The 72,089-nt window shown below is 45.2% G+C and overlaps 1 protein-coding gene across 1 annotated transcript; it reads left to right on the forward strand.

The window, feature by feature from the left end:
• Nucleotides 1–17,357: 17,357 nt before the first annotated feature.
• On the forward strand, nucleotides 17,358–52,544 carry LOC126481624 (uncharacterized). The gene is made up of 4 exons (XM_050105513.1): nucleotides 17,358–17,470; nucleotides 33,414–33,619; nucleotides 47,084–47,230; nucleotides 50,843–52,544. Exons 1-4 carry the CDS (start codon nucleotides 17,464–17,466, stop codon nucleotides 50,930–50,932), a joined length of 450 nt encoding a protein of 149 aa, XP_049961470.1. The 5' UTR covers nucleotides 17,358–17,463; the 3' UTR covers nucleotides 50,933–52,544.
• Nucleotides 52,545–72,089: the final 19,545 nt, after the last annotated feature.

Below are 72,089 nucleotides of genomic sequence, written 5' to 3' on the forward strand. Positions count from 1 at the left end.
TGCCTGCTGCCTGCGTCCAGCGCAAATTAATTCCCAGGCACCCAACACAGCGCCGGCAGCTGTGGCCGAGCGGTTCTAGGCGCTCCAGTCCGGAACCACGCTGCTGCTACGGTCGCAGGTTTAAATCCTGCCTCGGGTTGGATGTGTGTGATGTCCTTAGGTTAGTTACGTTTAAGTACTTTTAAGTCTAGGGGTCTGATGACCTCAGATGATATGTCCCATAGTACTCAGAGCCATTTGCACCATTTGAACCCAACACAGCGGGAAAATGTTAGTACGCGCTGCTAACCAGTATCAATCAAAGAAGTGATCAATTATGAAAATCACGCATCGTAAATCGCGATCTTACATCGAATGAAATATATGCAAATGAAATGGTATGAATGTGTGAAAGCAAAATATTGACGCCTTACAAGATAGGGAAGGAAAAAGCGATGTCTGAAGTAAAGACAATGTAGAGCGCATACTAGCAGTAGGAAGAAAAACTTCGCTGAAAAGAAAGTTAATACCTAAGTATTCCTAATTAATTCCTAACAACCTACCTAATAGCCGGTATGTCTAGTTTGGCACGGATAACAGCGGCGACGCCTCATGGCATGTAAGCAATGAGGACTTGGTAGGTTGCTGGAGGGAGTTGGCACATCTGCTGACACAAGTCACCGAATTTCCGTCAGTTCCGGGGAGAGGGGATGAGCTCTCTGACGCCACGTTTAATCACATCGCAGACGTGTTCCATAGGTTTCAGGTCTGGCAAGTTTGGGGGCAGCACGCCATCTGGAACTAGCCACTGTGTTCCTCCAACCACTTCTCGAACTACGTCCACGTGAATGTTGTCCAGAGGGTAATGGAGCCGCCGCCAGCATGTCTCCGGCCTGCAGAATAAGTCTGAAGGAACTGCTTCCCTGGAAGAGTACAGATTCGCACCCTCCCTTCGGCATCATGAAGGTGGTATTGGGACTCATTAGACCATGTAACGTCCTACCACTATGGTCACGCGCCCATTTCAGTCGTATTTACCGATGTCGTAATATTGATATTATCACATGCGTGCGTCGCCGACTGTGGAGGCCCACCGTTGAGAACGTTCGGTGGACTGTGTGATCAGACGCTTTTGCACTCTGTCCAGTATTACAGTCTGCGTTAGTTTAGCCACAGTTCGCCGCATTTCCTGTTTGTACCACTCCGCCCAGCGTACAACTGCCGACATCTCTAATAAGGGGTGCTGGCCAAACCCAGAAAGTCTGGACGTGGTCTCACCTCTGTTACGTCACGTCTTGAAGACACTCACCCCACAAGTCGTGCAGTGTACGAAATGCTCGCGCCGAGCCTCCGGGCCGTCACAATCTGCTCTCTGTGAAACTGAGACAGATCGCTTGCCTTCCCCATTCTGCACACGGACAGCACGCTCACCAGTACTGCGTGCACGCCGCGTGTGTCTGACCGGCAGTCGCTCACCGCCAGGCGACGCCGCTGTCTCCTGGACGACTTTTCATCTGTAGTGGCTCGGTGGCCACAATTTTCTGGCAGATGAGTGTACTTGAAGTGTAGCCTCATGTGGAGACTAAACGTGCAAGAGACACGTACAGCTTTAGAAATGTGGCGCTATAGAAGAACTTAATGTCATCCATAAAAAATGATGTAATTCGGATGTCTGCAACTCTGTCAATAATGATTTAAATAGTAAGATAGCGAACTACTTTAGTATTTAAATCGTTACAGCTGGCGAGATTGCTCGAATAAGTCATGAAGAGATGCTGAATCGAATTGGGTACAAAAGGAATTTATTGCACTACCTGACCAAAACAAATGATCGTCTGATACGAAACGTTCTGTGGCATCAACTAATCATCAGTTTATACTTGTTTTGCAAATCAAACTGCCTTTTCCTGCTGCTAGTTGCTTTATTTAATCCATACGCTTTCCGCCTTCTACTGTTTCAAGGCATCATCAGTGGGATATATAACGATACAGTTTTGTTAGTTACAGATTATCAAACAGTTCACTTCGCGATTTTTTGTAAAAAATGTAATTGTGGTGTCACCGCCAGACACCACACTTGCTAGGTGGTAGCATTTAAATCGGCGCGGTCCGTTAGTATACGTCGGACCCGCGTGTCGCCACTATCAGTGATTGCAGACCGAGCGCCGCCACACGGCAGGTCTAGAGAGACTTCCTAGCACTCGCCCCAGTTGTACAACCGACTTTGCTATAATAGCGAAGGTTCACTGACTACAGACGCTCTAATTTGCAGAGACGACAGTTTAGCATAGCCTTCAGCTACGTCATTTGGTACGACCTAGCAAGGCGCCATATTCAGTTACTATTCTGAACAGATAATATTGTGAATCATGTACCGTCAAGAGCGACGTTCATCATTAATCGATTAAAGTTAAGTATCAAACTAAATAACGTCCGCTTTCTGAATTCTAATTCCTTGTCATGTTCCAGACCTCACGTCAGTATAGTTCTTTCCTCCTCACGCCAGCCTGCGTGATCTAAAACGCGTGCATTTCGGCCTCCACTAGTAACACGGTGTTGGCTCTTCTGCCAACACAACAGTAATTACTTACGATGTGCTGATCCGGGTTTTCTCACATCTCGTCTGGAGGTCGCACTACCACTTTTATCACTGTTCTATATTCACATCTAGATGTGAATATATACTACCACTTTTATGACTGTTCTATATTCACATCTAGATGTGAATATATATTCACATCATGATGTGAATATAGAACAGTGATAAAAGTATATTCACATCTACATCTACATCTACATCTACATCCACATCCATACTCCGCAAGCCACCTGACGGTGTGTGGCGGAGGGTACCTTGAGTACCTCTATCAGTTCTCCCTTCTATTCCAGTCTCGTATTGTTCGTGGAAAGAAGGACTGTCGGTATGCTTCTGTGTGGGCTCTAATCTCTCCGATTTTATCCTCATGGTCTCTTCGCGAGAGGGAGCAACATACTGCTTGACTCTTCGGTGAAGGTATGTTCTCAAAACTTCAACAAAAGCCCGTACCGAGCTACTGAGCGTCTCTCCTGCAGAGTCCTCCACTGGAGTTTATCTATCATCTCCGTAACGCTTTCGCGATTGCTAAATGATGCTGTAACGAAGCGCGTTGCTCTCCGTTGGATCTTCTCTATCTCTTCTATCAACCCAATCTGGTACGGATCCCACACATCTACAGTGATAAAAGTGATAGTGCGACCTCCAGACCAGATGTGAGGAAACGCGGATCAGCAAATCGTAAGTAATTACATTTTTACAAAAAATCGCGAAGTGAACTGTTTGATAATCTACACTCCTGGAAATGGAAAAAAGAACACATTGACACCGGTGTGTCAGACCCACCATACTTGCTCCGGACACTGCGAGAGGGCTGTACAAGCAATGATCACACGCACGGCACAGCGGACACACCAGGAACCGCGGTGTTGGCCGTCGAATGGCGCTAGCTGCGCAGCATTTGTGCACCGCCGCCGTCAGTGTCAGCCAGTTTGCCGTGGCATACGGAGCTCCATCGCAGTCTTTAACACTGGTAGCATGCCGCGACAGCGTGGACGTGAACCGTATGTGCAGTTGACGGACTTTGAGCGAGGGCGTATAGTGGGCATGCGGGAGGCCGGGTGGACGTACCGCCGAATTGCTCAACACGTGGGGCGTGAGGTCTCCACAGTACATCGACGTTGTCGCCAGTGGTCGGCGGAAGGTGCACGTGCCCGTCGACCTGGGACCGGACCGCAGCGACGCACGGAAGAACGCCAAGACCGTAGGATCCTACACAGTGCCGTAGGGGACCGCACCGCCACTTCCCAGCAAATTAGGGACACTGTTGCTCCTGGGGTATCGGCGAGGACCATTCGCAACCGTCTCCATGAAGCTGGGCTACGGTCCCGCACACCGTTAGGCCGTCTTCCGCTCACGCCCCAACATCGTGCAGCCCGCCTCCAGTGGTGTCGTGACAGGCGTGAATGGAGGGACGAATGGAGACGTGTCGTCTTCAGCGATGAGAGTCGCTTCTGCCTTGGTGCCAATGATGGTCGTATGCGTGTTTGGCGCCGTGCAGGTGAGCGCCACAATCAGGACTGCATACGACCGAGGCACACAGGGCCAACACCCGGCATCATGGTGTGGGGAGCGATCTCCTACACTGGCCGTACACCACTGGTGATCGTCGAGGGGACACTGAATAGTGCACGGTACATCCAAACCGTCATCGAACCCATCGTTCTACCATTCCTAGACCGGCAAGGGAACTTGCTGTTCCAACAGGACAATGCACGTCCGCATGTATCCCGTGCCACCCAACGTGCTCTAGAAGGTGTAAGTCAACTACCCTGGCCAGCAAGATCTCCGGATCTGTCCCCCATTGAGCATGTTTGGGACTGGATGAAGCGTCGTCTCACGCGGTCTGCACGTCCAGCACGAACGCTGGTCCAACTGAGGCGCCAGGTGGAAATGGCATGGCAAGCCGTTCCACAGGACTACATCCAGCATCTCTACGATCGTCTCCATGGGAGAATAGCAGCCTGCATTGCTGCGAAAGGTGGATATACACTGTACTAGTGCCGACATTGTGCATGCTCTGTTGCCTGTGTCTATGTGCCTGTGGTTCTGTCAGTATGATCATGTGATGTATCTGACCCCAGGAATGTGTCAATAAAGTTTCCCCTTCCTGGGACAATGAATTCACGGTGTTCTTATTTCAATTTCCAGGAGTGTATAACCAACAAAACTGTATCATTAGAGATGCCACTGGTGATGCCTTAGAAAAGGAGAAGGCGAAACGCGTGTGGGATTAATAAAATAACTAGCAGCAGGAGAAGGGAGTTTGATTTGCAAAACAAGTATTTGTGTGCTTTCTGCGGAGGATGGCCACACAAACAAACTTGTTAATCATCAGTTTGGTGATAGGGGCGACTGCGGGATGCCACACGTTGGCTACAGTAAGCAGATTCATCTGGATGGGAGTGCCAACAGTTGTTCAGAGCTCAAGAGGCTTGCACAAGAAGGACTGCCGTAGAGAGCTGCTTCAGACCAGTCTTCGGCCTGAAGAACCCAGCAACACCACCACGCCCTCCAGATTCCTGCTGGGAACGAATAGTGTGAGCGTCCGGGAACGACTAATGTTGGGGTGCTCGTCCAGATGGCAGGTGCTCCCCCTCCCATTACGCGGGTTAAGCTGGGCTGCGGCTGTTGCGCCACGGCAGGAAAGCGCGCCGGCGCGGCGCGGGCCGCCCGCCGTTTCTCGGCTCAGCCGCTCTTCCCCTGCCTCTCACGCCCCCCCCCCCCCCCCTCCACCACCATCCTCCACCCTTTGTCCACTCTTACAACGTTGCGCAAGCGCCGACGCCTCGCCGAGTACGCCTTCACGATATGCGGTAGGATGCCATCTCGGCCGGTTGCGTCTGTCGGTACCGGAGCATGGCGAAGCGAGAGCTTACTGTCAGTGAAACTGAATTTCTGTGCCGAGCAGCTCGTCTCAGTTCCGGTTTTCCATGTGCTGGAACCCCACAAGTAATCTCAATCCAGACACGATGTCAAACTGCTCCTGCGCCAGTGCGCCGGCAAAACGTCGCCCAACCTCGTTTGTTTGCCTCACTACAACATGGCGGCGACTTGCAATCGCTAGTACGCAAAATACACTGCCTGTTCCTGCGCCCACGCTACCCTATCTCATTAGATATTCCTGTAGAAGAACAAAACAAACTGTTTGGCCGGCCCTCGTGGCCGAGCGGTTCTAGGCGCTTCAGTTCGGAACCGCGTGACTGCTACGGTCGCAGGATCGAGTCCTGCCGTGGGCGTGGATGTGTGTGATGTCCTTAAGTTAGTTAGGTTTAAGTTGTTCTAAGTTTTAGGGGACTGATGACCTCAGATGTTAAGTCCCATAGTGCTCAGAGCTATTTGAACCAAACTGTTTGAAACCTAGTGCAAAAAACTCATCTGGACACTCACAGACTTTTACGAAAATCAGTAAAATATAATGACCATAATCCCAAAACCATACATATTATCGTGGAAATTTTTACCTGTTGTTCGATACAAAATAAAACGTTCGTACCGATGATAGTCAACCTTCGTAGAAAAATCTGTCGGTGAAAATGAATAAAATTGTGTCTGATCCAGACAGATTATTTGTTCAAAACTTATTTATTCGAAAACAAATACGGATCGACAGAAAGCTTTAACCACAATATAAGTATTCTACTTCATTACAGTTGCATGAACATTCTGTTGTCGAGTATATTAATGCTATGATATGCAGCAGAAAGCAATAAATCACGTACTACATTACAGTTCATAAAACCACGTGTGGTAAACAATACAGACACCTTTTCCGTGAAGGTAACATCGTTTGCTCTGACATGTCACTGCCGGTCATGTAAATTACGAATTACACTGAGGTGAGGAAAGTCGTAGGGTGCGTCGTAGTGTCGCGTCGGATCTCCTTTAGTACGGGTACGATGCGGCAACTCAACATCCCGTGGACTCAGAAAGTCGTTGGGAGGCCGCTGCAGAAATATTGAGCCACGGTGCCTCGATCGCCTTCCATATTTGCGGAAGTGTTGCCACTGCAGAACTACTGTGGACGAACCGATCTCTCAGTTGTGTCCCATAAATGTTCGACAGGATTCGTGTCTGGCGATCTGGGTGGCCAAATCATTTGGTGGACTTGTCCAGAATGTTCTTCACAAGCAATCGCGAACAATTGTGGCCCGGTGACATGGTGTATGGTCATCCACAGAAATTATATCGCTCTTTGAGAACATGAAGTCCACGAATGGCTGCAAATAGTCTCCAAGTAGCCGGACACAATCTTCCCCGTCGACGATCGGCTCAGGTGGTTCAGACGACGCAGTCCACTCCACGTAAAGGCAGCTCACACCATTACGCAGCCATCGTCAGCTTGCTCAGTGCGTTGTTGACTTCTCGGGTCGATGACTTGGTGGGATCGGTGCCACACTCTAAGCCCACCTTCAGCCCTTACCAACAGAAATTGGGACTCACGTGACCAGGCCACGGTTTTCCAGTAGTCCAGAGTCCAACCGATAAGGTCAGGAGTTCAGCAGAGGCGCCGCAGGCGACGTCGCGCTGCTAGCAGAGGCACCAGTGTCGGTCGTCTTGTGCCGCAGCCACCCTTGGCTGCGCTGTCCTAACGGATGGATGCGTTCGTCTTAGGTCCCACAGTTATTTCACGCAGTACTGCTTGTCTCTTAGCACTGACAACTCTCCGCAAACGTGGGTCGCTAAGTGAAGGCCGTAGGCCACAAAGTTGTCTGTGGTGAGAAGTAATGCCTGCAATTTGGTATTCTCGGGGTACTCAAGACACCCGGAATGCTGAATTCCCAAACGATTTCCGAAGTGGATTGTCTCGTGCGTCTAGCTCCAACAACCATTCCACGTTCAAACCCTATTAGTTCCGGACGCACGGTCGTAGCCACGTCGGACAGCTTTTCACGTGTATCAGCTGAGTACAAGTGACTGCTCCACAAACGCACTGCCCGCCCCTTTGTATCTTGTGTACGACTGCGCCATCTGTATGTGTGCATAGTGCTATCCCATGACTTTTGTTACCTCGGTGTACCTCAGCACTACTCACTAAGTATGAACTGATGTGAGACTCGCAACAGTGCCTCCTTTTCAGTCTAAAGCAATTTACACTTTCATATGTTTCGTATGTGAAGTGATGCACTGCCCAACAACATGTATGTTGCTAATTGTAGGGATATGTACCGCAAACGGAACAGTCTGTTTCTCTCAACAAACGTTAAATACCTATTCTTCACGAAGATTCTCTCAAATTGTGGGTACTACATGCGATCCACTTTGATGACAGAGGTACATGTACAAGGTGGCAGCTGAATTTCTTAAGGAATAGTGCATCAAATGCTTGTCTGTTCAGTGTGGGATGGACTGATAAACATTTCTGGGCACTAATTCTTTATTTACGATCATCAAGAAAAATCCAGAATAGAGATTGTAGAATTCGTAGCTCGTGTGAAGAAAGCAATTGTTCTAGTTTTATGGGCGTCTCCTAACGAAGTACTGATCTGATACTTACTCGCTTCAGACACTACCGTTGATGGGATAAGATTCATAACCAGAAGTAAAAATAAAGAAGTTGTTAATCACACACAGAGCGATGAAAAAATTTTCCCGATCCAGAACATGGCGGACGAAGTGGGCGACAGGAGTTACGCAGCCATGCTCAAGTTCTGGGGTCAGAGGCCGGTGCTGCACAGCAACCATCGGTCCACACCGACGACTGATGCGATGCAAAATCATTATCGTATCCCAAAACCCCAAATATGAAACATGAACCGTGCTAGAACGAAGTAGCGTTCTGTTTTCAACATGTGTGCCTCATAAGATTATTGCAGCGTTGTTCGTTGGCTCCGTGGTAAAGTGTCAGATTATAAGCCTGAAGGTCTCGGGTTCGACGGCCGTAAATCCTAGGACTTTTATGTGTCACTGATCACACCTTGTCAACTCTGTCAGTGCTTGTTGATGTGGAAAACGCCGAGTGGCACCACGCTGAACTGCAGTGAGTCAGCTCAGGGGTCGGAGGGACTCCGCGCCACGGCTCCTCCAACAGGACGGTGTTCATAACTGTTTTTCGACTGATGGTTGCTTAGAGAGTTGTCAGACAACTCACGTAAAATTTGTGACAAGAAACTGGTCTTTGCGACATTTGGAATCAATTAGAATATGACTAAGAGTGTAAATTTTCCTATGTTGCATATCAGCACTCATTAATACACGAAAGAAGAAGACGCTGGAATGGTTGTTAACTTTTACCACACCTGTCTATAAACGCGGTTTCAGAGAAACATATACTCGTGCACAGAGCTTGCAGCTCAGACCAGTAGTTATTTCCTGTTGCCCGCCGTAGCCAGGATTGCAACACGTACTGTCACTGAAGTATTGCACCACTTGGACCGAGTGACTGGCCGTCACCTTCAGGCACTGCTGCTTGTTATTCGTGCAAATAAATGCTGTTGCCTGAAGATAACGACTATCTGATGTGCTGAAATATTTTGGTGCATTAGCGACATCCTACTGACACAGTAAGCAGCATTAAACAGGCCAAAGATATTGACAGATAAGAGTCAGTTGATAAGGAATTATTGCTTAATATTTCAAGACAATTTGGACCTTAAAACCAGACAACACGAATCACACAAGCATTAACCTTAGAACGCTAAAGTGGGATAAATGTTACACGGTTACTAAACTATCGTAAATTTACTACTCCATATTTTATTCAAAGGCAATCATAATTTATAGTTTATGTACTAAGAATTTACAATTATAAAGCCTCCACTGGTGTGTCAATAAAATAAAATTAGTGAAAAACTTCCTGTTTTACAACCTATACTGCCAATACCATGTTGGCGGGAACCACGAATTGATGCAGGTGCAGTCGTAAATTTTACGAGTGTTTAGCAATCTACGGTTAACGAATGATTTGTTAAAGGAAAATTTCAGACTCGAGTGTCCAAGATGATGAGATAGGCTTTCAAAATTCCCTCTTTCTTCTTTTTTTCAAAATCGTCGTATGAGAATGCTGAAAGTAATAGACGACAACTTTGTGAATGAAAGCGTTGCATAGCCTCTAGCATTATTCAGTGGACATGTCAGAGCTGAGGTAACGGCGCTCAGCAAAATGCGAGTCATTAAACACTCATTGGATAAAGATCATTATCTGTGACGTACTAGTTGAGAGGATGAACGGATTAATGCAACAGTTAAAGAGTTGGCTGCCGCTGACGCAGTGTCTATCGCTCACTGGTGCACTTGGGCGATACACAGCGTCGGTTGACGTTGGCCACGTCACGCGTACCGATAGACTTGACACTTACGGAAATATTAACAACTGGAGAAACTATATTTCTTCCCAGAAACGGCTGCCATTTAGTACTTTTATGCTTAGCGATAACGAAGGACAAATTTTAAGCACTGCATTTCTTCTGGTTTTGCTCAGAATGCCTTTTCCGGTGGTATCGCATCCATCCTATCGCTGAAACACTTGGCATGCCACGTCTGTCATTTTCACGGACCGTGGTTTCACCATTTGGTCGTTCTCGTCGTCAATACATTTACGAAGGGAGACAACAGAAAGTGGCATCTCTTCATGTCACATCCTCTTCCCTTGGCTCTACTATGAGGTAACATTACGTAACATTTTCAGTTCAAACGCAGCTTTCAGAACGACGTGACAAACTTAATAGACCACTGACTCCGGCATTTACCACGACCTGTCACAAAAAATTCTTATAATGCTCCTCTTGCGAAAGTACTTTATAAAAGTCGTAAACAAGGGGGTCTACGTTTTTGTGCTCTATAAGGTGCTAGTAGTTTCAGGCTTAATGTAAACTTAAAACTTTGAACATAGCTGCTAAGGTTCAGTGACCGTGTCAGAATTATATTGTAACAAATAAGCCCTCGGTCACAAATATTAAGTCAAAATTGACCTGGTTTCGACGCTACTATGAGCGTCGTCTTCAGAATTAGACTAACTGTACTAAAACATTAGGTATATAGTGTAGTGTCTAGACAAGACAGCCTAGACACAATGAGAGGAAGCCGAAAGACACGCGCTAAGCTAAAGCAGGATGGCGTGAGGTCTGAAACAGGATACGTAATGAATGCTATAAAGAAAAGTACGTAGCTTCTGGAATACTTAACTTTAATCCATCCTTGGTACATCGCTATTGACGATATAAGTGAGACTCCATAGATACACGCAATGTTACTAATGGCGCCTTGTTAGGTCGTAGCCATTGACTTAGCTGAAGGCTATTCTAACTATCTGCTCGGCAAAGGAGCGAGGCTTCGTCAGTGTAGTCGCTAGCAATGTCGTCTGTACAACTGGGGCGAGTGCTAGTCCGTATCTCGAGACCTGCCTTGTGGTGGCGCTCGGTCTGCGATCACACAGTGGCGACACGCGGGTCCGACATGTACTAATGGACCGCGGCCGATTTAAAACTACCACCTAGCAATTGTGGTGTCTGGCGGTGACACCACATATAGTACATTAATAAAATTAAAGTTTGTACTGACTCGAAAAGACTGAGGTCTTGTTGCAACCCTTGTCCACAGTACGAGCAGCCCTTAGCGGCTCGCCATCTGACAAGTGTTCATGACGCCGCCTTTCCGGCTGAGATCTTCTTTTAATATGTGACTTGCAAGTACTACATCTTTTGGAGTCAGTACAAACTTTAATTTTATTAATGTACTATATACCTAATGTTTTAGTACAGTTAGTCTAATTCTGAAGACGACGCTCATAGTAGCGTCGAAACCAGGTCAATTTTGACTTAATATCTGTGACCGAGGGCTTATTTGTTACAATATAATTAATGTAAACTTCATATTAATCTTGAAAGAAATTGGTGACATATCGAATCTGTTACATGAAAGGAAAAAAAAGGAACGTGGCGCTTTGTCGTAATACAGGGTGAAGCGAAATTCGCGTACTCGGGCCGCCTGTGTTGCCGAGCGGTTCTAGGCGCGTCAGTCTGGAACCGCGCGACCGCTACCGTCGCAGGTTCGAATCTTGCCTCAGTCATGGATGTGTGTGATGTCCATAGTTTAGTTAGGTTTAAGTAGTTCTAAGTTCTAGGGGACTGGTAACCTCAGATGTTAAGTCCTATAGTGCTCAGAGCCATTTGAACCATTTTTTTTTTTTCGCATACTCGGGCTTCGCAGCGCAACTCCTCACATGCCAGCGATAAAAGAATGTCTCTCACAAAAATTCGTCTGGTAAATACATCCAGCAGGAGTGGCAATCTGGCAACACGGTAATCACATTTATGGTAAGTACCTCTGTCAGCACTCAAACCTTCTGCTGTACGCTTGGTGCAGTGGATAGAGTTTTGGGTTAGCATGCAGCAGGTCGACGGTTCGATCCTGGTTTGAGGCCTATGTTTTTTATTTGCTAAATGTAGTGCAGGTGGCGCAGTATCTGGCATCTTAATTATCAACACCGATTGGAGCGAGTCCTCTAGAAAACACTTGCACTTACATTATACAATCGTAGTAATGGAAGATTGGTCAGCGTTGAAAGAAGCCCTTTTCATGTTATGGAATTTCACTATTACTTCATCCACTAGACGCGAAACTTTCTTTTTTTTTTTTTTTTTTTTGCATCCACCTCCAATGGTCCCAGAGATTAGAAGCAACAATTATTCTTGCCTCGTTCAGGTCCATACATTTCGTTAGGGCCTTACGCCATAATTAGCGATGTCGGTATGAATCATACACAACAATATGCGTCAGAGGGGTAATGTGCATTACATGGAACAGGCGCATCTTTAGCATCTCGATACAGATATTGTTTTTGTAGTTATTCTGTGCTATGACATGTCATTTGTTTCAACTTTCTGTTTCTTGCTTGTGAAACCACGTATTTGTTACGTTCAGTGTTACAAAATGTTGCAAATTTAGGATACATGTGACCTAAGAAACGGCGTATATTACAGTATGAAATATCAGAATGAAATTAGCAAATTAAAAAAAAATCAAAAGATCGAATCCACGACCTCCTGCATGCTAACCCAAAACTCTATCTGTGGTGTCACCGCCAGACACCACACTTGCTAGGTGGTAGCTTAAATCGGCCGCGGTCCATTTAGTACATGTCGGACCCGCGTGTCGCCACTGTGTGATCGCAGATCGAGCGCCACCACAAGGCAGGTCTCGAGATACGGACTAGCACTCGCCCCAGTTGTACGGACGACTTTGCTAGCGACTACACTGACGAACCCTTTCTCTCATTTGCCGAGAGACAGTTTGAATAGCCTTCAGCTAAGTCCATGGCTACGACCTAGCAAGGCGCCATTAGCCTTACATAGTTTGATAGTTATCGTATGAAATGTCTCATCAAGAACGATGTATACAACAAGGACGAATTAAAAGTTAAGTATAAAAGCAGCTACGTACCTTTCTTGCTACCATTCATTACGTATCCTGTTTCAGACTTCTCTAGATTAACGCGTGCCTTTCGGCTACTTCAGTGTGGCGTAGCTGTCTTGTTACGCCACAACACTATCCACTGCACCAATTGTGCACCACAACTATTAGGTGCCCGCGAAAGGCAAAGGTCCCGAGTTCGAGTCTCGGTCGGGCACACAGTTTTAATCTGCCAGGAAGTTTCATATCAGCGCACACTCCGCTGCAGAGTGAAAATCTCATTCTGGAAACATCCCCAAGGCTGTGGCTAAGCCATGTCTCCGCAATATCCTTTCTTTCAGGAGTGCTAGTTCTGCAAGGTTCGCAGGAGAGCTTCTGTAAAGTTTGGAAGGTAGGAGACGAGGTACTGGCAGAAGTAAAGCTGTGAGTACCGGGCGTGAGTCGTGCTTCGGTAGCTCAGTTGGTAGAGCACTTGCCCGCGAAAGGCAAAGGTCCCGAGTTCGACTCTCGGTCGGGCACACAGTTTTAATCTGCCAGGAACTTTCAAACCTGAAATTATTTTTCGATTTAAAAGGTTCTTTTACTTGCCGGCTTTGTTTTTCTGCATAGCGAGAATGGTGACGATTCAATATCGTGTTCAGGTTTACGTTCCGTCCACTTGTTTACTTTACGATCATAATGTTTGTCTTTTTTGCATACAACAGAGTATACTGTTTTGGAATGTTTCTCCGCCACTACTAACAAGTCTTCATTAAATTCCCACATGAGCGGCCACACCGCTCCCACCGCAACCTGTCAGAGACTAACTTGGCTGCGTGACAGCGGGCCCACCTGTTATCCGAGTTTGACCGCTCGCTGATTGTTGAGGTTTCTGGTGTCGATGTCGCTTCATTTAAAGTCCGCGTTGCTTCGTTCCAAGTTGACAGCATACTGCGTTTTACGTTCTTAATGCTTTCTCATTAAATCCAGTCTGGCGTCAACTTCGAACGAGTCGTACCACAAAAAGTAAAGCTTCGAGGTTTTCCGAATGACACTGCGATTCAGACAGACTGCAAAAGACTTGCAGTGTCAGTTGAATGGAACGGATAGTGTCTTGGAAGGAGGTTACGAGATGAAGGTCAACAAGAGCGAAACAAGGGTGATGAGAAGTTGTCGAATTAAATCAGGCGACGTGAGATAATTAGATTAGGAAATGAGACGCTACAAGTAGTGGATGAGTTGTGCTATTTGGGCAGCAAAATAACTGATGGTGACAGGTGTGACGTGAAGTCACGTAAGAAGTGTGCGCTCATTTTTACGTAATTTGAATGTTGTATTAGTGCTATTATGGACGCTATGTCAAATACGTGGATGTCTCTGTATTTCGTATGGCGTGCACAATTACCTTCAAATAACTGATGATTCCCGAGTTAAAGTCAGTATAAAATGCAGGCTCGCAATACCAAGAAAAGCGTTTCATAAGAAGGTGTAAGATTAATTTAAGTGTTATGAAGTTGTAAAGTTGTTGCTTGATTTTGTTCTGCAAGCGGTGCTGCTATTCAAGACCATAAAAGTGGGTTAAAAGCTGTGAGCTGTCTGGGGAAGTTAACCTTGCATTACTGCGCAACTGTTTCACCAGGTATCCAGTCTAGCTTACCAAATTCCCAACCAGACTAACATTAATTATAATCTTATAATAGTCATACGACAACTGGTGATATATATATATATATATATATATATATATATATATATATATATATATATAAAAGAGAATTTAAATAAAAAGAAATAAATCAGTTTATATTTGGAAATTTATTTTAACATTGATCATTGAAATTTCAGCATATTAAACTTGATTCATAACTAAACTGGTGCCTTATTTAGGATTGTGAAAATGTGAGATTGTAATCTTACGGAACACATCAAATATGGAGCCAAGATTGGGAGACTGCATACAACACTGCATTCATAAAATAACACACGAAGAACGTTGAAACATATGCAAGAGGAAATTAACCACAACCAACCGATTCAATTTTCACCCAAAGAAGTTACGTTCGTAGCACAATCCTGTCCGTCATGTAATTACCACACACTGGTATACTGAATTCATACTAACTCTCTGTGAAATCTTCCCGAAAAGAATAGCTGAGGCCTACTTTGATGATTACACCACATGCTTCACGTGGTCAACTTTTTTTACACAAAGAGTGTAACTCCACAATAATTTTGATAATTAAAGTACATTAGATCGAAAAGCAATTTGCAAAAGAAAAACCTCGAACTGGTTACTATCGTTACTGATGGGTCAAACAATTGTATAAGCACGTGGTACTGGTCTCACAAAGTACACCCCACGTGTGTTGAACATAAAGAAAAGTTGCTATATTGAAAAATATTGTCAAGACGAGACGTTATAGTCTCACGCACATTCGCATTTAAGATTGATGATCTTAGTAGAGTTACTGATCAACACATGGTTCCACTTTACTCACAAAGTAGTGACAAAGCAACTACTGGAATATTCTGAACTGTACACTCGAATCACACTGCGTTGCAATTTAAGATAACATTAGATATTTTATAGCTAAACCTGAAATAAAGGTGATTAAATTTTCAGTTAGGCTGAACTTAAGAAATCCATTGTCCTACGGACTTACCAGACACGCGCTTAGCCGGAGATCTTACCCCTTCACACGCTCGCCTCCGACAGACTGCCATGGTCCTTTCCTGAGGGTGGCTTACAAATACAAACGGAAGTGGCCAGAGGGGCAGCTACCTATACCAACATGACAAGGGACGGACAGGACCATGCTAAGGATAGAAACCTCTTTGCTTTCAGAAAGCATAGCTACCTGTACCAACGTTGGTCCTCCTGTTCTCTACCAGACAGGCTTGTCTGCTACCATCCAGCATGCAACTAGAAATACATTTGCTCATTCATCCTCTCACACAGAAGGGAAGGGGGATGACAGTATCTTATCATATACAGTATATAACAGAAAGCGGATGTAGGTTCCGTATGCGACTGTGTGACATGAATTACATATAAACTGTGTTTTAAAGTGTAGTAGTGTGACAGATCGTTCTTGTTTATGTGCAAAAGTAACACGTCCCACTACTCAGTCTCCTCCCAGATAGTCAGAAACGCCACAGTAAATTTAGAAGAGGAATTTATGCCGTAAATGACAACAGATTTCAGAAATTAACATGAAAGGAATCCAACAGAGACCTTTCAAAGTGTTTTCTAAAGGTATTTATCTGTAATGTAGGCTTGTAAAAAAACGAAAACTGTGGTCGATGAGCTGTTCAAACAAGAAGACTACAGAAGCTTTCGAGATGTGGCATAACAGGGGGGCGCCGAGGAACAGATGAGAAGGAGAGAAATTTGTAGCTCAACCTGACTGAAAGAAGGGATCGGCTAAGAGGATATTCTGAGGCATGACCGGATAGTTAGTTTGGTAATGGAGAGAGTGTAAGTGTGTTGTGTGTGTGTGTGTGTGTGTGTGTGTGTGTGTGTGTGTGTATGTGTGGAGACTTGGCTGGCGGCAAAATTGTAGAAGGATACCTAGGCATGAGCAGACCAGGTAGGATCGAGTGAACGTAGCTTGCAATAGTTACGCAGTTTGCATGGCTTACGTGGCTTGCACAGGAGGGAGTAGTACCAAACCAGTTTTCCAACTGAAGAGCGCAACAACAATAGTTTTACAATGACGTTTCTGTCATCCCGCGCCTCGTCTTCAGTAAACTCTTAGGGATTTTGGATAAATAACTCGATCATCATTACCATACTTTTCTGTTTAGTACTCCTCTTATAGTATTATGTATCAATACGAAAGCTATCAATTTTAAAATAAGTGCATACGAAATTGACATTAATTGACTAACGTGCTTAGTTCTTTTGGCGCACCATTGTGAACTAAGCAAGCATTCCTTTATTTGATGGTGTAATTTTGCATCTCTTCTCGTAGACGTTCATGCTGAAAATTCGTAAAACATATGAAGAGGGAGGAGGAAGTCATTTACCTGGGACACAAAATGATGGAACAATATGCTATGAAGTGGCCGAGACGCTGTCACGTCAGACGAAGTGACTTCTTACGGAGCCGCACCGGGACTTGCGGCAGCTAGGGCAGGTGTAGCGCCGAGGGCAAGCGATCGGTATCGATCGGTCGATAGCGCCTGCCTGCCGGGCCAGCGCATCGGGCGCCCGCTTCTAGGAAGCGGCCTAGCCAGTCTTCTGGCTCGCGGTTGCTGCGTCGTTTCGCCAGTGCGTGACGTCACAGCGCCCCCCCCCCCCCCCCTTCCATCGCGACCCGCCAGCTGGCCGCAGCTGTTGCTCGGCTCGCACGCAACTTCCACCGCGACTCCCCGCCGCCCCGCCGGCCTTGCACCTGACAGCCGCTCTCTATAAGAGGGCGACCTCGCACGTGGCGGCAGCCAAACACGCAGCGGCCGCTCCGCGCTGCGGCCGGCGCAACACGCACCACAGCACAACACGACACAGCGCACCACCCGGCAGGTTCGAGGTCATCAGGCGGGTCCGGGCCGGCCGCGCCATGGTTGGTGAGTACTCGGCCGGCAGCTCAGAGCCGTTATACTGTACGCGTGCGTATACGTGCTGTTCATGTCCGTGCGCTACTCGCTAAACCTTAATTCTGGAGACACGGCGCGCTCGAAGAATACATCCGCTCGAAGGCTGCAATGCATCACCGGGCGATTACTTGTCTCTCAGTTCAGTTACTCAACACTGGAGCTGAACAGCGCATTCACAGCTCTCGGTGAGAACACGTTAGGTCGATACGCGGGGCTGCAGAAATTTCGAGATCGCAGCTTTTTCTGCGAGTACAGCAGCTTAAATAACAGCCCAAAACTGACGGTGGAGCGCCGTTGTATCCGAGCGGTTCTAGGCGCTTCGGAACAGCGCTACTGCTACGGTCGCAGGTTCGAATCCTGACTCGGGCATGGGTGTGTTAAAAAAAAAAAAGGTTCAAATGGCTCTGAGCACTATGGGACTACGGTCATCAGTCCCCTAGAACTTAGAACTACTTAAACCTAACTAACCTAAGGACATCACACAACACCCAGTCATCACGAGGCAGAGAAAATCCCTGACCCGGAATTGAACTCGGGCGGGGAAGCGAGAACATGGATGTGTGTGATGTCCTTAGGTTAGTTAGGTTTAAGTAGTTCTAAGTCTACGGGACTGATGACCTCAGGTGTTAAGTCCCATAGTGCTCACAGCCATTTGAACCATTTGACGGGCCGGCCGGTGTGGCCGTGCGGTTCTAGGCGCTTGAGTCTGGAACCGCGTGGCCGCTACGGTCTCAGGTTCGAATCCTGCCTCGGGCATGAGTGTGTGTGATGTCCTTAGGTTAGTTAGGTTTGAGTAGTTCTAAGTTCTAGGGCACTGATGACCTCAGATGTTAAGTCCCATAGTGCTCAGAGCCATTTGAACCATTTGACGGTGGACCATAGCAACCGGTGTTGAAGAACCGAAGTTTGGCGACTGGTTACGTTGCCTTTGTTTACGTTCGAAGCAAATGACGGAAGCAGTGAATGAGGCATGTTTCCGTGTACTGCTGTGTAGCACGTCAGGTTGTGCCAACCTTGTCTTTTTCCTCTGGCAGAGGTTGTCTAAGTGTTTTGGAAACAGATCTCGTCATCGGTAATCAGACGGTGTGGCCTTCAGAAGTCTTCGTCTGATCTGTGAGAGACATTTAGCGTTCAACAGTGAGGCGCGATTTTGTTTTTCGAGCTCGCTGAGGAAGTGCAGACCTCGAGGACTTTCCGTTTCAGGTCGCCGTCGATAATGCCTTAAACGCGGACCGTAAACGCCGACAACGTCAGCGTCTTACGTATCTGTCAGCAGTTGTCGTTACATGACACTTTGCTCAGCCTTCAGCCCAGCGATAAAACAATAATTCTGCGATAAGCCGCAGCGGTGAGGCATACGGACACTGTTTGCAAGTCTCTTGTCTCTTCCTCCCTCTTCCAGACATCACACTCCGCGCTTTAGGCCCCACAGTGGTCATCGCAACAAACATATCATATGGGCCTTCCTTCTGGGTCACGTTGCTATGTAACATTTCGTATCTTGTTGCCATGGAGTGGCCACTGTTCACGTTAAAAGTTGCGTGCCTCGAACCTGGTGCAAAACTTCCGGCTTACTTGTTCTCTTTTTTTTCGCTGTTCGTTAACTCGCCTACCCCACAAGAGGTTGAATGGACACTGCACCACGCCGCCCCGCTGCAGAAAAAAAGTGCACGCGAGCCTAACGACCACCACGAGACCTCTAAGGCAGTGAAGGCGACCCACCTGACTTACCACGTGCTGCCGCCCCGTCCAGAATGGCACCACTGCTCGAGAGTCCTCATTGCTTCTTTGTTTGTCAGCCACAGTCGATTAAAGATCTGAGATTGCTCGCTCTATTCGTTTTTACCATCAGTGACGATGTTTAATCAATCGATTGTGCCTTTCTATAAAATATTTTTGTCTTGCACTAAATTTCCTGTACAGCCAAGGCATAACGACAGTTGCTCTGATTCGAATTACTTTCTAACTCTCCAGTTGTACAGTTGTAGTCTGGTCACTTTAGCCTCATTAACACTCAGGAGGCACTAATATACGGTACCGTAATAAAAATAGTTTTGGTGTCACATTCGTATCTAGATACTGTGTGTGATACACTCGCCGTCTGGTCTCTGAGCTATACACCACGCCATCGCGCGTTTTTAAATTGGTCATGAACTTCTTCGGTCTCTGTTGTTGTCTACAACGTCCTCACCATCTAATCACAGTGAAGTTGTTGAGTGTTTTGACCTTTCCGTCTATCCTTTTTTTTTAAATTTCTCCTCTCGTTATTTTCCTTGCGCCTATTTGAAACGAATAATTTTGTCTTAGACGCTCATTACGAACACTGATTGGGCATTTCCCGTGCGACAAGTATTTATGTGAACATCTCAGATCACAATGAGTGACATACCTGTACGGAAAACTAACATTTTGTTTTAACGAGCTTTCGCGGACGACTGTTAAGCCCCACGTCACCTTTATGAGGACTGTTTCATTACGGCTCCTACTTTCTGAGCACTCCTTTCACTAACCATTCAAACACTGAAGAATTGTAAAACCCCTTTCAGGCATCTGATACTCGGCATATCGAAGCAGCAAACAATTACTGAATCTCTTATAATTCTACGTTATTACCTTATTTTGTACTTCATTCTTTTTTACCCACTCCATAATTCTTCGTGTACGTCTGAAAAGAGCTGTTAAATGTACTGGACTTCAATTCTTGAAATACATCGGAAGTTGCCCAAAAACATTTTCTTATCGTAAGCAGCCTTCTGTAACGCCTTTCGGTCGTTGCGTTTCCATAACTGACAACTTCATTCGAGTTCTTAATTTACAGAAAAAGTTTCTTTAGTCTCCTATACAACGCATGTTGCCAGTCATTTTTTTCTTCTTGTTTCGGCGGCCAATGTGACCGAGCGGTCCTAGGCGCTTCAGTGTGGAACCGCGAGACCGCTACGGTCGCAGGTTCGAATCCTGCCTCGGGCATGGGTGTGTGTGATGTCCTTAGGTTAGTTAGGTTTAAGTAGTTCGAAGTTCTAGGGGATTGATGACCTCAGATGTTAAGTCCCATAGTGCTCAGAGCCAGTTTTGAACCTCTTGTTTCCATCGACACACGTGAAGTCAATGGAGTAGGATCTCGAATAGGTTTTATCTGGAAACCGAACCCGTACTAAAATACAAGTATTGTTTAATAGATGTAATGCGGAAGTATTTTGTTACTGTTATAATTATAAACAGATGACTATCGTACTAACTACCTCCCTTTTCCGTACTCTACGCTACGCATGATTAAAATAAAGAAAAGGACTGACAGACGAGGTTTGGAAAAAGGGACTGAGAATAGAGAAATTAAAATATTTTGGTGAATGAAGTTCATGAAAGAGTATAGGAAGACCCAATAACGTGGAATTAGCGAAAAGGGTAACAAGAAATAGGTACCGGACGGAACTGAGAATAACTGAATGGAAATTTGGAATAAAAAGACAACTTGGCGAAAAGCAGTTATCTAAATGTTTTGATCTGAAGCTGGTGTGAAATCAATCGTTTAAAGCGCGATGTTCACTGTATCCCCCGCTAAAACGAAGTCACCACAGTCCCAGAGATTAGTTGCACATATTGCGTAATATAAAGGAAATCTGATAGTGAAGCCACAGTTGCGCAAAAGTGTCAGATGAGGTTATAGAAAGATAAGAGAGACCATAAATCAACTGGCAGCGGGTTTGACACGTAGCACCCACCAATTTTAGCTTGTTACGAGACAATATCGATTTCAATTAAGTTTGTATGATGACCTTTTTGAGTAGGAGACAATTGTTAATGACTGACTGACATATTGATAGTGCCAGTCATTAAATAATCTTGTGTTGCTTAACAGGCTAGGTAAAAAATAAAAGACGGAATAGGCCCGTTTGTTTTATCCGCAATGGTCACCTCAAAATAAATATCAAATATTCTGCTCCCTCTTTTCTAGGCAACATACACAGTAAGGCTTGTTTCACCAGAATACGAAAACAAGTTTCTGAATTGACAACAAACTTCAAAGCACTCTTAACAACTTCGTTCTAAATCAGGAGTACACTAATTGTTCTTAAGTCATTCCACATCACATTATTTAGAATTAATGGAATGACGATTCCAAACGAGATTAACAATACTATTGTTGTATTTGGGTACCATAATTCGTCCCCCAACTTAACTAAAGAAGTTGCAATCGAAAATAACTTTCGTATTATGCGTTACGTTGAAATAACATAAAACGGGATCTCAATCAAGAAACATTAATCTTTACGCATAAGAACCAGGAGTCGCAGGATATTCATAAAATGTCATACTGAATCGAAAAATACATGTTTCGTGTAAAATTTAATCGGTACAATACCCTCCAGTGAACGACTTTTAACGTAATATTAGGTGCTTAAAACAGTATCATTGTCGCTTGACATAAAATTAGTATATGACTTTTTATACGTGAATAATTATTCTGAATGAACAGCCTTTGATGTTTAAGGGGATGTCTCTACATAATTTTGCCAGCTGACACTAATGTTGGATGATGACTTGTAACAACGAACATTCTTTTGACTCCAAATACGAAAATCAGCTGATTAAATGCAGTGCTGCAAGTGTCGAACAGTGTTTCAAGATGATGTGAATCGGTATTTCGTAATATTTCCATAATTCGCAACATTTAGTTCCTCGAGCGTTAACATTATTTCAAACCTCTTCATTTCCAAATTCGTATCTCGCAATACCTCAAGGAATCACACGGTAGTTTGTAACATTTCTCTATTGGCGACTGAGGAATAGCTATAAAAGCTGAAAAATGCTGTGGTTTTATTGACTATATAAGTAGATGGCAAAATAACGATTGTTACTACTAGACATGGATAACCGGTTTGTTCCTTTGATGACGAGCAAAAACAGACTGGAAAGCAAATGACTTTTGATCTCAGAGAAGCTGAACCTGCGTTGAGATCCTACACTATTTGGAAGGACTTTACTAACGTTTACAAGCAAGCGTAGGAAACAGGCAGCAGATGATGGCAGGGGCTGGCTGCGAATTTCGTAACTCATTTCATTCGACACGGAAATAAGTTTTAACAAGGAACCTACGATAGTTATTTATCGGCCACCACAGGAAATGGTGGACGCCACAGAATCTTAGCAGGAACCAGAACTGCGAAGCAGTCGAACAGGAGCCGGCGGTTCGGTTCCGCGCGCATTTGCCGCGAACGAAGGGAACGTCCGTGCAGACGCGCAGCAGCAGCAGCCGTGTGAGCGGGCGGCCTTGCAGCGCGTGACGTCACGGCGCGCAGTTCCCGCCTGCGCGCGCCCGGCTTCCGCCCCGTCGCGGCTGCTCGAGGAAGCGCTGCGCTCGCCGACGATTGCACAACGCGTCCGCCACTGCTTTTCTCCTCTCTACGGGAGCGTGCTAAAAACTAATGCCTCAGAATTCCTTACTTTGTTCTCAATATCGGTTGCGGTATTACGTGTCACACAGAGTACTGGTCGACTGGTAGTGCTTCGCTGACACAAGTTGCAACCCTCTGCCGCTATGGGGCTCCGAATTGTTGACTGTGCCACGGCGGTGAGCAAAGTAACGAAGTTGGTGTACTGCGAGAACCCCAGAAAACTGAAAGCACGAATTCGAAAAGTTGTTCTGCTCACTGAGCACCGTCTCCTCCAGCATTACAATGCCACACGACTTGGCCCCATCCGATTTTCATCTGTTCCCAAAACTTACGAACGCCTTCCAGTGGTTGACTTGGCTAGAAATGACGCGTTGCAAGTAGACTTATGGTGTGGCTCCGTCAACAAAGTCAAATATTCTACAGTGACGGTAACAACAAACCACTCTGTCGCTGACAGACATTTGTTTCTCCCAGGGTTTTAGTCATGAGAACAACCGAGTGAAAACAATCGATTCTGTTACTCGTTGGAAAACAATCGACTCATTCGATTGTAGCTTTATGTATCGGCATTCTTTTGAGTCAAACCAGTCTGTGAGAGCAAAAGAATGAAAATAATTGAGTGAGTCAGTTGCAGTATTACATATCGGTGGTATATTTATTCATCCATTTCTTTGCCTTGAAACCAGTCTCCGGGAGCAGCCGAATGAAACCAGTTGACAGACTGTCCAGTCCCGAGTTTTTCATTGTTTCCTTTTCAAGTGAAAGCAGTCCTTAGCGTTTCTGTCAGTTGAAGCTTGTATTCACTCATTCATTCAATCAATAATGATAATGTCGTGTGACGAGGGCCTCCCGTCGGGTAGACCGCTCGCCTGGTGCAACTGTTTCGATTTGACGCCACTTCGGCGACTTGCGCGTCGATGGGGATGAAATGATGATGATTATCACAACACAACACCCAGTCCCTGAGCGGAGAAAATCTCCCACCCAGTCGGGAATCGAACCCGGACCCTTAGAATTAACAGTCTGTCGCGCTGACTACTCAGCTACCGGGGGCGGACGTTCGTTTACTACAAAACACTTTTTAGTGGTTTTGCTGACCGAGTCATCCACTTATTCTTCTGAGTGAAATCAGTCTGTAGTACTTTTACTAGGCGAAGCAAAACAGCGGTACCTGTCCAAAAAATTCCGGAATTTTGTCCACAAAATTTTTCTACGCTTGTGTTTTACTTATGGCGCATGGTCAACTTCGAAACACTCTCCTCCACAATTGATACACCGCTCGCAATGCCGTTTAGACTTTCGGAAGCAGTCTTGGTACGCCTCTTGCTGAATCTCGTCTAACGTTGCAAATCTTCTGCATGGGCCACGAAGGGAGAGTACGGAGGAGGAGGCAGCACTGTGATTTCGTTTCTTGTACAATAGTCAGCCACCAACAGGGACATATGTGCGTGTGCGTTATCGTGATGGAAGAGCCATGAATTGTCTCGGCAAATTTCAGACCGTTTCCTTCCCACATTTTCTCGCAGGCGTTCCAACATTCGTCCCTGTGGCACGAATGCTGGGTGAGCTAATCATTCAAAGTGACAGAAAACTGTCAGCTTGGCTTTGACATTTGGCCTCATCTGACGAGCTTCTTTTCGTTTTGGAGAACCCTACCCGACCCATTGTGGAGACTGAAACATGGTCTCAACATCATAACACAAGACTCACACCTCATCATAAGTAACGATTTTCATCACTAGAGAAACAGATATGTAAACACGAAGAATGAAAATGAAGAATGTTAATGAAGTTGGTTTTCTTAAAAAGTTTTAAGAGCTTTGATATAAAATATCCAGAGACATTAATTTTCAGCACGCCCCGTACATCTGGACCTACGAGCATCAAGATCCACACGTGCTACTTTGCAGACGACTGTGAAGCACACGGCGCTGCAGACATGCACTGAGGTGACAAAAGTCGTGGCACATCTAAGGATGGCGCCAGTATAGCAAGATGTAAAATGGTTCAAATGGCTCTGAGCACTATGGGACTTAAGAGCTGAGGTCATCAGTCCCCGAGAACTTAAAACTACTTAAACGTAACTAATCTAAGGATATCACACACATCCATGCCCAAGGGAGGAGTCGAACCTGCGACCGTAGCAGTCGCGCTGTTCCAGACTGAAGCGCCTAGAACCGCTCGGCCACACTGGCCAGCAGATACAAAAGGGTTGTCATTTGTGTTCAGGTAATACATCTGAAAAGGTATCCGACGCCATTACGGATGCGCGACGTGAATTAATAGATTTTGAATGTGAAATGGTAGTTGCAGTTAGATCCTTGGGTCATTCCGTTTCGGAAATCTTTAGGGAATTCAGTATTCCGAGTGTGCCGAGAATACCAAATTTCAGGCATTAACTCTCATGTATGGAAGTGAAACATGCACGATAAATAGTTTGGACGAGAAGAGAATAGAAGCTTTCGAAATGTGGTGCTACAGAAGAATGCTGAAGATTAGATGGGTAGATCACATAACTAATGAGGAGGTATTGAATAGAATTGGGGAGAAGAGGAGTTTGTGGCACAACTTGACTAGAAGAAGGGATCAGGCATCAAGGGATCACCAATTTAGTATTGGAGGGGAGCGTGGAGGGTAAAAATCGTAGAGGGAGAACAAGAGATGAATACGCGAAGCAGATTCAGAAGGATGTAGGTTGCAGATGTTACTCAGAGATGAAGAAGCTTACACAGGATGGAGTAGCATGGAGATCTGCATCAAACCAGTCTCAGGACTGAAGACCACAACAACGACAACAACCTCTCACCACCGGCAACTCAGTGGCCGACCGGCTTCACTTAGTGACCGAGAACTGAGGCGTTTGCGTAGAGTTATCAGTGCTAACAGCAAGCAACACTGTGTAAAATAACCACAGAAGTTAATGTGGGACGTATGACGACATATTCATTAGGACAGTGCAGCGAAATTTGGCATTAATGGGCCATGGCAGCAGACGACCGAGGCGAATGCCTTTGCCGAGAGCACGGCATCCTCTGCAGCGCGTCTCCTGGGCTCGTGACCGTATTGGTTGTACCCTACACGACTGTCAAACCGTGGCCTGGTCACATGAGTCCCCATTTCAGTTGGTAAGGGTTCGAGAGTGACACAGAGCCCACGAAGGCATAGAGCCAGGTATCAACAAGGCACGGGGCAAGCTGATGGTGGCTCCATAACGGTGTGGCCTGTGTTTGCATTCAACAGACGGGGTCCTCTGGTCCACTGGTAATCAGTATGTCTGGCTACCTGGAGACTGTTTGCAGCCATTCATGGACTTCTTGTCCCCAAACAGTGATGGAATCCTTATGGAAGACACAGTTGTTCGCGATTGGCTCGAAGAACATTCTTGACAGTTCGAGCGAATGATGTGGCTACCCGAACGCCTGACATGAATTCCAGTGAGCATTTATGGGACATAATCGACTGGTCAGTTCGTGCACATAATCCCGCACCGCACCTTCGGGCAGCTATAGAGGCAGCATGGCTCAATATTTCTGCAGTGGACTTCCAGCGACTTTAGTCCGTGCCACGTCGGACTGCTGCACTACACTGGCAAAAACGGAGTCTGGAGCGATATTAGGAGGCCCCTCATGACTTTTACCGCCTCGGTGTATTACTTACTGGATGTTCCCGCCCTACTCGCGAATGGAGCGCTGCAAAAGTAGCTGCGCCGGCCAGAGTGGCCGAGCGGTTCTAGGCGCTACAGTCTGGAACCGCGCGACTGCTACGGTCGCAGGTTCGAATCCTGCCTCGGGCATGGGTGTGTGTGATGACCTTAGGTTAGTTAGGTTTAAGTAGTTCTAAGTTGTAGGGGACTGATGACCTCAGATGTTGAGTCTCATAGTGCTCAGAGCCATTTGAACCATTTGAAAAGTAGCTGCTGGAGGACCTGTGTGCGGTGCTGTGCAGTGCTCAGTATGGTCTCGTCTGCGGGAGATTCGTAAAGCAGGTTTTAGGGAGTTTCTTTCATATCCTTCGATTTGCTGTTTGTTTGAATTTATTCGAATTGTCTGATTCCAATTGTGACTCAGGGCGTAAGGTAACTACTTGTCTGACAAACAGACCACTCGACAATCGGGCTTTTGTAATTTATTATATTTATGGTACGCGATGTTCACTATTCAAATATCAGCCTCCGAAAACAACTTTGATTCGCTTAAGCTAGACCAATTTTCCAACGGGCCACGCGGCTAAGTTATACTAGCGTAACATGTAGATACTATGGGTTCGACTTCCAACAAATGCAAATTTTAGATGGAGCTGCATGGTAGAATGCTCCCCTAGTATGTGGTCTGTATGGATCCGATTCGTAGCTGACGCAAATTTTTAAACAAAGTTGAATGTTCTATTTTTCCGAGAAGCGTAAAACACGTAAAGAAATAAAACGTTTACTTGCAATAAGTTTTTTAAATTCAAACAATCTTTTTTAAAATCTTTAATAAAGCATCACTAATTAAGGGCGTATATTTGCAATGAAAACTGGAATTTTGTGTGTGATACGTAATTAGATGTAAGAAGACGTGCGTTTTTCATTACAAAATAACAGATATGTGTTAATTAGCACATATTTGATGATTTTATATCTGAATGACGTAGGTATTTGAAGTGAACGAAAAAACTGAAAAGAAAGACTGGAATGAGACTCGATCAAGCGAGTAACGGTGTCTTGCGCTGCCGGTTTTTCTAATTTTTTATGGAAATGTTGCAGAACTTACATCTTTGTTTAAAAAATTGTAGCGACCAGGAATCAAGCTCAGTCCATCAAAGTGTCAGATGAGCGTTCCACGACTGAGGCACATGGCCTGAGGAAAGTTATTCCTTGTTTCAGTGATTTAAAGGTAATTAGTTACCGCAGGTGTTAGGCGATTATTTTACTACACAGCAATGTGCACCGCTGAACAATCGCTCCAGCTATAGCGAACTACAGCTGCTCGAAAAACTTTAAAGTCACTTTTCTCGTTAATTTTTAAGAGTTTCATCGAAATACTTTGATTTCTGAACTTCGCTTATCATAAACATAAATAATTACAAGTATCCAGCGGTCGTGTTGCCTCTTGTGTCAGTGCACAAATTTACTTCTCTGAACATTTCAAGCAAGCTGCCGTTCTGCATACGACGTTGTAGACTTATCAGGATAAGTCTGCATATTTCTTCAGACAGTACTTCATTACTGTTAAATGCGTCATCAGTCTGAAGTTGCCGTTAATATTCTCTGTCTGGTGATAAATATACAACGTTAACCTAAAGGGCCCCAAACCGTACACCTAGGGGATGCATGATATATCCTTCCTGTCAAGAAATCCTGAGTGTACTCACAGATTTTGTTTTATGCACATAGGGTGGTACTTTTGTTGCCTTGGTGTAGCATTGAGTCAGATGCTAAATACGAGCGGCTTTCAGTAAGTAATGCAACACATATTTTTCGCGGCCAGTTTCATTTGAAAAAATGAGGAGTTTGTTGTGCGACATCGTGGAATATTCCCGCTTCAGACCCTATAGTTTCATGAAGTTCCGGTGGTGGCGGCACTGTACCTAGTCTTCAAAATGGCGTCTGCAACGGAGCTGCGTTCCAAGCTGAGGGATGTCACTGAGTTTCTTTTGCCGAAAAACCAGAGTGTCACAGATATACGTAGGTTCCTGCAGAGTGTCTACGGAGACCTGGCAGTGAACAGAAGCATGAGGAGTCGTTGGCCGAGGCTTCTGTCATTTCCGCAAAAGGGTCGCGCAGACCTGCCGCACCTCCCGCGCGGCGCCTGGCCGTGCTTCTGCAATGTCGGAACGTGCAGACACTCTCATTCGAAGTGATCGATAGGTCACAATCAAACATCCGCTGCACAACTCGACGTCTCTATTGGTAGTGGTGCCGTCCACAAGCTAGAGCACTAAAATGTGTGTGCCCACTAGATTCTTCGACGCCTAGCAGACCATAAAGAACGACGAAGGAACGTCTGTGCGGCATTTATTACGTGTTATGAGGCTGATCGTGGCAATTTTTTGTCGAACAGGCGATGAAACGTGGGTTCATCGTTTCGAACCGGAAACAAAACGGCGATCCGCGGAGTCTCGCCACGCTACCTCTCCTCCGAGGTAAGAGTTCAGAGCTTCTGGGGCCCTGAGGGCGTCATTCTGTTTGATGTCCTTCCTGATGGCGCACCCATCAACTCTGGAGCATACTGTGGTACCCTCAGGAAACTGAAGAAACCACTTCAGCGTGTTCTTCGCCACGAAAATAGGAACGAACTTCTCCATGACAACTGGAGGCCTCGCGCATCGGGACATCTGCCTGCAACCCACAGGACGCAGTACGTGGACGATGGGTGGTGGGTGGTTATTTATGCAAGCAGGCGTTGGCTCCGATGTCGACCAGTAGAGTGGAATTATGCGGACATGCAGATGTCACTAAGGTGCCCTAAGGCCGTCGCACTGAACAGAGATCGCGTTGGAAAGTAGGATCTTCTAGCCAGAAGCGCGGGAAATAATATAGCGTATTGAAATCCTGAATCAAACCAACCTGCTTTCAGAAAATAAATGCGTTGCAGTATTTATAGAACGCACCTCGTAAATCCGCCGTTACCTAAATCGCATAAGGCAAACGAGTATGACAGTTCCGATTTCTCTCTGAGCCTTCCATAATCGGAGCCTGTTCTCCGTTTCTGTCGATAGACGGAGATTAAAGGTTTCTCTTCTCTCCTTTCTGAACTGCTTAACCTGTCACTAAAGTTCCTGCTGGACCTGCATTTCCGCATAATCAACTCGGTCCTGCATCGTCCAGTTATATCCCGCACGTTTACCTATGTGACGAAGCGTTTGCGCCCCACAGTTCACTTGATACCGGTGGTAGCCTAGCTCTCGATGGCATTAAGATAATTTTCAACTATCGGGAATTTTCCGCGGTGCTGAGAATTGGGTTTCTAGCTGTGGGGCGTCATGCGCGCATTCAGACGCCTGGTGGCGCTGGTTTTCCTGCTTCTCGCAATGAGACGGCGGTCGTAATCAGTCGCCCAAGACTAACGTTTTCAAACACAAAAAAAAGGTTCAAATGGCTCTGAGCACTATGGGACTTAACTGCTGAGGTCATCAGTCCCCTAGAACTTAGAACTACTTAAAGCTAACTAACATAAGAACATCACACGCCCGAGGCAGGATTCGAACCTGCGACCTTAGCGGTTGCGCGGTTCCAGACTGTAGCGCCCAGAACCGCTCGGCTACACCGGACGACTTTCAAATACAGACCTTTTATTTTAAAAGCGGCGTAAGTCCATTCTTTTAAAGCAACGAGGGATCACATAAAATAATTATGCACTAAATTAATCATAAATTAGGTGATAACTCATTCGTTCAGCAAGCTCTCTCGTCGAAGGGTCACACAAAATTGTTTTCAAAGTTGTTCGTAGCGCCTTGCTGATTGATAATAACTCGTACGTTAATGTATTGTTGACAGCACAATTAGTAGAGTAGAGCGTGGTAGGCGCCAGCGTGAACGTATTAAAACTTGTTCCTACAAGGAGGATGTGAAGCCCTTTCAGTCTAAAAGACCATTTTATTAAACGCTTTGACAAGATGCTTGTAATTAACGTGCAACAAATTACGTGGTAGTTGGTTTATTTCGTACTAAGGGAAATACATTTTATTTGACGTTAGCTTTTTTTTTTACTAGCACGAGCTTCGTTATGAAATTGTTGTAAAAGAGGAAATTAATCGTTTACGTAAAACGGATGACGCGTTCTTGACAATCCAGTGACTTTTTACGTTGCTTGTTTCGGTAGTACCTACCCGCTGCGCCACGCCGGTGTTTCCTAGGTGATCAAAAGGGCAGTATACATTTGAAATCTGAATAAATCACGGAATAATGTGGGTAGAGAGGTACAAATTGACCACATACTTGGAATGACATGCAGTTTTATTAGAACCAAAAAAATACAAACGTTCAAAAAATGTCCGACAAATGGCGCTTCATCTGATCAGAATAGCAATAATTAGCATAACAAAGTAAGACAAAGCAAAGATGATGTTCTTTACAGGAAATGCTCAATATGTCCACCATCATTCCTCAACAACAGCTGTAGTCGAGGAATAATGTTGTGAAAAGCACTGTAAAGCATGTCCGGAGTTTTGGTGAGGCATTGGCGTCGGATGTTGTCTTTCAGGATCCCCAGAGATGTCGGTCGATCACGATAAACTTGCGACTTCAGGTAACCCCAAAGCCAATAATCGCACGGACTGAGGTCTGGGGACCTGGGAGGCCAAGCATTACAAAAGTGGCGGCTGAGCACACGATCGTCACCAAAGGACGCGCGCAAGAGATCTTTCACGCGTCTAGCAATATGAGGTGGAGCGCCATCCTGCATAAACATCGTACGTTCCAGCACGTGTTTATCAGCCAGGCTGGGAATGTTGCGATTCTGTAACATATCGGCGTACCTCTGACCCGTCACGGTAGCACTTACAAAACCAGAATCACGCATTTCCTCGAAGAAAAAAGGCCCGATAACGGTAGATGTGGTAAATCCGACCCATACCGTGACTTTCTCGTCGTGCAATGGAGTTTCCACTACCGTTCTAGGATTTTCGGTAGCGCAAATTCTACATTTGTGGGCGTAGACAGACCCTCGGAGCGTGAAATGAGCTTCGTCGGTCCACAAAACGTTGCTCAACCAATCATCATCTTCCGCCATCTTTTGAAACGCCCACACTGCAAATGCCTTCCGCTTCAGTAAATCGCCAGGTAACAGTTCACGATACCGATGGTTTTTGTACGGATAGCATCGGAGGGTACGCCTCAGTGCCAACTAAACAGTAGTGTATGGAATGCCGGTGCGACGTGCGACTGCACGAGCGCTGACTTCCCCGTGCATAGTCGAAACCGCTACAGTGTCCATTTCTTCCTGAACTGTCTCTGCAGCGTTACGCCTTGTGCTCGGTCGGCCACTACGGGGTCTATCGTCTAAACAACCTGTGGCTTCGAACTTCGAAATCATTCTCGCCACAGCTGCATTTGTCGACGGACGTTTACCCGTTCGAATCCCCTTCCTATGGCGATAGGATCGTAACGCTGAAGTAGCACATTCCCCATTCTGATAATACAGCTTCACTAAAAGCGCCTTTTCAGGTAACGTCAACATGCTGCGACTGCTGGCGCATCTGATTCTCTCTCTCATTACAGCTGCTTTTATACACGATTGTCATGCGCAGTCACTGACGTTTTGCTGTCCAGCGCCACCTGTCGTATATTTTGTGAATTTTTTTTTTTTTTTTTTTTTTTTGTTCCAGTAAGACCCCATGTCATTTCAAGCATGTGTGTCAATTTTTACCTCTCTATCTACATTATTCGGGTGGTTTATTAAGTTTTCAAATTTATACTGACTTTTTGGTCACCCAGTACTTTCAATGTTTACATTGGTCTGGTTCGTCCATTACCTTTCTCCGAATGCCGCGTCGATGTCGGTGATGTACAAGCAAGCTCGTGTGCCCTCAGCTGACAACAGAAATGCGTCTGCTACCAGTCCTGCAAATATCGTTCTTTTAGAAATTCAAAAATAAAGAAGTGTGTGGTGTGCGTACTGTAAGACCTTCGGTACACACACCATCAGATTATTTGACTTGTCGCTCTAACGAAGTAGGCGAGTGTCAGCAATATGTCTCGTGGTCTTATCGTGGCGTGTTTATCTTCTGCCGTTAGGTCAGACGATAGAAATGCCACTTGCACGCTTAGAGTAGCAGATTGACGGTGACCAACTTTAAACAGAACTTGATTAATTTTCTCACACATTTATTAAAATAGCAACAAGCATAAATCTTACGTAACTTTATTCTGAATGCTATTTACAATTGACAGTCTGAAGTTGCTTTGGTCTTGGTACGTTAATCTTATTCTCACATTTCTCTGATACTTGACAAAGTGTCTATACATTTCTCTTCATGGCTATGTACAGGAATATGATAATCTTATTGGGCGCAGACTGAAACTTGACTATAGACTGGTACAGACAAATGTAGACTGGTACAGACAGGTGCAGATAAATGCAGACTGGTACAGACTGGTGGACACAAATGCAGACTGACTCATTGGAGGTCTGTACACTCGTTATAATACCTCTCGCGTTCAGGTATCACTGCACGAGTGTGATCCGTGAGGAGAGAAGGTTCTATGTTACGAGAAATCTCATTGGCTGCGTTACATATTAATACAGCAGAATTTGGTCCGTCTCTAAGGCAGCGCCATCTCGTAGTGCAGAGCCGGACGAGCGCTGCGCCTGCGCTGTTGTGCTTAGCGTGGTGCGCTCTAGTGGGAAAGTTGCGTACGTGCTGACTATGCTGAACTATGTACACAACAAAGTGATACAACGGCATTTCATTATACTTTTATGCAAAGCACACCGAGATGTACCGCCTGTATAATTTTGACAGCTTATACCATTTACACCGAGATGAATGTGCGTGACCTGTGGCAGCACTGACGCAGGACCTGTGTGCTCGTGTCGCAGAGGGCAAGCACTACTTCTGGGTGGAGCGGACGCTGGGCTACGCCGACGAGGGCGCCGTCGCGGCCGGCGTCGACGTGGACGGCTGGGAGCTGTACGTGTGCCGCAGCCGGCACGAGGGCGATCTGGTGCCGGGCCGGCTGGCGCCCCGCGACGGCTGCGCCTACGTGCCCTGGGGCGGCGGCGAGCACGTCAAGCTGGAGTACGAGGTGAGCCCTGGGCCACCCGCCTGCCTTCACTTCTCTACTTCTCTTCACCTGCAGATGCCATCTCCCTGCATACCATCTGTACATAGCAGAGACACCCGGGAGATTAGATTCGCCTCTAATCGTCCCGTCACCGTGCGCAACCTCCCAGTCGACATGATAAGAGTTCCTGCTCGTGGTCACACTGGCACGGACCCTTAAAGTAGGCAACCAGACTTGCATCAGCAGTACCTGGGGCGGCTAGCCTGTCATAAAGCGCACAAAGTGTCTCCTGGGATGGTTTTTTCGCTCACAGTGTTGGTGAGGACCAACGCGAATCTTACGTCGAAACCAAAAGGTTGAGACTAGATGGCGAACTTACGGACTGATCTTAGCCAGACTGGATGCCGAGGGCGCTCCCACAGCGGCTGTAATGGCTAGTTCCCATCACAAACAAAGAGAGCCAGGCAAAATTAATTTGATAATTGTTACCACAGATGTGAGCTGCCTACAAAATTTCGAACTCTTTCTCAATAATCTGAGACTGGACAGATCTGTAATTAATAAGGCATAAAATAAACAATAATTTTCACATGTCTGATACTGCTCCTACGATTTCATCTGCTTTCTTGTAAGAGGTATTCGCCGTTACCTTCTGAACCTTTGGAAGGTAGGAGACGAGGTACCGGAGGAATTAAACGTGTGAGGACGGGGCGTGAGTCATGCTCGGGTAGCTCACTCAGTAGAGCACCTGCCTGCAAAAGGCAAAGCTCCCGAGTTCGGGTCTCGGTCCGGCACACAGTTTTCATCTGCCAGGAAATTTCAATGGTTTCCAGTCCGTATCGTCGAAATTATGTTGCGGGACCAATATTGTTATGCACGCTCTATTGCTATGTTCTTGATATCTAGAAGTTCAACGAAAATGGTACAATATTATGGCAACCCATGCGTAACTACATGTATTCTTGTAATCCCAGAGTCTGGAGATGAGTGCAGAAACACAAGCAAGCAGACAGCTCTGGAACAGAAACAGTAACGTGTTTGTACCGAGGGGGGACGGGGTGGAGGTGAGAGGAATGAGCCAGTCTTTGCACAACAGTTCTGAGAATGACTTCAATCCACTGATGGCTTTCTGATGGAAAAGGGATGATTTTGTATGCTGGAGGATATGAATTGTATGTTTACTGCATCGGCACGATACACAGTGATATATTGCAGGGTTGGAGATCGGTTTCTCACTCTAATATTCAACCTCCTGTAATCAGTGGCAGAGCCGTGTTATTGAGTAACAGTCTTTCTGTATTTCACAATATGCATGGCACTTTGCAAAGTTTAGTTGTTGATACAATATGGCGGTCAGTGTAAAATAGTTTTTTGCCACAGAAAGTCACGTCTGTAGAAAGAAAGAAAAGGCAGACAGTGCTTCCCTAGGACTGAGGAGAATCGTGACATACAGCCAGTGTGCGTGTAGGCATACCATAATTTTTTTGGATGCTGTACAGATATAAAAGCTAACTGCACTGTATGTGTAAAATGTGTATATATTGCATTGTAAAGTTACTGTGGCTTATGTTGTGTAAAATGTGTATGTATTCCATTGTAAAGCTACTGTGGTTTATGTTGTGGCATCACTAGAAAAGATGACTGTGTGTCCTATCGTGAGGAATGTATACATTCAGCACATCGATAACCGCGAGGATATGAGAGAGATTTTTTACACGGAAAATTATGTGTGCTATATATACTGAGATTCGTTCCAGAAGCACAGCTGTCAAGAGGAGACATTACCTGTACATCGATCTGTGTCAGACTGTATCAGCAATCGTAATATTTAATTGTAGTTATACTGGTAAACATCTTCCTGCCTTCCAATATGCTTGTTAGTCTTGTATGTATTTGATGATCCGTAGACAACTTTGCGAGTTTAACTGCCAATGCAATTTAGCGATCTGTGCAAAATAATTTTACTGCTGAAAGTCTCATCTGCAGATGAAAGAAAAGGTCAATGGTGCTTCGATACAGGTGGCATCAGTAATTCGGTGGGTAAATTCGATAAGAGCCAATCATAATGCTCGATTCACTCTCAAGACATCCTATGTGCTGGGATAAAGGAGTCTCTAAGCAGGAAGGGTAGCATGTGATAGACAGGGTATCGCATTAGAACCGCTGGGAAGAGTGCATTAGATGTTATTCTGCGCTATTTTCGTGAAAAGGTTCTGTTAGGGCAAGAATTTCTGTGCACAAGCTGAGACATCATGAAAACTCCTACGAAAGCACAACTAAAGTACACTCCTGGAAATTGAAATAAGAACACCGTGAATTCATTGTCCCAGGAAGGGGAAACTTTATTGACGCATTCCTGGGGTCAGATACATCACATGATCACACTGACAGAACCACAGGCACATAGACACAGGCAACAGAGCATGCACAATGTCGGCACTAGTACAGTGTATATCCACCTTCCGCAGCAATGCAGGCTGCTATTCTCCCATGGAGACGATCGTAGAGATGCTGGATGTAGTGCTGTGGAACGGCTTGCCATGCCATTTCCACCTGGCGCCTCAGTTGGACCAGCGTTCGTGCTGGACGTGCAGACCGCGTGAGACGACGCTTCATCCAGTCCCAAACATGCTCAATGGGGGACAGATCCGGAGATCTTGCTGGCCAGGGTAGTTGACTTACACCTTCTAGAGCACGTTGGGTGGCACGGGATACATGCGGACGTGCATTGTCCTGTTGGAACAGGAAGTTCCCTTGCCGGTCTAGGAATGCTAGAATGATGGGTTCGATGACGGTTTGGATGTACCGTGCACTATTCAGTGTCCTCTCGACGATCACCAGTGGTGTACGGCCAGTGTAGGAGATCGCTCCCCACACCATGATGCCGGGTGTTGGCCCTGTGTGCCTCGGTCGTATGCAGTCCTGATTGTGGCGCTCACCTGCACGGCGCCAAACACGCATACGACCATCATTGGCACCAAGGCAGAAGCGACTCTCATCGCTGAAGACGACACGTCTCCATTCGTTCCTCCATTCACGCCTGTCGCGACACCACTGGAGGCGGGCTGCACGATGTTGGGGCGTGAGCGGAAGACGGCCTAACGGTGTGCTGGACCGTAGCCCAGCTTCATGGAGACGGTTGCGAATGGTCCTCGCCGATACCCCAGGAGCAACAGTGTCCCTAATTTGCTGGGAAGTGGCGGTGCGGTCCCCTACGGAACTGCGTAGGATCCTACAGTCTTGGCGTGCATCCGTGCGTCGCTGCGGTCCGGTCCCAGGTCGACGGGCACGTGCACCTTCCGCCGACCACTGGCGACAACATCGATGTACTGTGGAGACCTCACGCCCCACGTGTTGAGCAATTCGGCGGTACGTCCACCCGGCCTCCCGCATGCCCACTATACGCCCTCGCTCAAAGTCCGTCAACTGCACATACGGTTCACGTCCACGCTGTCGCGGCATGCTACCAGTGTTAAAGACTGCGATGGAGCTCCGTATGCCACGGCAAACTGGCTGACACTGACGGCGGCGGCGCACAAATGCTGCGCAGCTAGCGCCATTCGACGGCCAACACCGCGGTTCCTGGTGTGTCCGCTGTGCCGTGCGTGTGATCATTGCTTGTACAGCCCTCTCGCAGTGTCCGGAGCGAGTATGGTGGGTCTGACACACCGGTGTCAATGTGTTCTTTTTTCCATTTCCAGGAGTGTATTTCTGGGACACTGTCCAATTTACTAAAGTTCGATTTAGTTATTATTTTAGATAGCCATGTTGCTTAAGTATAACACTGAGAACATTGCTAGAGGCACTTGCGATGGTGTGTAGCTATGTGCAGTGATGTGTCAGCCACACGTCACAGATGGTCTATTAGAGTCGCTAGGGAGAAAGCAGCTTGTGCTATTCTGGAACGGATTTCTGCAGCATCACTTGGCAATTAACTCTTCACCGGACAGGTAGGGGGAGTGTAGTGGAAAACACATGCACGTGTGGCCCACCATGGAGCTTCTGTGCTCTGTAAATAAGTCTTCGCTCATGTCTTGTTGCGTCATCAACGGCGCCTAGGTGATCACATATTACGAGAGGAATTTCTCAAGTACCAAGTATGAAAGGGATGTTGTGCAGCCTCATGTGTGCGGGTCACGAACAGGCATCTGTGCATCACTTCGCAGGGTGTATCGGTGAATCCTGACTTATGGGCGCGTGTGCAGGCCAATGAACAGGGGGGCGGCGGGCAGTGTCTTCTTACATTGTTTGTGTGCAGGTCTATAGGCTGTCCCATGCATTATTTGGACAGTTTACGAGTACTGAACGTGTCCACACATTACTGTGCTGCATTATTTAGGAGGAGTTTGCAGGTCTCTACTGAAATTATTTTGGTAAGATAGGAGTGCCTCAGCGATACAGATAGCCGTATCGTAGGTGCAACCATAATGGAGGGGATCTGTTGAGAGGCCAGACAAACGTGTGGTTCCTGAAGAGGGGCAGCAGCCTTTTCAGTAGCTGCAGGGGCAACAGTCTGGATGATTGACTGATCTGGCCTTGTAACACTAACCAAAACGGCCTTGCTGTGCTGGTACTGTGACCGGCTGAAAGCAAGGGGAAACTACATCCGTAATTTTTCCTGAGGGCATGCAGCTTTACTGTATGGTTAAATGATGATGGCGTCCTCGTGGGTAAAATATTCCGGAGGTAAAATAGTCCCCCATTCGGATCTCCGGGTGGGGACTACTCAGGAGGCCGTCATTATCAGGAGAAATAAAACTGGTGTTCTACGGATCGGAGCGTGGAATGTCAAATCCCTTAACTGAGCAGGTAGGTTAGAAAATTTAAAAAGGGAAATGGATAGGTTAAAGTTAGATATAGTGAGAATTTGTGAATTTCGGTGGCAGGAGGAACAAGACTTCTGGTCAGGTGACTACAGGGTTATAAATACAAAGTCAAATAGGGGCAATGCAGAAGTCGGTTTCATAATGAATAGAAAAATAGGAGTGCGGGTAAGCTACTACAAACAGCATAGTGAACGCATTATTGTGGCCAAGATAGACACGAAGCCCACACCTACAGTAGTACAAGTTTATATGCCAACTAGCTCTGCAGATGATGAAGAAATTGAAGAACTGTATGATGAAATAAAAGAAATTATTCAGATAGTGAAGGGAGACGAGAATTTAATAGTGATGGGTGACTGGAATTCAGTAGTGGGAAAAGGGAGAGAAGGAAACGTAGTAGGTGAATATGGATTGGGGCTAAGAAATGAAAGAGGAAGCCGCCTGATAGAATTTTGCACAGAGCACAACTTAATCATAGCTAACACTTGGTTCAAGAATCATGAAAGAAGGTTGTATACATGGAAGAAGCCTGGAGAACTGACAGGTTTCAGATGGATTATATAATGGTAAGACAGATTTAGGAACCAGGTTTTAAATAATAAGACATTTCCAGGGGCAGATGTGAACTCCGACCACAATCTATTGGTTATGAACTGTAGATTAAAACTGAAGAAACTGCAAAAAGATGGGAATTTAAGGAGATGGGACCTGGATAAACTGACAGAACCAGAGGTTGTAAAGAGTTTCAGGGAGAGCATAAGGGAACAATTGACAGGAATGAGGGAAAGAAATACAGCAGAAGAAGAATGGGTAGCTCTGAGGGATGAAGTGGTGAAGGCAGCAGAGGATCTAGTAGGTAAAAAGACGAGGGCTTGTAGAAATCCTTGGGTAACAGAAGAAATATTGAATTTAATCGATGAAAGGAGAAAATATAAAAATGCAGTAAATGAAGCAGGCAAGAAGGAATATAAACGTCTCAAAAATGAGATCGACAGGAAGTGCAAAATGGCTAAGCAGGGATGACTAGAGGACAAATGTAAGGATGTAGAAGTTTACCTCACTAGGGGTAAGATAGTTACTGCCTATAGGAAAATTAAAGAGAGCTTTGGAGAAAAGAGAACCACTTGTATGAATATCAAGAGCTGAGATGGAAACCCAGTTCTAGGCAAAGAAGGGAAAGCAAAAAGGTGGAAGCAGTATATAGAGGGTCTATACAAGGGCGATGTACTTGAAGACATTATTATGGAAATGGAAGAGGACGTAGAGCAAGATGAAATGGGAGATACGATACTGCGTGAAGAGTTTGACAGTGCACTGAAAGACCTGAGTCGAAACAAGGCCCTGGGAGTAAGCAACATTCCATTAGAACTATTGACAGCTATGGGAGAGTCAGTCCTGACAAAACTCTACCATCTGGTGAGCAAGATGTATGAGACAGGCGAAATACCATCAGACTTCAAGAAGAAAATAATAATTCCAATCCCAAAGAAAGCAGGTGCTGAAAGATGTGAAAATTGCCGAACTATCAGTTTTATAAGTCACAGATGCAAAATACTAACGCGAATTCTATACAGGCGAATGGAAGAAATGGTAGAAGACGACCTCGGGGAAGATCAGTTTGGATTCCGTAGAAATATTGGAACACGTGAGGCAATACTGACTCTACGACTTATCTTGGAAGCTAGATTAAGGAAAGGCAAACCTACATTTCTAGCATTTGTAGACTTAGAGAAAACTTATGACAATATTGACTGGAATACTCTCTTCCAAATTCTAAAGGTGGCAGGGGTAAAATACAGGGAGCGAAAGGCTATTTACAATTTGTACAGAAACCAGATGGCAGTTATAAGAGTCGAGGAGCATGAAAGGGAAGCAGTGGTTGGGAAGGGAGTGAGACAGGGTTGTAGCCTATCCCCGATGTTATTCAATGTGTATATTGATTAAGCAGTGAAGGAAACAAAAGAAAAATTCGGAGTAGGTATTAAAATCCATGGAGAAGAAATAAAAACTTTAAGGTTCACCGACGACATTGTAATATTGTCAGAGACAGCAAAGAACTTACAAGAGCAGTTGAACAGAATGGATAGTGTCTTGAAAGGAGAAGATCAGATGAACATCAACAAAAGCAAAACGAGGATAATGGAATGTAGTCGAATTAAGTCGGGTGACGCTGAGGGAATTAGATTAGGAAATGAAACACTTAAAGTAGTAAAGTAATTTTGCCATTTGTGGAGCTAAAATGATGGTCAAAGTAGAGAGGATATGAAATCTAGACTGGCAATGGCAAGGAAAGCGTTTCTGTAGAAAAGAAATTTGTTAACATCGAGTATAGATTTAAGTGTCAGGAAGTCGTTTCTTAAAGTACACTCCTGGAAATGGAAAAAAGAACACATTGACACCGGTGTGTCAGACCCACCATATTTGCTCCGGACACTGCGAGAGGGCTGTACAAGCAATGATCACACGCACGGCACAGCGGACACACCAGGAACCGCGGTGTTGGCCGTCGAATGGCGCTAGCTGCGCAGCGTTTGTGCACCGCCGCCGTCAGTGTCAGCCAGTTTGCCGTGGCATACGGAGCTCCATCGCAGTCTTTAACACTGGTAGCATGCCGCGACAGCGTGGACGTGAACCGTATGTGCAGTTGACGGACTTTGAGCGAGGGCGTATAGTGGGCATGCGGGAGGCCGGGTGGACGTACCGCCGAATTGCTCAACACGTGGGGCGTGAGGTCTCCACAGTACATCGATGTTGTCGCCAGTGGTCGGCGGAAGGTGCACGTGCCCGTCGACCTGGGACCGGACCGCAGCGACGCACGGATGCACGCCAAGACCGTAGGATCCTACGCAGTGCCGTAGGGGACCGCACCGCCACTTCCCAGCAAATTAGGGACACTGTTGCTCCTGGGGTATCGGCGAGGACCATTCGCAACCGTCTCCATGAAGGTGGGCTACGGTCCCGCACACCGTTAGGCCGTCTTCCGCTCACGCCCCAACATCGTGCAGCCCGCCTCCAGTGGTGTCGCGACAGGCGTGAATGGAGGGACGAATGGAGACGTGTCGTCTTCAGCGATGAGAGTCGCTTCTGCCTTGGTGCCAATGATGGTCGTATGCGTGTTTGGCGCCGTGCAGGTGAGCGCCACAATCAGGACTGCATACGACCGAGGCACACAGGGCCAACACCCGGCATCATGGTGTGGGGAGCGATCTCCTACACTGGCCGTACACCACTGGTGATCGTCGAGGGGTCACTGAATAGTGCACGGTACATCCAAACCGTCATCGAACCCATCGTTCTACCATTCCTAGATCGGCAAGGGAACTTGCTGTTCCAACAGGACAATGCACGTCCGCATGTATCCCGTGCCACCCAACGTGCTCTAGAAGGTGTAAGTCAACTACCCTGGCCAGCAAGATCTCCGGATCTGTCCCCCATTGAGCATGTTTGGGACTGGATGAAGCGTCGTCTCACGCGGTCTGCACGTCCAGCACGAACGCTGGTCCAACTGAGGCGCCAGGTGGAAATGGCATGGCAAGCCGTTCCACAGGACTACATCCAGCATCTCTACGATCGTCTCCACGGGAGAATAGCAGCCTGCATTGCTGCGAAAGGTGGATATACACTGTACTAGTGCCGACATTGTGCATGCTCTGTTGCCTGTGTCTATGTGCCTGTGGTTCTGTCAGTGTGATCATGTGATGTATCTGACCCCAGGAATGTGTCAATAAAGTTTCCCCTTCCTGGGACAATGAATTCACGGTGTTCTTATTTCAATTTCCAGGAGTGTATTTGTATGGAGTGTAGCCATGTATGAAAGTGAAACATGGACAATAACTAGTTTGGACAAGAAGAGACTAGAAGCTTTCGAAATGTGGTGCTACAGAAGAATGCTGAAGATTAGATGGATAGATCACATAACTAATGAGGAGGTATTGAATAGGATTGGGGAGAAGAGAAGTTTGTGGCACACCTTGACTAGAAGAAGGGATCGATTGGTAGGACATGTTCTGGGGCATCAACGGATCACCAATTTAGTATTGGAGGGCAGCGTGGCGGGTAAAAATAGTAGAGGGAGACCAAGAGATGAATACACTAAACAGATTCAGAAGGATGTAGGTTGCTGTAGGTACTGGGAAATGAAGAAGCTTGCACAGGATAGAGTAGCATGGAGAGCTGCGTGAAACCAATCTCAGGACTGAAGAACACAACAACAACAACAACAAGATAGTAGTGGTTTGCGTGTCTGCAGTGTTATTTAGGAGTAGTTAACAGGTCTGTGGGTTGTGTGGCATGACCCCAAGTATGTGTTTTGTATCAGTGTGACAAATATACTCCATCCCTAAATAAATTCGTCCAAAATAAATAAAGTATACTCTTTCCTTACACTCTCCAGCAGCCCAGTGCAGGCTGAGTCATTTTCGCGCAATTTTCCCCCTCCAGGCCAACATCTTGGATTACATCACAGGAGTGACGACAGCACCCTCTGGTGGCAGTACTCTGTACTAGTTCAGTTGGACTCTAGATCTTGTGGTGGAGACACTGTCTGCAAAATAAAGACTTATGTTCAGCACAGGCAGTCCTTGCCCCACCCCAGACCATCATCTTGGATTACGTCACATAATGGACGACAGCCCGCTCTGGTGGTGGTACTGCATGCTAGACCTGGACATCATGGCAAACACACTGTTTCCCTCCATCTTGGACAACATTACTTGGATCATCAGCTGACGTCATGTCCATCATCTTGGATGACAGTGCTCTCTGGTGACAGTACTGTGTACTAGGTCAGTTGGGTTATGGACACATGGTGAACACCTTGGATGGCGGTAGTGGCTCAAATTGTGTAAACAAAGACTGGTGCATGATTTCGACAGTTGACAATTCGCAAGCATGTTTGCAGAGTCTTTTAGTGGTTTGCATGTCTGTAGGCTGTGTGGCATGACCCAAAGCATGTCATTGCATGTGTTTTGTATCAGTGTAATAAATATACCCCATCCCTAAATAAATTGTTCCAAAATAAATGAAGTACACTCATTTCTCTCTCCGTGGTCGAGTCCATTTCCCGCGAATCCCTAGGAGAAGGTGGCCTTCGGGTGACTTAGGTTAGTGGAGATGAGCTTTCTCTCCCGCCATTTTCATAGGTTGGCAGAGAAACCCCTAATTGACCTATTCACAGCGAAAATTCAAACTCGGCGGCAGTTCAAAGGACGAGGTGGCGGTTGGATGACTTAGGGTAGTGGGGGTAGCCCTATTGAACTATTTACCTGCCATTTTCTTAGGTTAGTAGAGATGAATGTGGTGTGATGCATTATCCTGTTGGAATTTGAACTTCCTGCCATTTTTATGAGGAAGGGGAGAGGAGGTGGGTTAGGTTAGTGGAGGTTGCCCAATTGACCTATCTTCTCTCCAAAATCAGCCATCCTGTATAACCTCATGGCCGTCATCTTGGGTGATGTCATGCACTGTTGCTAAGTCTACACGCCGCCATCTTGGATGACGTCATCACCGCCAACTTGGATACGTCTGGCAACAATTCAGAGTGGCTCAGAAAAGGCTTTGCCCCAATACATTCCATACTATTTGTGATTACCATCTGCAAAATGTGTTACAAATACAGTAGTGAAGAACTGGTACAATAAAAGGTCATGTCTGGTGCCATAGTTTTATTGTATGAGATAGTATAGTAAGCTATGAGCTTTTTCCCTTTCATTATTTTATTGAAGGAGGCAGGGAGGGGGGAGCGGGATGGCGGTATGACAGAACAAAAGTCTCATAAATGTTTGAAAGTACATGTAAAGTGCGTTTCAGGCACTATGTGCTCTCATTGTCAAATACTGGATGAATATAATCTGACTGTTTGCACATTGTGAGCTATGATACCTTTTAAACCCCCATCCCATTAAGAGATAAGTGGTTCTTACTGACCCATCGGTTTTTCTGACATTAAGTAGTATAAACATCATAAAAGGTTTTTTGTCATCTCGGTTCCGAGAGTTCCAGAACCTGTACAGAAAATTGGAATAGAGATGAACATAAATATCATTTCCCCCCGTTTTATTGCTCATGAAAGCCATACATTGCATGTTGTACCACCATACAGCGAGACCTTCAGAGGTGGTGTTCCATATTGCTGTACACACTGGTACCTCTAATAACCAGTGAAAATCCTCTTGCATTGACGCATGCTTGTGGCATATGATCCACAAGTGCATCAGGACACTGTCGATTCAGATTGTCCCACTCATCAATGGCGATTTGGCGTAGATCTCTCAGAGTGGTTGGTGGGTCACATCGTCCATAAACATCCCTTTTGAATCCATCCCAGGCATGTTTGATAGGATTCATGTCTGGCCACTCTATTCGAGCGATGTTGTTATCCTGAAGGAAGTCATTCAAAAGATGTGCACGATGGGGGCGCGAATTTTCGTCCATGAATACGAATGCATCCCCAATGTGCTTGTCTCCGACGATTGTCTGGTTGAAGGCAGATACGACACTCATCGCTGAAGAGCATGTGATGCCAATCCTGAGCGTTGCATGCAGCATGATGTTGGGCTCATCTGTACCGCACTTCATGATGTTTTGGTTGCAGAGATGGATCTCACCATGGACGTCGGGAGTGAAGCTGCTCATCATGTGCATAGTTTGAGTCATAACACGACGTCCTGCGTTTGCACAAAAAGAATTATTCAATATGGTGGCGTTGCTGTCAGGGTTCCTCCGAGCCATAATCCATAGGTAGCGGTCATCCACTGCAGTAGTAGCCCTTGGGCAGCCTGAGCGAGGCATGTCATCTACAGCTCCTGCCTCTTTGTATCTCCTTCATGTCCGAACAACATCGCTTTGGTTCACTCCGAGACACCTGGACACTTCCCTTGTTGAGAGCCCTTCCCAGCACAAAGTGACAATGTGGGCGCGATCGAACCGCAGTACTGACCATCTAGGCATGGTTGAACTGCAGACAACATGAGCCGTGTACCTCCTTCTTTGTGGAATCACTGCAACTGATCAGCTGTCGGACCGGCTCTCGGACCCCCTCCATCTAATAGGCGCTAGTCATGCATGGTTGTTTACATCATTGGGCGGTTAGTGATATCTCTGAACAGACAAAGGGACTGTGTCTGTGATACAATGTATGTATATGTATCAAGTTAGGTTGAAGTCAATCAAGTGGCTTAGGAACAGATGTGGAACATACATAGATACATTCACTTTCCTAATATGTGCAGGCATTATGCAACTTGTATAATTAGATTCTCTATGATCAAAGTTATGACCTTATTGTACAACTGTGGACTGAGAAAGACAAAATCCTAGATCTTCAGGTACAAGTGCTTACTTGATGTAAGTGGTTCACTGGTTTTCACCACCTTTCTCAAATGATAATACGTAAGTGGCTCCAAACAACTGAAACAAAGAGCTATGTAAATGGCCATGAGACCTACACCATAGATTTGATCCATTTTGCTATTTCGTTGTACTCAGTCAAACCCTTAGTTGGTTAGATTAATTGGAAAACAACGCATTTCTTATGGTCTCTGTTAATCTCCCAACTAGTTTCATTGAACGAATTCTATTCTGGTCTGTTGTTGCCTCTACAACACAACGCTTGGCTGACAATGTAGGGCACTACATGCCTGCACCAAATCACTACTCTTCGCACTGAAAATCAGAGCTGCCACAAGGCACCATCTTTCCCCAGTGTACCGCTGGATGCAAAGTAGTGGTCTTTTCTGCATGGGGCTCCACGACTATTACCTATAAATCCTCGAGTTGAGTGTAACTGAAGAGATCTGTTCAGCACTCAACCTTCTTATTGATTCAGCTGGCTCTCCTGCTAGCCTCATTGTCCCCCTTGTTATTGGTTTCTGGTATGACCTATCATCCATATTATTTACGTTATAGTCTTCTGAAATGTTCCCGCTAACATCATGCAAAAATCCTCTTCCAGAGCCAGTCTGCATGAGTAACTGTATGAGTGGTCAAACTGTTGCCAAGATCCAAACTTGGAGGCTACTCCATCTTATTTGTTAGCAAAAGAGATGTGTATTGGTTGTGGACAGACTAGAAGCCCATCTCATGCAAACCCAGCTGACACCTGCACAACTCGTCTCTGTACGAAGAATAATATTACACTGCTAATGTCTACAGCATCTTTCTTAAATTTGCATTAAATTCGTACAGTGGTTTGTCACACTGTGAATCCTTTTTGTTGAAGTGGCAGGTTGTTTATTATCATTAATATGAATGTTATACGGCAACACAAACTGTGGACCTGGCCAGTATGCTAGCACTGTTGTGGTTATGTATGAGAACAAGGAGGGAGAAGTGGAGGATACAATAAAAAACACTGTACACCTCTGTATTCTTATGAGTGGACTATTGTGACACATTAGATGACTATGTGACAAATATCCTGCACTGCATACCACCGGCCAGCACTCCTGTTTGACAACACTGCACGTGTTATGTGTGTGAATCTACGTTTTGTCTGAATATATGCCTAAATTTCAAGTACAATGCACTTTTGTTTGCAGACATGGCGACTGTTTATTCTGGTTCCACGTTAGATAGAATACTGGGTCTGAGTTTCTGTTCTATCTCTGTAATCGAGTTCTTTGTGAGTGGGACACACATTATATTGTCTGTCTGTCGGCAGGTGCTGGTGGTGCTGGGGGGTGAGGGTCGGTGGGTTGCGACGCGCGGCGGCTGTGTGCCCATTGAGGCACTGGAGGCTGGTGCTGCCGGCAGCGAGCCGCTCTTTGTGGGCAGGGCCTGCTTCGATGGCTTGCTGGTGCCTGGCAAGGTGAGTGAACAAGCTTCTGAGCTCTAACATGCTGGTCTGTTGGAGGGCCGACTACCTCGTTCCTAGTATGGAAAACTTTCAGTCTCATAAAATTATGTAATGTGTACATCCAAGAAAGCCCTGTATCAGTGGTCTCATGCAATACAGCTGAATAAAGTCGTCTCAAGCAAGTGGTTATACATCCTTGCTCTTTCATTTGGATGCTTGTTAGCTGTTGTCAAGTGCTGACTGACTGCCATGTGGTTTCTGACCTTGTGTACTGGGTGTGACATCAACAATTTTTGTGCGTCACTGTATAGGCAACGTTCAACACTCCTGCAATGGAGAGGGCAGCAACTGTCAGCACACCACAGCGCCTGAGGAGCACTCAGCTCAAAGCTCGTGGACTCGTAATCACTTGAGTGGGCTCAAAGCCAGAGTATTTTATCTACTTTCTGTGATTATTGGTAACTCCTCTTCCTGTTTAGCTCATGAACCTGTATCTTTGCCCAATGAGCAAATGGGTGAATGACTGAGTAGGTTGTGCCTTGCCTGAAAGCAGACAGACCTTTACAGGTCTGACAGTTGTTGTCTAGTTGATCATGCATTAGTGTGTTCATTATGTAACTCAGTCTTATTGAAGACATGGCTTCACCAATTTCGCAGAGTGTAAACGTGATTGGAAGAGAAATGGGTGAAATTATTATCAGGTATCTTTGAGTTTCTGGATAGATCCTTGTGAGTTTCGGTTCAGGTAGCGCTCACTTTCTTACTCTATTCTACTGAGGATCTGATGAGGCTATCATAGGATTTTAGTCACGTTGAGGTTCTGTGACCCCTTTTATCCCATATGTCCAAGTGTTTCTTTGCAACAAACCAGATATTTAATGTTTCCATGTTGATTCTTACTTTATTTTTAAGCTTTTTTGTTCTTCAAAAATAATAATAAATATTGTTATGTTAAGCTGGAAATCGTAAATAATGGTACCATGAAGAACTGTGAATGTTTCATAAGATGTGTTTTATGAGCTGTTTTAGCTAACTATGAAATGAATCACCTAAGTAGATAGCCATAATAATCACTACAAATAAGTCAACACAGTTAAATGATACTGCATGTCCTTGGCGTTTAGTAACTGGTAACAAGTTATGGGTTTAAAATTGAATATTGCCCTGAGAAAGATGAGTCCTTGCCAAATCCACCTTATTATTAATCCACAAAACTGTTACTTGTTCATCTTTCCTAATTTTGTAAAAATTTGGAGTTTTTCATAACATGAGCAGTTTACAAAAGGAATAAATCTTGTTTATCATATTACTTGTACAGTGGGTGAATTAATGCCACTCTCCATTCAACTGGGATAGTTTTATTTTACAGACATCTTTGTAAATTGATATTAGATCTTTTATGATTTTTTGTTGGGATAATTTCAAATATTAAGCAGTCACTTGATTTCACTGGTAGTAATGATCTGAAGTTGGTAGTTTCACTCCACTTTCCAAGCAGCTAGTCAGCAGAAAAGTGAATGGTGAAAGACTGTCAAGGTCAGTATGACAAGCAGTGGCACTGGTTTATAGGTTTTTGGATTTTCTTGGAACCATCCTTCTGACTGGTTTCATGCAGCCCACCAGGAATTTCTGTCTTGTGCCAACCTACTCATCTCATAGTAGCACTTGCATCCTACGTCCCCAATCATTTGTTGGATGTGTTCCAATCTCTGTCTTCCTCTTCAGTTTTTATGCTCTACATCTTATTCCTTCCATGTAGTCTTTCCACCAATCCTCTATCTCCCTAGCATTAGCAGTGGAATTTATGATCGTTCTTAATGTTGCCATCCATGCATTTAATTTCACTGAAGGTTGTTTTGACTTTTCAGTATGAATGTAGTCATTCCAATGATATTGTCTTTTTTGTAATGGTTCAAATGGTACTGAACACTATGGGACTTAACATCTGAGGTCATCAGTCCCCTAGAACTTAGAACTACTTAAACCTAACCAAGCTAAGGACATCACACACATCTGTGCCCAAGGCAGGATTCGAACCTGTGACCATAGGAGATGTGCGGTTCCAGACTGAGGAGCCTAGAACCGCTCAGCCGCAATGGCCGGCTCTTTTCCATTTCACCTTGGCTTATCTACACTTCCTATTTATTTAATTCCTAAGTAATTTATAATCCAATATACCTGTATTTGTGAACTTTTTTTACTTCCATCTTTCATCTAACATTTAAAGTATATCTTTGTTTATCCAAGGTTTCTTCACAGTTATCTTTGTCTTTCCAAAATCTGTGATTGCTCATTTTAGAGATATCCACTACTCTTTACTGAAGTGTCTACTGTGATATTCCTTATCACAATATCCATCTATCCCATTATTCCTTGGTACTTCAGTATCCCACTTCCTTACACACAGATTCTTCCATATGATTCTCTTAAAAATTAGTCTACTTTTCATCATTACTAAACTATGATTAGAGTATACTTACAATCCAATATTTGATTTCAGGATCTCTGTCTGACCTTGATGTAATTCAACTGCAAGTTTCCCATGTGTCCGTAACTTTTCCATGTATAGGCCCACCTCTTAACCTTGTGATTCTTGAACAGAGTATTCATTATTACTAACTGAAATTTATTGCAGAACTCAATTAGTCTTGTTCCTCTCTCATTTTTTCAACCAATCCTATGTTCTTCTATAAGCCTTTATTGTACATCTTCCCCTAAAAGCACATTTTCATCCCTATAACCTAATAGTTTGTGTACTGGACTATCCATTCAATATATTCATATATTTTCACTATCGCTTTATCATCTGTTGGCATGTACACCTGAACTGTTGTTGTTGATGATGGTTTTCAATTCTGATGAGAACAACCTGTCACTGCATTGTTCGCAGTAACTCATTCTCTGCCCTGCCTTCGCATTTCGCTTCTCAGTTTTTCTAACTTCCCTCCCACACTCAAACATCTGATATTCCATGCTCCAACATATAGACTGTTATCCTCTCGTCAAGTATTCCATCTGCAGTCTGCTCCCAATTATCCAATTGGGGTACTAATCCAGAATCTTTTGCTGGTGGAGAGATCATCATGACACATTTTCAGTTACAGGCCACATATCCTGTGGATACACATTATGGTGTCTTTAATGTAGTGGTTTCCTTCCATTGCCTTCTTCATCATGATGCTGTTAAGCATACACATTTAAGGGTCAGTTTCCCACGCTTAGGGCAAGAGTGCCCTGAACCTCTGTTTACTGCTGCACGCTTTTTGACAAGACCATTGGCAGAACAAGGGTAGCTTCTAATGCTTTTATTGAAATTTTTAGCAGTGGCTAGGTTTGAACCCAGGATGTTTTGGTTAATATTCAAAGACGCTACTCCTAGACCACAAGTTATGTTGCTTGTGAAATATATGTGGTCTTCCCTTACAACTTAGGATGACTAATAAACATTAAGTCAGCCAGTGCAGAATAGTGTCTACTTAGGTTTTAAAGTAACTACAACAAAAAGTCATGAAGGATGTATGATTCTGGAAAGCAGAAAGATAAACCTAAAATCTGTAAGCCACATATTTCATCAAGAATGCATGACGGTGTTGCAGGAAGTGCATTGTTCACGTTGTTTTGCAGGTACACCCAAGCCACGGTGTCTGCTACATCTCATATGGTGGGGCAGAGATTGCTTGCCCGGAGTACGAGGTTCTCGTCATACACATATAGACAGTGCCTCCTTGTATCAGACTGCTACATCTGAGGAGCATCTCAACCTCTCCTCACTCATTACTTCCTTCCATTTTAAGGAAACGTCACTGTCGATCTCTGAAAATTTCCTGTGATATACAATTTTATGTCTTATTTAATACCAGATGGTGCTTATATCCATCTGCAATGCCAAACAATGCAAGTCATAATTTTAGTACACGTTTTTCAATTTTTATATTTTCTTACTGATTCCAAACAACTCAGTGAATCCTATTGATCACTGAGACAAGTGTTTTGAGTGAAATGTATATTAATGTGTTGCACATTACTGCTTGTTATAGGTAATAAAGTTCTTTTACAACTTCAGTTCATCCATTGCTTTACTCACATTCTTCCAATAATGACATAATTTCTCTTATAAATAATGACACATGAATATTTGAATAACATAAAAGTCTTAGTGTAGGATAAAATGTTCCACTTGGAGGTGAGTGCAACAATATCAGTAGCAGCTATATACTTTCAATGTTCATCCTTGTTAGCAAATTTGTTGAAGCTTTTTGTAATATATATATGTTTTGGAAACCATGGTCACTCAGTTCTATGGTAACAAGAAAAAAGAAAATTGTGAATGTAATAATGGATCTAATCACATTATAATGTCCATATGTACAAAAATATAAACCTAGTATATGGAAACCAATACAGTGCTAACACATCAAAATCAAATGAACCCTATTTTATTATATATATTTCATTGTAAGTGTTTACAATTGTGCCTTAATTCTGTATTTAACGGTTATCTTTTTTGGAAAAGTACTGCATATAGCAATATTTTTCTATAACAGATTGTTTAAATTGTACACAAATTTATTTTCACATCTGAATGTAAGTCCCTAGTTCTGTATTTAAAGAATATGGCATGTGAGTTCTGCACTAATGTGATAAATTTCCATTTCTCTATCTTTGTTATCTAGTCATCTTCTCATTTGGTCTCAGTAATTTTCCCTGTCATTACTGAGACATTTACTGTACTTGTAACTAGAAGACTATATATAATGAACTAAAAGGAAAAGAAATAACATTCCATTCTGCAAATGTCCTGCTTAATCTTGGTCCTCTATATTTAATTATATTTTTGGTTTTCGTAAAATATCTCTGTACGTGTTCATTTTGATTTTAACTCTGTTAAATGTTATATGTTCTGTCTTCCTCAAAGTGAAACTCTTGCATGGTTATTGGTGTGATGCTACAGAAAAATATTATTCCTGACATAATACATAACACATAATGCATCCATTGTGGTATATATATCCTTTCATAAATTAAATATTTTGCTACTAATTGTTGCAGGATCATCATTGTATTTCTATTTCTGTTTACACAGATTAAGATGAAATTGGTGAAACGATATAAGCTGAAATAAAATTGTTATCTAGATTAAACATTGGTATGAAACACTGATGTGAGAACATCCATAATTAATTGGTACATTGAGTTAAATTATTTTGAAACATGCTATGCTGCGTCTTGCAATTATCGACCTGCGTGATGACGCCATGATACATGCACACATTCAAACACGTACAGGTTTTAAGTGGTGGCACACTGTTAAATCGTGGTTAGCTTATCGGCTGACCAAGGTCATGTGTATGATACATTGGAAGCATTGCTTCAGTAGTGGGCAATGGTGGCAAGAGTGACATGTGAGAGATCACCAGCAACGGAGGTGGATGACAACCCAGTCATAGGGGCTGTGATCACTGCCCTCTGTACAAGGTTGTGAGAGAGCAGAAGGCTGAAGCTGGATGTGGGACTCCAGAAAGTAGGTGCACCAGAGGAACCTAAATCCCGCAGAGTACCTGCAACCTGGAGATGCACACCAGTCTGTCTGCCTCAACATGGTACAAGCTGGGATAAATAAATGATTTTATCTCAATGGTTCTTTTATTTATTAAGAAACTTATAATACTTTTAGTCGCTACTGCTTAGCAAGTAGGCTGGATTATGCAAATGTAAAATTATTTAGGAATCAAGTACCATACTCAGTAAACATTACTTCAGATTTGTTCCAGGTCCACAGCAATTTTATCCAGGGATATGCAGTTAAACTGGTCACTGATTGAGAATTTCGCTGCCACTGGTGATGCATTTCCTAGTACTGGTGATATGATTTCGTTTATGTAATTTTAAGGAAACATTTGCTACATCAATGGAAAACATAGTGACAACAATTGCAGATGTCACAGGCACGAACAGTGCCTACCGTGTACAAATACCCTACTGTCCTTTTCTGTGCACTTGTACAGCATCTGTAACATAAACCTGGAAATATTTGAAATGACACAGAGCCTCAATGTAACTGTCACATGGGTAGTTTGATTTGCAGATGTCTTGAATTAATAATGTTGTAATTTGTTATGAAAATTTCTGTTCTGTAGAAACTTCCGGTTTCCAATACCTTCGCTTTTAATGTGCAACTGGCTTTCTTCTATATGTGTGCCAGGCAACTGACAGAGAAGAAAAAGTGCTTTACTTTTTGTTCAGATAGCATTCTGAACTTATCAATAGCACATTTAGCTTTGGTCCTATTTGCAGGATCCCTACACAGCTACTAATTCAGTGGTGTATATCTTGATGCTTAGCTGACTATTCAAGCTGTCACACAAATGTAATTGCAGAATAAATGTTCACAGCAGAGGAAGTTAAGCTTGGTGTAATGACAGCACCTACATGCTGTTACATGCAGTTTTACACAGTCGGCAGCCCATATGGTAACAATGACTTCTTGATCTGCACTACCTTACATACATAACTAAGAACAGAACAATGTCAGCTTTTGGCTTATTATAGCGTAATATTTGTTGGTACCTGTACTGTTCTAGTGTCAGTGTGTGGGAGGCAGGGTGTCACCTTCCATGTCGTGTGTGCTACCCGTGATGTGCAGAAGAAAGTGTATTCACCACTCAGATCCACAGAGAAGTGGTGCTGGCCTCAAAATGAAGAAAAAGAAGTGGCTGCCTGCACTGAGCGCATATACTTAATGGGATTGTTTTCCAAATAATCTATGACAGTGCTTGATTTGGTTTGTTTTTGAGTTTTGCAATAGCAAAATGATATTAATTACTAGAGAGACTGTTAATGACAGTAGGTTGCACAGAGGCTTCCCTCCTTTATACTGCTGTCACGTCGGCTCTCCATCAGGAGATTTGGGCAGCTTTTCACAGTGATGAGGTATCTGACATTGCAGTTCACTATCCTTCCCACAAATCGCCTGGTTTGGATGGTTTTCACAAAGAATTTTATGTTCGGTTTTGGCCTCTAACAAGAGATATAACAGCTATGGTGAATGAAGTGGTGCAAGGAGTACACATACCAGCCTCCTTTAGGGTCAGAAAAATTATTTTCATTCTGTGGATCAGATCCAACCAGTAACGTTACTCAATTTTGGCTATAAAATCCTAGTCCAGGTGATAAATAGTTATTTGTCAGTTTTGCTTGCTGGCATCATTGCACATTATCAGAGCTCTCTCCCGGGATGTTTTCTCCTGACTACCATAGCTGAATGTCGTGATCTCATCTCGATTGTTTCCACTGCCATAGCTGAATGTCTTGATCTGATCTCGATTGTTTCCACTGTTCGTGCGTCAGGAGCTTCATGCATTGGACCAAGTTAACCTTGATTTCTGTTGTATGTTGATGGCTGTTGGTTTTAAGGATGCTGCATGGTGGATGTTCACCTGTGTAGTTACTGGTATTCGGGCATCTATTGAAGTGAATGGTTGTCTTACTGCCCCCATACACGTGTATCAAGGTGTCCTGCAGGGAAGTCCCCTATCTATGAAGTTATACATGCTATTTTGGGATTCCTTAATGCAGAACCTAGTACTACTGTAGAACTGGGAGGAGGTCTTATCGTCTGCACATTTGCCGATGATGCTATGGTACTTCTTTGTAGTTCACACTCATGCCCCTATGGTGCTCACAGCTCTTTCGTGAGTTCAGCTGTGGTGCACACAGGGCCCTGAGCATTGCAGCGCATTCTTTCTTCATGGGCTGCTTTTCCTTCACCATGCCCCTACCTCGCCATCCTTGTTCCTTCCCCGCTGCCCCCACCTTCTCCTCTCTCAGTGTTTTTATTTATGTCGACCTGGCTATCCACCTGGTTTCCTGTATTCCCTGCGGTTTTGTTCTTCTTGCCCATCTCTTTCATTCTTTATTGCCATTGTTCCCCCCTTGGAGTTCTAACCTTCACTTCCAAATTTTCTGTCTTTAGTGTGAGCCATTTGGGCAAGAACGCTCTCCCTAGCATCTGTGGCGCGGATTCCTTTCCCTTCCCTGCCATAGCCCCCTCCATCCCACTAGCTCACCAGCACATGTAGCCAGCCCATGTGGTGTGGCTGTTATGTACCATCTGGCTGAGCCCCCTGACAAGAGAATCACACTACTGATAACTGAGCTGTTGCCTCCCCATGCATGCCAGGGAGTGGTTGCTTGTCCTCCTGGAGCGTTGGAACTCCTGGCAACGGCTGCCATGCCAGAGGGCCTTTGCTGTGGCTGGGTGGTTCCCATGGGGAGAGCCCCTGATTGGAGTGGGTGGTATCAAAGTGGATGCTTGGTGCATGAAGTGTATCAAGGTGCAAAAATCTGGTTGTTCTCAAACATGCATCTCTTTGAGTGGTAATGGATCATTGAATGCTGCTTTGTATGACCCATCAGCCTTCCATTCCTTGGCTGCACCCTGGAAGAAGGGCCATGCTCACCATCTTAGGATGAAACACTTTCTCTGACGCCTGCTCTGTACTAGGACAGACAGAGAGACATTCACCGCCACAAAGCCATTGTTTCTTACAGATAATGTCGAGGACAAGTATGGTTGAGTATCTCAATAAGATGTAGCCAGGCTTTCCATTGATCAAAGCTTCTTCTGTCCCCCCCACCCCCTCTCACAATTCTGCAGCTCTTCGTGTTTTTAATCGTCTGGGTGGTGTCCCAGTTTCTATTACCCCTCAAGAGTCTCTGAATATGGTCCAGGGATTGATTTTTCATAGTGACCTCATCCTTCAGACATGAAGAGCTCTGGGCTAGTCTGGAGTGATGCGGCTTTCATTTTGTCCAATGTGTGTAGAAGGGTTGTCGAGAGAACTGCACTGATACAGTGCCTTTCTCGCTTTTGAGGGAGATACCCTCCCAGAGAAGGTCAAGGTTAAAGTGTAACTGATGAAATATGAAGGTGTAGGTACACCTCACATGAGGTGCTTTCAGCACTTGCATTTTGGACATATGTCTTACTGCTGTACAGTGAACCCTGTGTGTGGTGGCTGTGGACACCCACTCCATGAGGGTAGCTCCTACGTTCTGCCACCTTTGTTTGTAAGTTGTCATGACCTCCACACTCTACACTCGCCAGATTGCCCAGCTTACAAGAAAGAAAATAAGATACAAGAGTGTACGTACCTGACACTTAGGCTTATTAAAAATATGACTGTCTCCAGCCCGTGTCAATATCTTCCACTTTCGCCCCTGTTACATCCTTTCCCCCTCCTACCTGTTCTTTACCCCAGTCCTGTGCCCCTCTCCACTCTCCCCTAACCTGCAGTTCCCATGCCCTCCCCTCCATGTGTTGCTCCAGCTCCCTGGCCAATAGAGTGACCCCTTCTTCAGTGCCTGCTGGTGATGGGGTTCCCTCTCAGGACCCCACCCTCTGGCATCTCTCAAGTCAGAGGCCTGCTACCACAACTCGACCATGTGTTGCACAGTCTGTACACTCTAAGGTGGCCCACTCTCTTTCAGTTCCAGATCTTGCAGAAGCCTGCTCTCCCTCTGTGCCTACCCTCCTCAGTGACTGAAAGAGAGGAAGAAGAAGATGAAGAAGAAAAGTAAGTCTCAGGAGAAGCCCTCTTCCCAGTGACCCTGGCAGTGCCTCCCCCTCGAGATCATTATTTATGTATGTCAGCCCATCCTTGTCAGTGATGATCACTGACCCAGTGACATTACCTCCCCTTGGCTTCTTTATGTCTAACCTTGAATCTTGCTACATGATAATCTAATCGACTTGCAGCAGATACTGCTGTCACTTACTGGAAATACAACAACTTGCTAACTCTTATTCTGGATTCTGTCTAGCTCTTCAAGAAACGCACTTCCGTGATGACCACTCTCCAATGTTTCATGGTTATCAGGCGTTCTGTCAGAACTGTGCCAGCCCTGAGATAACATCTGCAGGGCTCTGCACTTTGCTTTGCACCAATGTCATTAGTGACTGGTTCCCCCTTTGTACCAAACTGGAAGCAATAACGGTACGAGTGCGACCTATGCAGCATTAACTGTTTACAATGTCTACCTCCCTCCAGGTAGGCCATTTCCTCATGTTATATACCTCAATACAATAACTCCTCCTTGGGGACTTCAATGAAGACCACCCTCTGAGGGAGTGTCGCTTCAATAAGTATGGTCTTCTAGTTGACCAACTTATTATGGACTTCATTTTGTGTCTCTTCAGTGACGTTTCTTCTACATGCTTCAGTGTTGTTCACGGCACTTTTCTGACATCGATCTCACGATCTCCTTCCCTGCTCTTGGGGCTTCCCTACTCTGATCACCCCATGATGATCTTTCTTACAGTTAGCACTCTTCGGTGATTCTATCGTTCCCCTGGCGCCGCCAGGCAGACAAGCCCCCAAGTTAGGCATTCCACGGAGATAATTGGTCTTTATATACATCTGCTGTGCACACTCTCTCTCAGAGTACATCGATGCAGTCGTCCAAGACTTCCCTGACACTATTCTTCATGCTGCTGGCACTGCTATTCCCCTCGTCGTCGACCAGTGCTGTGGTGGACCAATGTCATATGAGTCGCCAATCAGGGCAGCCATCAGGTGCTGCAACAGTTTAAACGACACCCTCACAGACTAACCTTATCACTTTTAAGCGTCACTGTGCTAAGGCTCACTCTCTAACTAAACAGAGTAAAAAGGAATCCTGGGTTCTACGCCTCTTCATCCCAGGGCTGGTCCAAGCTCCGTAGCCTTCTGGCCCATCAGTGACAATTAGGCGTCCAGGGTCTTGCCCTACTGGGCGCTCTGTGTACTGATCCACAGGTCCTTGCAGAACACCCTTTGGCACACTTTGTGAAGGCATTGGCGTCGTCTTCCTATTCTGTAACCTCCGGCAGAAACAACGAGCTGAAGAATCCCCTCTATTTCAATCCCCGCCAATCTGATGCCTATAACGGATCGTTCACTGAGTAACAAGTCTTGCAGGGTCTCACCGCTTCACATTACTCGGCTCCAGGCCCAGATTCCATCCACAACTACATGATACAACACTTGGACGTTACCCAGACGCAACATCTACTCAGGGTCTTCAAGCACATTTGTCTCAAGGGTGTCTTCACCTTGCAATGGCGAAACAGTGTAGTTGGCCCAGGGAGAAGCAAACTTCCCTCGACAGCTACCAACTGGTTAGCCTGACCAACTTCTTTTGTAAACTCCTCAAGAGGATGGTTAGCTCTGATTTTGTTGGGTACTTGAATCTCGGGGCCTTTTGTCCCCGTATAAGTGGGTCTTCCAGGAAGGACGATCTACAACTTATCATTTACTCAGATTGGAAACACCCATGTGACAAGCTTTCAGTAAACTCTGACACCTTGTTGCGGTCTTCTGCGTCCTACATAAGACATATGGCTTGGCGCCGTCATATTTTAGTAATACTCCATTACTGGGGCTTTCGCGGCCTTCTCTCAATTTTATCGGCGAGTTTTTATCCCACCAGCTCTTCCGGGTTAGAGTTGGCACTACACTCACCTCTGAAACCGGTATTACTTCGGCGTATCATAAAACGCCTAAAGGACTAAGCGAAAGGACTAGACCTGAGGGCAGGCGAGCATTCATCTTTTATTGTTCACAATATTTATTAAAGTCAGTCAACAGAAATAACAATTTTCATAAACTTCTAGTGAGAGAAGATTTGTACATGAATCCCATCAGTTGGCTTTCAATACCAAACCAAGTATAACCACTTTTCAAGTGAGAAAGATAATACCTTTTCATAAAAAAAAATAGAATACACTGAACGCCCAAAGGGCTACAGTAAGTTCCCTTACAGTTTTAAAAATACATTCGTTTGGAAAAAAATGGCAACTTTACACATGAACTATGAATATCTGTATTTTGTATTAGCAAATAGTGAAGAAATAACATTTATAATAATAAACTCTCACTCAGAGAACATTTATACATGCAGTCTATCAGTTACTAACGAATGTATAACAACTTTCCAAATGTTGGCAAATGTCTCTGAGCACTATGGGACTTCACAGCTGAGGTCATCAGTCCCCTAGAACTTAGAACTACTTAAACCTAACTAACCTAAGGACATCACACACATCCATGCCTGAGGCAGGATTCGAACCTGCGACCGTAGCGGTCGCGCGGTTCCAGACTGAAGCGCCTAGAACCGCTCGGCCACACCGGCCGGGCTTTTCAAATGTGAAAGGTAATACCTTTCCATAGAAAATAGAAAACACTGCACGCCTAACGGGTTATACTTACAGATAGTTTCAAAACCTTGCCCAAATACATTCATTTAAGAGAAAGAGTAACCTTACATATGGACTCCCAACTGGACAAGCAATAATCTACCTGGTGATCAAAAAGTCAGTATAAATTTGAAAACTTAATAAACCACGGAATAATGTAGATAGAGAGGTAAAAATTGACACACATGCTTGGAATGACATGGGGTTTAATTAGAACAAAAAAAAAGTATTGCTAGATGCGTGAAAGATCTCTTGCGTGCGTCGTTTGGTGATGACCGTGTGCTCAGCCGCCACTTTCGTCATTCTTGGCCTCCCAGGTCCCCAGACATCAGTCTGTGCGATTATTGGCTTTGGGGTTACCTGAAGTCGCAAGTGTATCGTGATCGACCGACATCTCTAGGGATGCAGAAAGACAACATCCGACGCCAATGCCTCACCATAACTCCGGACATGCTTTACAGTGCTGTTCACAACATTATTCCTCGACTACAGCTATTGTTGAGGAATGATGGTGGGCATATTGAGCATTTCCTGTAAAGAACATCATCTTTGCTTGGCCTTACTTTGTTATGCTTATTATTGCTATTCTGATCAGATGAAGCGCCATTTGTCGGACATTTTTTGAACGTTTGTATTTTTTTGGTTCTAATAAAACCCCATGTCATTCCAAGCATGTGTGTCAACTTGTACCTCTCTACCTACATTATTCCGTGATTTATTCAGTTTTCAAATTTATACTGACTTTTTGATCACCCGGTACATCAGAAACTTCTCTTACAAATACACTCATGCTCATAAATTAAGTGTAATGCTGATACATGGTGAAACAACGCTCTGGTGGGCGGCTTGCGGGTTTAAATCACCTCGGGGTATGACCATGCGGTGCATCTGATCTGCGGTCGTCGCACGGTGGCGCTGGTAGCAGTCCACATACGCAGAGGTGTGTTGGCGCATGTCAAAGGACGCTGCAGAGAGTAAGTGAGCAGACGTTTTCAGACATGCTAATGGTGAATGTGGGTTGAAAATGGCTCAAAGGACACATATTGATGACGTTATGAGTGGTAGAATACTAGAGCGACTGGAGCGTGGTCAAACCCAGAGGGTCGTAGTACAGGCCCTCTGTGTGCCACAAGTGTGATCTCAAGATTATGGCAACGATTTCAGCAGACAGGAAATGTTTCCAGGCGCTACAGTACGGGACGTCCACAGTGTAAAACACCGAAAGAAGACCGATATCTCACCATCATTGCCCGCAGATGGCCACGGAGTACTGCAGGTAGCCTTGCTTGGGACCTTAACACAGTCACTGGAACAGTTGTCTCCAGACACACAGTTTGCAGACGACTGAACAGACACGGTTTATTCGCCTGGAGGCCCTGCAAGGTACATTCCACTGACCCCTGGTCACAGGAGAGCCCGTACAGCCTGATGTCAAGAAGACAGTACATGGTCATTGGAACAGTGGTTCCAGTTTATGTTCATGGACGAGTCCAGATATAGTCTGAACAGTGATTCCCGCAGGGTTTTCATCTGGCGTGAACCAGGAACCAGATACTAACCACTTAAATGTCCATGAAAGAGTCCTTTATGGAGGTGGTGGTTTGATGGTGTGGCGTGGGATTATGATTGGTGCACGTACACCCCTGCATGTCTTTGGCAGAGGAACTGTAATAGGTCAGGTGTATCGGAATGTCATTTTGCAGCAGTATGTCCGCCTTTTCACAGGGATGCTGAAGGTCCCACCTTCCTCCTGACGAATGATAATGCACGGCCCCACCGAGCCGCCATCGTGGAGGAATGGAGTGGCCTGCCTGTTCTCCAGACCTAAACCCCATCGAGCGCATCTGGGACGCTCTCGGTCGAGGTATTGCTGCACGTCTTCAAACCCTTAGGACACTTCAGGAGCTCAGACAGGCACTGGTGCAAGAATAAGAGGCTATACTCCAGCAGCATCTCGAAGACCTGATCCAGAGTATGGCAACGTGTACGTGCGCATGGTGATCATATCCCATATTGATATCGATGTTCATTGGTGGATGCCGCCATTCAAACCTCCGCAAAAGGGTCTCACGGAGTTAGCGTGGTTTGGTACATCATACTGTTCAAGATCCACCAGATTGTGCGGAACAAACTAAACACTCAGTTGTAAAACATTATACATAATACACCCAACGGTCTGGATGGTAAGGCATAATGCCGACGTTATTGGACACCAAGCAACAATAATTCCATCAAAATGGAGCAACAAACTGCATAGTGTCCGACCACGACATGGATTACTAACAGATTTTCATAACTCAGCACTCGCTAATAGTTTGTCTCAGGTGAGGTACCGTTGCAGTATGGAAGGCAGAACGTGCCGGGACAGCGAAAGACATAAACAGAATGTTGTCACCTTATCAGGTCAGCGAAATAATCGTCCAACAGCGTCAGAGGAGTAAGTCGGCACTACAGTCTCTCAATAAAATGTAATCGATTAACGGCCACCAACTGCTTGGCTACGCAGACCATCGCAAGACACAGCCGTTAAAACTGTCGCCTGTACAATCCTTTTCAAAACACCTCTTCACCGACCGGGTTACCTCCCCTCCTCCGGCAATTGCACCGTCTTCTCTCCACCTCCCAACAGCAACTCACTCCAGCCAGCCGCTGTTGCCCAGCGATTCTAGGCGCTTCAGTCCGGAACCGCGCTGCTGCTACGGTCACAGGTTCGAATCCTGCCTCGGGCATGGATGTGTGTGATGTCCTTAGGTTAGTTAGGTTTAAGTAGTTCTAAGTCTAGGGGACTGATTACCTCAGATGTTACGTCCCATAGTGCTCAGTGCCATTTGAACCATCAAAGAAAGAAAATACCATTGGAATGACTACATTCATACTGAGAAGTCGAAACAACCTTCAGTGAAATTAAAAGCATGGATGGCAACACTAAGAATGAATGTCAGTTTATGATTGATCTGGACTGATGACAGGCGTGAGCCCAACAACAACATTTTAACACAATTATAATCTGTGGCCACGTGAGCCGCATGTGGCTCACACGATTTAAAACCACTTAGGTATAAAAAACCGTTTTTCAATAAATGATTCAAACACTTAGTTTATTTGATTATATTACCTACATATTACATTATTTACATTTTTTTTAATTGGTCTGACTTTTTCATGAATAAAGATCTTAGAATATTCTACTTCTTCAACACAGCATTGTCAATGTCACTAAAACACTCGCTGCACAAAACTGTCCCATTCATTGCACACCCTCTTCACTTTCTTCAGAGCATCCTTTCTTTCTTATATTCTTCACAAGCGTTTATAAAAGCCCGAACATCATCTTCGGCTGCTCTGCTTTGGTCCCTCTACTGTCCCAAGGCGATAGCTGTTATCTTAGCAGTAGAGCCGCGCCCTTAAAGGGATTATTTGTATGCGAGACTTTGATCCTTTGTTTGCCAAGTTGTACAGGACTGAGCATTTAAAAACATGTTCCAAAAAAGATTTAAAAAACGATCTTTCTGTACTATATAACCGTACGCCGAAGTTAGGAATCACCATGGCTACCCGTTATAACAATATTGAGTGCTACGAACATGAGAGTGTTCAGTGGAGCCACCACCTTTAAACCCATAGTTGAAACGCATTATCTGGGAGCCCTATGAGGTTCACGAGGCCTCTAAATACAACTCTGCATGTGAGCCACTTCTGGTTCACGCGGCCCACAGTACAATGTATACATGAACCAAATACGGCTAATGTGACGTCACAACCCATGTAACTGTGTGCCACCGTTGGCTCACGTCGCAGTCAATGTGTTAATTCTCTCCACCTATTGGCCCACATGCCTTGGGGGGCAGACTGTGCTACGCTTCTCCACCTTTAGCCCACTCTGGTTTTGTGCACACTATAGACTATGGGCGTTAGAATTACAGCTCAGTCGCTCATTCAACTCTGAAACTACTTGATCCTGTTCATCATTACGGGGTGCATTAGACACAGGCATTAGTCCCGTCGACAGTGTCCTCACAGAAGTGGGGACTGCCCCTCTGCAAATATGGTGGGACCAACTCCTGGTTTCTTACGCAATCGTCATTCAATAATTCCCTAAATATCCCATGTACCCTGAATTTGAAAGCGAGGGATGCCTCCCTCCTGATACCCGCACTTGATGTTATTGCTGGTGTCAATGCATCTCACCTCCCTCTGTCTGGATCTCCAACTCCACTCACAGGAATGTGCCCACGTATTTCCTTCCACACTTCCCCTTGGATGGTGCCTAGAACACAGATTAGTGCAGAGCTGTTCCAGGGTCCTAAGGTCTCTGTAGCATCTACGATATTCTGAAGCCTTATGTGTTCCATCCTTGAAAGGTTCCAGGGTGCTACCATCTTCTACACAGATGGTTCTAGAACGATAGATATGGCGGGATACACTTTTACATCTCCCACTGGCACGGAATACCATTTACTGGTGGTATCATGTAGTGTGTTCACAGCAAAGCTGGTAGCCATTCTATTACCCAGGCCTCCCTCCATAATGTTTCAATATGCACTGACTCAATGAGCAGCCTGCAGGCTATACACAGATGCTACTCTCATCACCTATAGTCCCTGCCAGCCATGACCCTCTCTCTGCCCTTGGAATGCCGCCTGCTAAGCTGTCTTTATCTGGGTTCCAAGTAATGTGGGCATTGTAGGGAACGAACCGACTGACCGTTTGGCTGGAGAGGAAGATACTTGCCTCCCATTCCCTTTCATGATTCCAGATGCAGATATGCTGATACACATCAAATCTCCCTTTGACCGAAAGTGTAATGACATCAGATGCACTACTGCTCTCAGTAATAAATTCCCCACAATCAAGGAGACTACTGCAGTCTGGAGTTCTTCTTTCTGTTCCTCTGAGGAGTCCGCAAAGTTATGCCGTCTATGCATCTGTCCTACTAAGCACACCCATTGTATTCTCTTGTGTAACGATGCACCCTCCCCCCCCCCCCCACAATGTGGCTGTGAGCAAGACTAACGGTATCCTGTATGATGGTGAAATGTCTCCTTCTTTTCACCCTCCATACTAAGTACGTTGTTGTTGCGGTCTTCAGTCCAGAGACTGGTTTGATGCAGCACTCCATGCTACTCTATCCTGTGCAATGTTCTTCGTCTCCCAGTACCTATTGCAAACTACATCCTTCTGAATCTGTTTAGTGTATTCATCTCTTGGTCTCTCTCTACGATTTTTAACCTCCACGGTGCCCTCCAATACTAAATTGGTGCTCCCTTGATGCCTCAGAATATGCACTACCATCCGATCCCTTCTTCTAGTCAAGTTGTGCCACAAACCTCTCTTCTCCCCAATCTTATTCAATACCTCCTCATTAGTTATGTCATCTACCCATCTAATCTTCAGCATTCTTCTGTAGCATCACATTTCGAAAGCTTCTATTCTCTTCTTGTCTAAACTATTTATCGTCCATGTTTCACTTCCATACAGGGCTACACTCCATACAAATACTTCCAGAAAAGACTTCCTGACATTTAAATCTATACTCGATGTTAACAAATTTCTTTTCTTCATAAACGCTTTCCTTGCCATTGCCAGTCTACATTTTATATCCCCTCTACTTCGACCACCATCAGTTATTTTGCTTCCCAAATAGCAAAACTCATTTTCTACTTTAAGCCTCTCATTTTCTAATCTAAATCCCACAGCATCACCCGATTTAATTCGACTACATTCCATTATTCTCATTTTGCTTCTGTTGATGTTCATCTTACAACCTCCTTTCAGGACACGGTCCATTCCGATCAGCTGCTCTTCCAGGTCCTTTGCTGTCTCTGACAAAATTACAATGTCATCGGCGAACCTCGAAGTTTTTATTTCTTCTCCATGGATTTTAATTTCAACTCCGAATTTATCTTTTGTTTCCTTTGCTGCTTGCTGAATATATAGGGGATAGGCTACAACCCTATCTCACTCCCTTCCCAACCACTGCTTCCCTTTCATACCCCTCGACTCTTATAACTGCCAAATGCTTTCTGTACAAATTGTAAATAGCCTTTCGCTCCCTATATTTTAGCCCTGACACCTTAGAACTTGAAAGAGAGTATTCCAGTCAACATTGTCAAAAGCTTTCTCTAAGTCCACAAATGCTTGAAACGTAGGTTTACTTTTCCTTAATCTATTTTCTAACATAAGTCGTAGGGTCCGTATTGCCTCACGTGTTCCAACATTTCTACGGAATCCAAACTGATCTTCCCCGACGTCGGCTTCGACCAGTTTTTCCATTCGTTTGTAAAGAATTCGTGTTAGTATTTTGCAGCCATGGCTTATTAAACTGATAGTTCGGTATTCTTTGGGATTGGAATTATTATATTCTTTGTTGAAGTCTGAGGGTATTTCGGCTGTCTCATACATTTTGCTCACTAGATGGTAGAGTTTTGTTAGGCCTGGCTCTCCCAAGGCTGTCAGTAGTTCTAATGGAATGTTGTCTACTCCTGAGGCCTTGTTTCGACTTAGGTCTTTCAGTGCTCTGTACAACTCCTCACGTAGTATCATATCTCCTATTACATCTTCACCTACATTCTCTTCGATTTCTATAATATTGTCCTCTAGAACATCGCCTTTGTATAGACCCTCTATATACTCTTTCCACGTTTCTGCTTTCCCTTCTGTGCTTAGAACTGGGTTTCATCTGAGCTCTTGATATTCATACAAGTGGATTTCTTCTCTCCAAAATTTTCCTGTAGGCAGTATCTATCTTACCCCTAGTGAGATAAGCCTCTACATCCTTTCATTTGTCCTCTAGCCATCCCTGCTTAGCCATTTTGCACTTCCTGTCGATCTCATTTTTGAGACGTTTGTACTCCTTTTTTCCTGCTTCTTTTACTGCAAAGGCAAACAATCTTCTCGTTCGCCAACTTGAATATCGCCTTCGATGGTGTCGCCACGTGGTAACTTAGCCTGGCTGACCTCCGTACCGCTGGTGCACTGTTTTTCAGCGTTGGACTCCACAGACTGAATCCTCCTGCTTCTGTGCTCTGTAGTAGCGACTCTACACCGGCTGTCATTCGGCAGCCAACTAGTTGACACACCTACATCTGTTTTTCATCATAACTGTCCTCAAATGGAACGTTCTCGGCCTTCGGTCCCACAAAGAGGATTTACAGCCGCTTCTAGCATCGCAGCATCCTCTTGTATTCTGCCTTCAGGAAACGTAACTACGCCCTCACGACCGCTTTGAGCTTTCACATTACTTACCAGTTCGTTTTGACCTTCCCCCTAAGGTTGGCATTTGATCTCACAGGGGTGTCATGCTGCTCATATGGGATGACATTCATAGTCAACCCATCCCACTGACTACACATCTTCAAGCTGTTGCAGTTCGCATTTTCCTTCCCCAGCTGAGGTTTTCCCTCGGTACCATTTATGTCCCTCCATCATTTGGGCAGTCTTCCTTCAGCTTACTGGGCAGCTACCTCCCCCATTTACTAATCGGTGATTTTAACGCACATCATCACCTTTGGGGTTCTCCCAGGACCTGTCAGGTGGTGCCCTCTTGGCTGACTTTCTTAACCAACTTAACCTCTTCCTCCTTAACACTGGAGCATGAACTTTCCTTTCCATGCACACCTATTCCCATTTGGACCTGTCCCTTTGCACAGCCAAGCTTGCCCATCATCTTGAGTGGTCCATTCTTTCTGACACCTCCTCCAGAAACCATTTCCCAAGTGGCATCTGTTTGCTGACTCCTACACCACCCATATGCACGCCCAAATGGCAGCTTACTAAGGCTGACTGGCAGCTTTACTCCTCCCTGGCGACCTTCGAAGAAGAAGATTTCCCCAGTTGTGATGACCAGGTGGAATATCTCTCAAACGTTATCCTTACTGCTGCAGAAAGTTGCATTCCTCGCTCTTCCTCTTTGCCATGTTGTGTCCCAGTGGGCTGAGGCGTGCCACGACGCAATTCGCGCAGAGAGACGTACTCTCCGCGTTTCTAACCGTCATGGGCAAACTGCATTATTGTAAACAGATGCAAGCAAAGTGTTGTCACGTACTTCAGGATAGCAAAAGAGCTAGTTGGATTTCATTCACGAGTTCTTTTAACATTTCCACCCGTTCTGTCGTGTGGGCCTGCCTCCGATGGCTCTCTGGGACTAAGATCCATTCGCCAATTTTCGGCTTGACAGTAGCACGCGATGTTATCGTGGGCCCTATTGCTGTCTCCAACACCTTGGGCCACCATTTTGCGGAAGTTTCGAGCTCTTCCCACTATCGCCCTGCCTTCCTCCATCGGAAACGAGCGGAGGAGGCTCGGGTGATACCATTCTTTTCTTCGAAGGTTGCTACAATGCCGCCTTTGCTATGAGGGAGCTAGATCATTCAGTTCATCCCGATCCTCCACCCCAGGGCCAGACGACATCTGCATTCAGATGTTGCAGCACCTTTCGCTTGCGGGCAAGCACTTGATGCTTAACATGTACATCCGCATCTGGGCACAGGGCACATTTCCAGGATGCTGGCGTGAGCCACTGTCATACCCATACCTAAGCCCGGTAACGACAAAAAGCTTCGTACTGGCAATCGCCCAATGTCTCTTACCTGCTGCGTTGGCAAGATGATGGAACGTATGATTCATGCGCAGCTGCTATGGTGGCTCGAGTCTCACAATTTACTAACGAATGCACAGTGTAGATTTCGAGCGCGGCATTCTGCAGTTGACCATCTCATTACTTTGTCCACCCATGTCATGAATGGATTTCTGTGAAATTCCCAGACTGTGGCCGTGTTTTTCGATTTGGAGAAGGCTGGAGAACTGGTATCCTCTGTACTGAAGTTAAAATCTTCTGGGTTATTAGGCCTCGTCATGTTTCTTCTAAAATATACGACGTTTCGACCCCTCTGCTGGGATCTTCCTCAGGATCTTTTGGTGTCCGCTACTGCTAGAACACGAGGCCTAATAACCCAGAAGATTTTAACTTCAGTGACAACGGCCACGAAAGCCTGCAGACTTACATAAAATCCTCTGTACTCTTCACACTTGGGGCTTCCATGGGCGCCTGCCATGTTTCCTTCAGGCGTTTTTAAAAGATCGAGTTCTGCCTACTCAGACACCTGTCAGACCAGGAAAATGGTGTGCCTCAGGGTTAAGTCCTGAGTGACGTCCTTAACCTTATAATGGTCTGTCTCGCACCGGGCATCTCTGGCTCCCTTTTTGTTGACGAGTTTTCCACCCTATTGCAGTTCTCCACGGACTTGTCTCACTGAGCGGCAACTTTAGCAATGTCTTGACCGTATTTACTCCTGGAGCATTGACAAAGTCTTTCGCTTTTCCACTGACAAAACCGTCTGTATGAATTTGTGAAGAGGCAAGTGGTTTCTCCCACCATATCTACATCTTGGGCCTGTTGCCCTTTCGTTTGTTGAAACTACGAAATTCGTGGGGCTCAGACTCGATAGGTAATTCTCTTGGTCCTCCCATGTGTCTTACCTTTCAGCCTGCTGATTGCGGTCCCTCCGTGTCTTACATGTAATCAGTGGTACTTCAGGGTGCCGATCGAACCACCTTCCTCCGTTTGTATTGGTCCCTTGTCCTTTCGAAACTCGACTATGGGTGCTTTGTTTATGCATCTGCACGACCGTCCCTCTTTCGCCGTCTCAATACTGTGCACCATTGTGGCATCTGTTTGGCCATGGGCATCTTTTTGACTAGCCTGGCTGAGAGTCTGTATGCTGAAGCTGCTGAACTACCACTGTCCTACCGCTGTGGCTTCCTCCTCAGCAGGTATGCATGCAGTTTGTCTGCCATGCGTGGCCACCCCTCCTGTGCCTCCTTCTTTTATAATTCCTTTGATCGTCAGTATGGGGTGCGTCCCTCTTCTCTGTTACCTCCTGGACTCCGCTTTCGGCATTCGCTGCGGCGACTTTTCTTCACACTACCTGTAACTTTCCCGGCGGGTGCGAACCTTTCACCACCTTGGCTTCGTCAAGCGATCCATTTTAACCTTGGCCTTCATTCGCTTCCTAGTAACACTATTCCAGCATCTGTCTGTCGCCTTCAGTTTCACAACCTTCACATGGAATTTAGCAGTAGTACCTTTGTATACGCTGATGGGTTTCGGACTGACCGTGGGGTCGAGTGTGCTTTCGCCATTGGCACCCGTGCCTTTCGATATCTGCTTCCAGCACACTGCTCAGTATTTACAGCCGAGATCTCCGCCTTGTATCAGGCCACAGAGTACATCCGGCGACACAGCCTTTTCAATTGTGTCCTCTGCTCAGACTCACTCAGCGCCCTTCAAAGTCTACGTGCGCTGTACACCGCCCATCCCTTAGTGCAGCGGGCCCAGGAAAACTGTTGCTCACTTTTGGTGGAGCCAGTGTGATGTTTCTGTGGGTTCCTTGTCACGTCGGTCTGCCAGGAAACGAGGCTGCTGACGCTGCTGCCAAGGCTGCAGTCCTCGTACCTCAGCCCACGAGTACCTATATTCCCTGCGATGATCTCGTTGTTGCTGTCTGTCACGAGGTGGTGTCCATTTGGCAATGCCAATGGTCCTCCCTCCACGAGCAAAGCTCTGGCTTATTAAGCCTCTTCAAGCGGCTTGGACGACCTCCTGTTGGCCTTCTCGCCGGGAGGAGGTCATTTTAATTAGGCTGCGTATTGGGCACTGCCTTCTTAGCCATCGTCATTTGCTAAGTGGCGCTACCCCACCACTTTGTACACATTGCGCCCAAGTTTTAACTATCAGCCACTTCCTGGTGGAATGCCCATTTTTTTAACCGTTTACGTTCACGCTTGGGTTTGCCGTCTGATTTATCGGCCGTTTTAGCAAATGACGTGCGTTTTACATTTTATCCGCCAAAGCTTCTGTATGGCCCCTTTTTTAGCCCTTTTTCCACGTGCCTGTTTTTAGCTGTCTTCTATTATGCCAAATGGGACTGATGTACATTCGTTTTTTAACTCCTCTCTGTCTTTGTGTTCTATAGTTTTGACTTGGGCTCGTGTGACCCCAGTTGTTTATAGCGCCCTAAAGGAAAATAAAACAAACAAAACAATCGATCGCTGTCCATAGAAAGTAGCTGCGTTAAACTGGAAGTCCGTCAGGGATAGGATTTAAGGACCGATCCTTGAACACGAGTGTCGTTTCGACTCGTTGCATCATAAGGTACGGACCTTGCAGACTTAACGTGTTGAGTAAAGCCTATTTTGTTGCACAAATTTTCCCCCTTCTTGCCATAATGTCCCAAAAGTTACAAAGAATATCAGGCAAGTTTACATGGCGAAAATATATTTTTCGTATGGCGAGACCCCAGTTAATGTTAGGTTTGGACCTTCCTGGTGTTCAGGTCAAGGCTTCTGGGGACGCAGATTTTCACGTGTCTTCGCGTCCCGCCATCGCTTACAGCTCTCCTTTTTGCCCGACTCCAACCTGCGGGCGTACTCCCTCCAGTACACGTTGGTAGCATAAATAATGAATTAAGACATATTCGGGCATTTTTTATTCATGTCAGTTATTTGGGGTTGCCGTTCTTTCCCATTCACATCCCTCTGCAGAAGTGTATTGTGTCGTTGGACGTTTCCAAATCGTGCTTCCTCTGAGGAGTATCTGTCGCCAGAGGCAGATTGCAAGGTTATCTGGTCCACGTCAACCTAACTCTTTTTCCGATGGAAGTGGCGTCCTCATGTACCAAGTGATGCATAACCTTGTCCCCAGCAACGTTCGAGTTTTTCGCATCGGCCTTAGTGAGACGACAGATCGATGCAGCTGTTGCCGTGAAACGGATATTTTATGTCATCGGTCGGCCTCCTGCGAACACAGACGTTGGAGTTGGCTTCGCCGACAACTGGCGTTTCTTGCCGTTGGGATTCCCCTGCTTCCCAGTTCAACCTTATTTCCCAGAGCGAAGAAAAATACGTGTGGTTTGTCGCGTGTTATATTCATTACTTGGTTACAGCCCACTGGACATGGCAAAAGATGCCACGCTATCATGCGCTTTTTGCGAATATACTATATACTATATTTAATCGTTGAGCTGGATTATGTGTAAAATTTGTTTTCTGTTCCAGTGTTTCATTCCTGTTGCCTTTCTTTTGGTAAAACTGATATAAAAAAGAAAAAAAAAAAGAGGTGAGTTAAGCGGTCTTCATGGTACTTTCGTGATGGTCTGTTTCAGGTGTATTGTTATACACTTCATTTCATCTAGTGATGCTACCTCTGCATCACGGGGTCCCGGGTCCGATTCCCGGCCGGGTTTGGAATTTCTTTCTGCCCGGGGACTGGGTGTTTATCCTGTCCTCATCATTTCATCATCATTCGTGTCAGTGGCTAGATTGGACTGTGTAAAAATTGGGATTTTGTACGGGCCCTGTGGCCACGCAGTTGAGCGCCTCACAAACCAAACATCATATACTTTATTTTATTTTTGTTGCCTACATTGTCTTGTTTATTTAATTATTAACAAAAAATTAATGAATAACTATTGCAGGCAACGACTAGAAAAGATTTTTTCCTCTTTTAAGTGATAGAAGCAATGGGATTAACTCCGATATTTTTCTTCCCTTTTTGAGTCACAAGTTTAAAAAAGAAATAACAACAATAAAAAAGGCCAGTATCATGTGAGAGACTAGTACAGTGAGAGGCGCAGGGCA

This window comes from Schistocerca serialis, chromosome 5, assembly GCF_023864345.2.
Source record: "Schistocerca serialis cubense isolate TAMUIC-IGC-003099 chromosome 5, iqSchSeri2.2, whole genome shotgun sequence".
NCBI lineage: Eukaryota > Metazoa > Arthropoda > Insecta > Orthoptera > Acrididae > Schistocerca > Schistocerca serialis.

Excerpts from the sequence above, each read along its gene's own strand:
- LOC126481624 (XM_050105513.1), top strand. Across the intron at positions 33,620-47,083 it reads ACGTCAAGCTGGAGTACGAG|GTGCTGGTGGTGCTGGGGGG; the intron begins GTGAGCCCTGGG and ends GTCTGTCGGCAG. Across the intron at positions 47,231-50,842 it reads GCTTGCTGGTGCCTGGCAAG|GTACACCCAAGCCACGGTGT; the intron begins GTGAGTGAACAA and ends GTTGTTTTGCAG.